This window comes from Dioscorea cayenensis, chromosome 5, assembly GCF_009730915.1.
Source record: "Dioscorea cayenensis subsp. rotundata cultivar TDr96_F1 chromosome 5, TDr96_F1_v2_PseudoChromosome.rev07_lg8_w22 25.fasta, whole genome shotgun sequence".
NCBI lineage: Eukaryota > Viridiplantae > Streptophyta > Magnoliopsida > Dioscoreales > Dioscoreaceae > Dioscorea > Dioscorea cayenensis.
In genome coordinates, this window is record NC_052475.1 from 23,503,327 (window position 1) to 23,568,119 (window position 64,793).

General features: G+C 35.8%; 8 protein-coding genes across 8 annotated transcripts; 3 read left to right on the forward strand and 5 right to left on the reverse strand.

Moving 5' to 3' along the window:
• Positions 1 to 431: 431 nt before the first annotated feature.
• On the reverse strand, positions 432 to 4,588 carry LOC120260137 (proline-rich receptor-like protein kinase PERK1). The gene is made up of 9 exons (XM_039267577.1): positions 4,045 to 4,588; positions 3,708 to 3,777; positions 2,944 to 3,623; positions 2,556 to 2,642; positions 2,358 to 2,428; positions 1,826 to 1,902; positions 1,411 to 1,552; positions 1,168 to 1,329; positions 432 to 971 (listed from the first exon to the last, which is right to left on the reverse strand). The coding sequence occupies exons 1-9, from the start codon at positions 4,499 to 4,501 to the stop codon at positions 675 to 677; spliced, it is 2,043 nt and encodes a 680-aa protein (XP_039123511.1). The 5' UTR covers positions 4,502 to 4,588; the 3' UTR covers positions 432 to 674.
• A 3,008-nt stretch (positions 4,589 to 7,596) lies between these two features.
• Positions 7,597 to 11,817, forward strand: LOC120261083 (ribulose bisphosphate carboxylase/oxygenase activase, chloroplastic). The gene is given in 8 exon segments (XM_039268760.1): positions 7,597 to 7,778; positions 8,629 to 8,739; positions 8,863 to 8,961; positions 9,127 to 9,237; positions 9,348 to 9,651; positions 10,358 to 10,497; positions 10,914 to 11,369; positions 11,371 to 11,817. Coding segments are annotated over 8 exon segments (1,440 nt in total). The 5' UTR covers positions 7,597 to 7,640; the 3' UTR covers positions 11,452 to 11,817.
• LOC120261082 (pentatricopeptide repeat-containing protein At3g16010) lies at positions 11,714 to 14,613 on the reverse strand. Its single transcript, XM_039268759.1, has 2 exons — positions 14,396 to 14,613; positions 11,714 to 14,135 (listed from the first exon to the last, which is right to left on the reverse strand). Exons 1-2 carry the CDS (start codon positions 14,478 to 14,480, stop codon positions 12,298 to 12,300), a joined length of 1,923 nt encoding a protein of 640 aa, XP_039124693.1. The 5' UTR covers positions 14,481 to 14,613; the 3' UTR covers positions 11,714 to 12,297.
• Positions 14,614 to 20,317: 5,704 nt separating this feature from the next.
• On the reverse strand, positions 20,318 to 21,238 carry LOC120260138. Its single transcript, XM_039267578.1, has one exon. It carries the CDS (start codon positions 21,236 to 21,238, stop codon positions 20,318 to 20,320), a length of 921 nt encoding a protein of 306 aa, XP_039123512.1.
• A 268-nt stretch (positions 21,239 to 21,506) lies between these two features.
• On the reverse strand, positions 21,507 to 27,542 carry LOC120261067 (beta-adaptin-like protein A). Its single transcript, XM_039268740.1, has 11 exons — positions 27,393 to 27,542; positions 26,798 to 27,314; positions 26,281 to 26,399; positions 25,655 to 25,853; positions 25,023 to 25,251; positions 24,745 to 24,911; positions 24,412 to 24,621; positions 23,959 to 24,069; positions 23,686 to 23,862; positions 22,551 to 22,985; positions 21,507 to 22,072 (listed from the first exon to the last, which is right to left on the reverse strand). The coding sequence occupies exons 1-11, from the start codon at positions 27,449 to 27,451 to the stop codon at positions 21,779 to 21,781; spliced, it is 2,517 nt and encodes an 838-aa protein (XP_039124674.1). The 5' UTR covers positions 27,452 to 27,542; the 3' UTR covers positions 21,507 to 21,778.
• A 1,887-nt stretch (positions 27,543 to 29,429) lies between these two features.
• On the reverse strand, positions 29,430 to 30,223 carry LOC120261691 (60S ribosomal protein L37-3-like). Its single transcript, XM_039269673.1, has 4 exons — positions 30,175 to 30,223; positions 29,951 to 30,086; positions 29,761 to 29,862; positions 29,430 to 29,674 (listed from the first exon to the last, which is right to left on the reverse strand). Exons 1-4 carry the CDS (start codon positions 30,175 to 30,177, stop codon positions 29,625 to 29,627), a joined length of 291 nt encoding a protein of 96 aa, XP_039125607.1. The 5' UTR covers positions 30,178 to 30,223; the 3' UTR covers positions 29,430 to 29,624.
• A 6,268-nt stretch (positions 30,224 to 36,491) lies between these two features.
• On the forward strand, positions 36,492 to 37,727 carry LOC120260819 (transcription repressor OFP8-like). The gene has a single exon (XM_039268389.1). The coding sequence runs from the start codon at positions 36,570 to 36,572 to the stop codon at positions 37,551 to 37,553; it is 984 nt and encodes a 327-aa protein (XP_039124323.1). The 5' UTR covers positions 36,492 to 36,569; the 3' UTR covers positions 37,554 to 37,727.
• An 18,110-nt stretch (positions 37,728 to 55,837) lies between these two features.
• On the forward strand, positions 55,838 to 58,724 carry LOC120261839 (indole-3-pyruvate monooxygenase YUCCA6-like). The gene is made up of 4 exons (XM_039269844.1): positions 55,838 to 56,782; positions 57,638 to 57,886; positions 57,989 to 58,111; positions 58,255 to 58,724. Exons 1-4 carry the CDS (start codon positions 56,051 to 56,053, stop codon positions 58,438 to 58,440), a joined length of 1,290 nt encoding a protein of 429 aa, XP_039125778.1. The 5' UTR covers positions 55,838 to 56,050; the 3' UTR covers positions 58,441 to 58,724.
• The last annotated feature ends 6,069 nt before the right edge of the window (positions 58,725 to 64,793 follow it).

The window sequence follows — 64,793 nt, forward strand, 5'->3', positions numbered from 1 at the left end:
TGTCATTTTATTAATTTCAAATGAACTGAAAATACATTATTAAAGAGAATGGATAAGAAACTAAATTGAGAAGCGAAATACTAAAAAATACCTGCAAAGTGAACAGTATATCCTCAAAGGTTATGTTTTTCTCTTCTTCTCTTCAGTCAACCACAAATTGTAGAAGATTGGAGCCCTTATTTGGGGAAAAAAGAAAAATTCTTCAGTGATTTTGCATATATATCGATTAAAAACGTTTTTTTAAATTAGATTGACCATGTATTTGGGGTTTTCTCGTGTATGCCGCAATAAAATTATTTATTATGTAGATTCATTGAGTAAATAATACTGTTAATGTAAAATAATTATAAAAAATTCCAAATAGTTTGGAATTTGAATAGTGATAACAAACCATTAAAGACTGAAAAATCATCCAAAAGACAAGCTATAAATATTATCATTTCCAATTTGAAAAAAGAAAAATAAATTCAATCAGTTATACTCTCTGTTAGAAAAATACATACAATTTCTGCAGCAATAGCAAAGCCAGATACATGTCTGCAAATTTCCGGAAAAATATGGCCACAGTGGCTTTAATAATCATAAGTATGAAAAGAAAGAAAAAAGGAAAACTTTTACAATTAAACAAGACAAAAAAGTTTCACAATGCTGCAGCAGAAAAAAATATATATCAGTTAAATGAAATTCTTCGTGTTCTGCATCTCCGTCTCTCCGGTCTCCCGGCTTTCGTTGCTTGATACCAATGGCATGTGAGAATGTTCACTCGCCGGCACAGTATACTCACTACTGGCATAATCTTTACTGGTAAATGGCCCAAGTGCCATTTTTCTGAATTTCTCCAGGTCCTTATTGTATTGCATAGTATCATAATCTGAACTACCGCTGTAGGAACCATATATCCTACTGTGGCCAGGTCGAACACCTTCATTCAAATCTTCAAGGGACACATCTCCTTCCAATGCTCGAACCACCTACTCAGTTTCCCATTCAAAAATGAATTCAAGTTTGAACATCTTTGAAGTTGGTTTAGAACTTAGAAGACAATCAAAAAAATAGTACAAACTTCGAAATGAAATGACACTATTTAAATTCACAGCTGGAGAACTTATTTATTGCAACTTCATGAAGTGTATATATTGAGCAAATTTTATGAAGCGGAAAGAGTACCTGACTCATTCGAGGCCGACGCTTTGCAGAGTGACGAACACAAGCAGCAGCACAAGCGACCATCCGTGCCATCTCATTAGGATTATAGTTCTCCTCCAACCTTGGATCGACGAGAGGATCATAATTGCCTTCTTCTAAAGCATGTGTGAGCAAGGGCCTTGCCTACAGTAACAAGCAGTCAAATTTCTCACTGCAAAAGCTGTGAAGATATATGATCAAATTTGACCCAGGCAAGAGACTAACCCAATCAACCAAGCTATCATCGAAAGCATGGCTGTCAACAGGCCGTCTTCCTGTGATCAACTCCAGAAGCATGACCCCGAAGGAGAAGACATCTGATTTATCTGTTAGCTTGCCAGAAGCAGCATATTCCGGTGCCAAATACCTGGAGGAATTGACAGATTAGCATTACAGAAGACGAGTTTGTGTTACTTACAGGGAGTAAAGTAGTGTAAGGTTTAGAATTAGATGATACACCGATAACAAGACACTCACCCAAGATACAAGGTTATCCACCAAAAAAAATGTTCTTTCATTAAAAAACAAGAATAACAATACTATGAAACAGGAATACCATTTGAACAATCAGGATTTTTCAGTGGAAACATGTTTGTTTTAAAATTAGTACTGAGAAAAGGGAATGATATATTTTATTTACCCAAAAGTTCCCATGACTCTCGTTGAAACATGAGTGTTGTTATCAGATGCAAATTTTGCAAGTCCAAAATCTGCAACCTGCAAATAGCCACATATTTATTAAATGAAAATGTTGGCTGTGAATCAACAACAGACATAATACTAAGAAAGCATCAGTTTTTTGATAAATTTTTAGTTCGGTGAAAAATTTTTAGCTGCAAAAGCAGGCTAAAGTTACTGAAATCACTAAAAGGGTCCATAATAGTGAAGGATAGACTATTACTTCATGTAACCTTTAAATGGAAAACCAGCACTGAATGAAAGTAGAGAGAAAGCTCTTTTTTTTTTGGGTGTATTATCTTTGCTTTACTACATTGGATAGTGAAAATTTTAAATTTTAGCTACAAATCCATCAACAAAGATTATTATTTAGTCAACCTCGAGACTTTTTTTTTTATTTCTGGGGTCATCTATCTCTCTATCCAGTATGTATGTTACAGCATACAGGGCAAAAAATAATGATCAGAAAGAAAGGATCATTGAAATTTCCTCACCTTTGCCTCAAATTTGAAATCAAGAAGAATATTAGCCGCCTTAATATCACGATGAATAATCTTAGGATTGCCTATAGATAGAACGATGAAAAAAATCAAGAGCATGTTATGTTGCTCTCAACAGCTACAATTAGCGCACACACATATTGAAAATATCAACTGTTTAACAAGGAATATCAAAAGTAAACAGTTACTCACAATCCTCATGCAGATAAGCCAATCCTTTAGCAGATCCTAAAGCAATTTTTGATCTTGTAGACCAATCCATATTTGGTTGACCTTTCCCTGCAAAACTCAAACAATTTGGCAAATTTAAATGATGACGTGAATGCTAGAAACTACAAACAAACATCTAAGCGCTTCTTTATTTCATAGTTTCCTTTCTAGTACTGAATAAATCAGAGATGCTTCACAATCATGGTTGGTGAAGTTGGTAGTAGATGCCAAACACACTCTAACAAGAATTTAACTCAGTTTATACATTGCACAGTTGGTAATTGATGTCAAACACACACTAACAAGAATTTAACTCGATTTATTCATTGCACCCATGAATCAAAAATAGTCATAAATTTGAAAGTATTACCGTGCAAATGGAACTCCAATGTGTTGTTAGGAACAAACTCATAGACAAGTAGTCTCTGCCCTCCAGAAATGCAATATCCAACCAATGAAACCAAATGTCTGTGATGCACACGACTGATAATCTCAACCTCTGCCTGAAACTCACGTTCCCCCTGCCCGCTCCCAGATTTTAATTGCTTGACAGCAATCTCTTTACCGTTTGGAAGCACTCCTCTATGCACATAACCGAAACCACCCTGCCCGAGCAGATTAGCATCAGAGAATCCATCTGTTGCCCTTGCTAGCTCTTGATAAGTAAAGGTACTTCGCGAGAAACCAAGGGAAATTCCAGGAGATGGAGGAGGTAAAGAATTATCAGGACCTGAAGAGCTGGAACCTGTTCCTCCACTGCTGTTAAAGAAGGCAGGTGGTGGTGGTGGTGGTGGTGGTGGTCGAGGAGGTGGGGAGTGAGGTGGTGGAAATCGATGATGGGGAACAAATGGTCCCGGAGGAGCGGGAGGAGGAGGAGGCGGAGGTATTTTGATAACATGATCAGAAGGTGGAGGAGCATTCTGCTTCCAATTCTGAGCCTGTCCACCATACAATTCATCTGCAAGAACACTCAGATCAATAAAACAAAAAAGTCGAGTCACTTCATCTGTTGAATCCAGCAATGCCAACCAGATGTTATAGTAAAACTTGCTGGTGCATCAAATTAGCAGTATTGATCATGAAAATGAACAACAAAAACCGTCAGTTCTGATAAAAATTACACTAAACAAATACAAATCTTCAATAAGTCTATAATCATCAAAAGCATTCTGAGATGCAGATACAACCAGATTTTCCAAAGTGACTGAGAAAAGCCAAGCAATTTGTCCAAATATCATAGTTTGGGCTTCTTAATTTCGCTTCATATATAACTAATATAAGTCATAAAAGAAGAGACTTTCCCCAGTTAAAGCTAAAAAAATTCAAGCTCCATTCAACTTCGGTTCATCCAAAGGAGCTCTAACACTAAAAGACCATTTTCTTTTGAAACCCTAGTGCTATCAACCAGATCTCCGTTCCAGGTATAAAACTAGGGGAAATTGAAGAAACAAGCTGTAAAGGTAGTACCTTTACGATGTGGCAGAGGTGGAGGTGGTGGTGGCGGCGGACGCAGCCGGCGCTTCCTTCTCCGGCAATAACAGCAGCAAAGGGCCACATAGCACCAAGAAAATCACCACGGCGCCGACGGCCACACCAACCACGGTCCCAGTCGAGTTCGATGTTGAGCTCGAAGTACCCCCACCGGTGGTGTTCCCTGAAGGCACGGTGGGAGTCACCGGCACTGACCCACCGGACGAAGTCGCCGGAGGCGGTGGAGGAGAAGAGCCAGAGGGTGTAGACGTCGTCGGAGGCGGCGGAGGAGAAGAGCCAGAAGGTGTGGACGTGGTCGGAGGCGGCGGAGGAGAAGACACAGGAGTCGTAGGAGGCACTGCCGTTGGCGTCGAAGGTGGCGGTGGTGAGGGAGTGGATGGCGTCACCGGTGGTGAAGTTGGCCCCGGAGACGACGTCGGCGGCGACGTAGTAGACATCTTTGTTCACAAGTAAACGCAAAAGTTGCCAACTTTCTGGAAATCAATATATTCCCACTCTCTCTCTCTCTCTCTCTCTCTCTCTCAAGCAGAGATATTTTGACCTCGTTCTCATTGTAGAGATAGAGAGAGAACGAGAAGAGAGTGTGGGACCCAGTGGTGTTGGTGGTGGTGCTGCTGGTGGATTTGAAAAGCAGTAAAATTTCTTTGATTAACGTTGAATTTTTCTCCGCAAATCACTGATAAATAAGAAATCACAAGCAAAAACAAAGATTTCAGAATCAAAGTTGGTGTTTTTGATTGAAATGCATTTGCTTCATGACATTGTTATTATGAACTCATGATCAAACCAACAAAGATAAGGAAAAAAATTCACCATTTTTTAAGAATGTTAAAATCATAAGCTTTCTTTTTTCGCAACTCTGATGCACCACCAACTGTAAAAATTAGTTTTTTAATGGAAAAAACTATCCTTTTCATAGAATCACAGATCATATATAATTAGGAAACAAGTGTTCATCTTTGAAGGTTTGTGAAATCAGTATTAGCTTTGAAGGCAAGATGCAGTCACATGCAAGAGATATAATTAATTGTTTTGTTAATTTATATATTATAAATGTAAAAAAAAATATAGATAAATATGAGTAAAGGTGGGCACTTTGCATATAAAAAGAAGAAGTGAGATCCATATAAAGCATTATTGTTGGCTAACCTCCTCCTCCTGATGCTTTATTTCACTTTCTCTTGTCCTTTTCGTTGTTTTTTTTAAAAAAAGATCGATAAATCACTTCAATTAAACAAAAAGGAGAGTCATGATACAAATGAAGCACAAGTTTCTTAAAAAAAACATAACAGAACATCACAAAAAATGAGTATAAAACCCAACAGAAGAAAACACTAAAACGACAACCACAAAATGAGGATCAACATGGGATCCTCAATATCCCACCAGAAACAGACTAACTCGTGAGATATACTTGATCTGCTCCTGGAGGTGGATCGCCTCCAGTCTCCATTCCACTGATCCCAAGGGCCTCCGAACTATGTCGAATTAATGCAATAAGATCCTCCATCGTCGCATGCGCATCTTCGGGAACTGAAGAGAGCCAAGACAATATCACACGGTCAATTTTCAAAATGAAATCGTGCGTAGGCAAACAATTAGCATTAAAAATACAATCATTTATAGTAAACTAAATATTCAACATAATTGCTTTGGCAACTAATTCCCCAACATCTCTAATATGTTCGCTCACATCGAAGTTCTCCAACCCCCCAAATCTCCTCAGGGTGACCCAGGAGAATCTGGTAGACGCAGAAGATTTGGGATATTTACCAAAAACTATTAAGTGAAGATTGGCTTCAAACTTTACCTTTTGTAGACGAGTATATTTTATTTTATTTTATTTTATTTTATTTTTGACAAAGGATGAGTAAATTTCCATTCAAAATTTAATTCCTAATTACCTTGATGATATTAAATTATTAATGGGAGATATGAATTGGAATCTTTATCACTTCAGAACAAATGATTACATTGTCATCCTCTAGCAAGTAGTAGTTGGTGGACAGTTTAGCTACTTAATGTTTAAAGCCAATTGCTGTCAATACAGTACTACTCTGTTTTGTCTCTGTCTCACTGGACCCCTCTCCAATTGGATATGATTTCATTTTTCCAGAAAGCTCTACTTCTATTTATATTCCCACATGTATTTATATTTTTAAAATAATAATTATTTTTTCTAATTTTATCCATATATAGCTATATGTGTTTCAGGTGATTGTTTATTATGTTTCTTGTTGCAGAGTGGGAGACTTTACAGCATGATCTTGGCTATACATTCTTTTCTTGCCAACAAACATCTTGACTTCGCCAATGTTATTGGCATTGTCCATGTGAAACAGCAAAGACAGCCATGATCCAACACTGTCCATTGCAGGAGATTTCAATTTTTAATATTAAAAATATATTATTAAAATTACATTTTTTTATTTAATTTCAATAAAAAAAAGTTAAATTAAATGTTAAAAGTAATTTTAGAAAAAAAATAAATGCTTCTTAATGTTAGAAAAAGACAAATAAAAAATAACATAAATTTGTAACATATAAAAAAAAAGTGAGTATTAGAAGAAATTATGCTTTACACTATTTGCTTTGAAGTCTATAAAATGATATCAAATTATGGTTAGAAGTTTTGCCTTAGGTTTGTTGAAATTAATAACCCCCTCCCTTAAATTAAGAGAAATCAGTATGCACAAATTTAGAATTAATACCCCAATATATGTGTGCCCTATTTGATTTGATTTGCCATTCTTTTCAAAACAAACCCATGCACAACCATACTAATATTTTTGGATTTATAATTTACTCCATCTTTAAATATTTTGATATTTATAATAATATTTTTTTTTTATATAATTTACACTATAAAAAATATTTATTATTTTTGAAAAAAAAACAATTGCATATAATTAACAATGCAAACAAACTTTAAAAAAATCATTCTTACACATATATATATAATAAATTCCCCTTCCATAGGCATTTATACAAGTCGTTTGCACATGCACCCCTACAATTTCTCATAACTAATGTAGCATTGTAGCTTACGTATTGGGCTTTTCAATCTTATTGGGCCCATTCAAAGCCGGTTTACGCCAACGACGTCAGATTGGACCTGGGCCACCGACGCGTTCATTCAATCAATCATATGGTTCACAGCTCCTCCCTATCTGGCATCACATGTCAATAAAATATTAATATTATTACCTTTTTCTCCATCCCACCGCCTCTACTTCCCCATCAACGGCCAGAATCCCCTCGTGATCAACACAACCAAAAGCAAACCTTCAGATCCAACGGTCATAAATAGCCGGTGTCATCCTCTACCCCAATCCTACGGCCATGACCTCCTCAACTCCTTTTCAACGGACCAGATTCTTCGCGCCTTCTTTCCAAGAAAATTCCAATATATATATATATATAAATTTCGGCATTCATATAATAATAATAATAATAATATATTAATAAACAGTTACTAAATTCGTGTGTGGGTCCCACGCAACACGAGGCTTCTTTTTCTCTCTCGCTCTCGACTTCTTTGCTTCTTCGTGGTGGTCTTCTCGCCAGAAACGAAGGATGCCGGGGGCTCAAGAGCAGCGGCGGAGGCCGATGAAGCCGGCGACGATCCATGACTGCGCGCTCTACAATGATCTTCTTGGTCTCCGGAGCAAGCTCGAGGAGAACCCCTCTCTCCTCAACGCGCGCAGCGGCTATGTAAGCCATTTTTATGTTCTCTTTCTCGCCTTGGTTCTTGAGCTTGCTGTTGCCTTTGATTTTGTTGAAATTTAGTCCTTTGTTGAGGTTGTTCTGTGGAGGTTTGATCATTGAGGCATTCAGTAGCATTTGAATGGTTTTGTTGAATTGTGGGACTTTTGGTTTTGGTCTTCTAGTTGTTTTTCTATGTATCTCATTCGTTTCTTGTTTCTGGTGTTGATTGCTATGTGTTTTTGTGCTGTTTTTGTTTTCTGTTCAATTGTTTTTGTGGAGATTTATTCGTATGTATTTTTTTTTTCGAGTTCTCATTGTCCTTTTAATTTCGTTGTTTCTGTTCTTTTCTTCTGGATCTCTTACCACATTTGGGAATTTCTCTGTATTGCTTCACTTTTTTTTCCCCAATATATTGCTCGAAAATTTGGATTTTTAAGTTTTTTAGGTCTTGTTTGCTGTAGGATTTTTTTCGCGAGTTTGTCTGAACTCCCTTTTTTTCCTATGGATTTGTTTTGAATTTGCGAATATACTTCTCTGCAAAATTTTTTGGCTCATGGTTATTTTTTATCTGAGATGAGAATTATTCACCATTTTCACTTTATGCTATCCATTTTCCCCCTGAATTTAGTGTTTTGACATGTACGCAGCATTATATTTTCTTTGGGTTTCTTTATTAAAATTTCTTTGATTTCTTCATGATAAGATTGGATTACTTGCATAATTAGAAGCTATGTGGGTTTTCAATCCTTGTTGTTACGGGATGGCTTCATTTTTTACCTTAGACCTACTTTCCAATGTGGGTGGGACTGCATGGCTTTGTGGTGTGTTGATCAGTTTTTTACTTTCATGAGTGCAGATGATGCAGACACCTCTTCATGTAGCAGCTGGGCATAATAATTATGGAATTGTCAAGTTTTTGCTTGAGTGGAAGGGTGCTGAAAAAATTGAGTTGGAGGCAACAAATACGGTAATCCATAGAAGAAATCTTAAATGGATTTTGACGTTTTTTTGGAATATTGATGATTTGATTTGTTTTGAATGTAGTAAGTTTTCGGAAAAAAAAAAATTGACTTGAGTTTAAACTGTTTAGTTTGATGAAACACCTCTACACATGGCGGCAAAAAATGGCTGCAATGAATCAGCAAAAATACTTATTGAGCATGGTGCATTTCTGGAGGCCAAAGCCAAGGTAAGATATTTTCTCGCTCTTTTTCTATTTCCTACATCTTAGAATTCAATCAAGATCTGTAGTCTTCTCTTGACCTGGCTACGTATAATTGGAACTTTGACAGCCCACTTTTATGTTTGGAACTTTGAGATACATTTCACTAATTGGAATTTGTATGTGCTGCAGAATGGGATGACTCCATTGCATTTGGCTGCATGGTATGCACATCAAACAGATAGTTGCGATACTGTGAGCACTTTGCTAGAGCACAATGCCAATTGCAGTGCCACTGATGATGTATGCTTTGCTTAGCATCTGCAAGCATTTTTAATTGTTAATTGGCATTCATTATGAAAAACTGAAGCAGAAATAAAGATGTTACTTATTTTGTCATTCCTGCACCATAGGACCAGTTGACCCCTCTAGATCATATCAAGAAAGGCCATAGAAACGATAAGCTGCTGGCACTTATACAGTATCACATTGACAAGCAAAAAAAGAGGAAAGCCATGGAGACCTGCAGCAAGGTGAAAGAGAAAATGGATGAATTTGAAGCAGCCATATCAGATATTGTGGGGTTGCAGGAACTCAAAATGCAGTTGCGTCGATGGGCCAGGGGAATGTTGTTTGATGAAAAACGGAGGACTCTGGGTTTGAGCATTTCTGCAAGAAGGCCTCCACACATGGCGTTCATGGGTAACCCTGGCACAGGTATTTATTATGTTCATGGACATTGTTATATGATGGTTTAATTATTCTAAAATTAGTTATATTTGTTCCTTGCAATTAGGTGGTGTAAACAATACTTGAACTTTACATCTATGTGACATCTGATTAAATCATGAGAGTCCATTATGTTGCACTAAAGGCGAAAGTATTGGATGGTTAATAAAGCATATAACAAAATGTTCTGGCATTGGTGAATTGAGAGAATTATCTAAAATAATCTTGTTTCACATGGGTATTCTTTTCTTCATATTAGAGGGTAGAAAGAAACTTGAGCCAAGCGGTTACGTTTTTCAGTAAATGCTTCTATGATATTGGTATTTGTTGAAAAACAATTTGGTCCCATCTAGTTAGATATCCATTCAGTTTTATGGTTGTCCTTTTCTCGAATTCTAATTTTATAATCTCGAATTTGGCTGAAAGCTTATGTCTTGTAGGAGAAGGAAGCTTATGCACTGAAAGGCCTCAGATTCGTTATTTCTCAAATGCATCTTGCTTTTTTGTGTGACTAGTGGATAGTCTTGACAAAACTTACCAAGTTGCCATTAAATAGGTTTATTGTTTCTGTCATGTGACCGTGAATTTATTTGCCTAGGAGAATTATTCTTGCTTCATTTGAATTTATAAATCATCCACCATTCCTTGCCATGTTTAGTCTGCCAAAATTATGAATTTCTTGTCTTCTGTGCAGGGAAGACAATGGTTGCCCGAGCATTGGGCAAACTTCTCCATATGGTTGGCATTTTACCCAGTGATAAGGTAACAGAAGTGCAACGAACTGACCTGGTTGGAGAGTTTGTAGGACATACCGGACCAAAGACGAGGAAAAAGGTATCTCTATTTGTTTTCTGAAGGCATCAACTCTCTATTGCATCACATCACATAAGAATGAAGCAACTAGCCTATATTTTTCAATCCTGCAAGATGCCCTTCATTTTGAAAATTTTACCTGTGTTCCATTTTGTCAATTCATAAATAGTACGGTAGCTTTGTTAGTCTACTGATGAGTCTTCTTGATAACAATTTTTCCCCCACTTTTGTAAAACTGCTTTTGCGTATAAACTGTATCCAAGTCATATTCAAACTTTGGTATATTCAGTAGGTATACGCCAAATCATTTTGTGGGGTTCTCTATCTTGCTGAAAGCAATTCTTCAAATGCTTATATAGTACAATGAAGATTAACAAGTTCTGATTGAGTCATCATACATTTTATGCCTTGATCTTACACTGTGCCGTCGTTTACAGATTATGGAAGCAGATGGAGGAATTCTTTTTGTAGATGAAGCCTATAGGTTGATACCAATGCAGAAATCAGATGACAAGGACTATGGACTAGAGGCATTAGAAGAGATAATGTCAGTAATGGACAGTGGAAGGATAGTCGTTATTTTTGCTGGATATCGTGAGCCAATGAAACGGGTGATCGAATCCAATGAAGGATTCTGTAGAAGGGTAACAAAGTTCTTCTACTTTGATGACTTCACTACAACTGAACTCGCTCAGATCTTACACATAAAGATGACCGATGTTGATGAGAAAAGTACACTTTATGGGTTCAAGTTACACCCATCTTGTACACTTGAGGCTGTTGCTGAACTGATCAACAGGGAGACCACAGAGGAACTTCGAAAGCAGATGAATGGGGGTTTGATTGAACCTTTGCTCATGAATGCTCGAGAGAACTTGGACCTCAGGCTTGATTTTCGACTGCACAGATGCTGACGAACTAATTACTATTACCATGGAGGACCTGAAAACCGGGCTTCGGTTGCTCTTGCAGTGAGGAGTTGTGTTACTTAGCATAGCCAGGGTGGTTGTATGCAGTTGGTGATCCAGTTCTGATAGCCTTCTAGTCATATGGAAAAAGTTGGAAGCTGATACTCCCAATATTGATTGATTCTTTACACCAAAAGTAATAAAAATTATTTGCATCGAGCAACATAAATAGGAAAATTTAGTATTTTTTTTTTTCTGTTAACCTGTTCTGTAGCTTTAGTCAAAGAAGAAAATTTATTAGAATTGATTATGCTCTCTATCCTCTTTTCTTTTTTTTTTTTTACCTGTTGTTATGGAACTTTCATATGGATGTACATGTCCATGCCAATACTTATTTTTTGCACAATAAAACACTTGGCGAGAATTTGATGTCTTTGATGTATCACAAGGTAATGACAACTTGAAAAACTGAAAGTGATGTTTAGCACAAGTCTTGAGTGCTTTAATCTTAAATAACCCAATATGAATCAACTGATTTTACTGTGTCTCTCTTCATGAAAGAGATGAAATATATCTCCTGCTGTTGTTGCTCATTCTAGATCAGTTCCTTCAGTTTTGCTGCAGTGAGACAACAGCCTGGTTTTTCTAGACGAACTCTGCATGGTTAGAACAGCCCAGATCAGTTATGGGCAAACAGCAGTTCCAGTTCCGGAAATGGTAGCGGTTCATCACATAACAGAACTTTAAAATGAATGTCCATCAGGTTCGATACATTAAGCCCTTTTGCACCGAGTATAGATGATGTGAATTTCCCCATTTTCTTTCTTGAAGGTGTTCCATGAAGTATGAAAGAAATCAAACATTCAACCGCCAACCGGGTCTCAGGCTCAGCAACAGTTGTTGTCTTATTCTCCTATTGAACCAATTCTGCAGGTTCCTCGTCGATCTTTCCAATGGCCTCAAGTATTGATGAATATGTGATGAGATCATATTTGAATCCCTTTGAACTCATCTCCTTCATTAGCTTTGCCGCATCTTCAAACATACCAGCACGGCTAAAAGCACCAAGTATCGTGTTGTATGATACAGCATCTGGTTTAACCAGAGACTCTTTCATGTTCGATAACATCTCCATTGCCCGACTTGGACCTCTGACCTTTGCCAATCCATTTAAAATGATATTGTGAGAGTTTATATCAGGAACACAGCCCTGCTCCTGCATTGTCCAAAACAAGGAATAAGCTTCATCCATCATGCCAACCCTTACCATACCAGACATCAGAGCATTGTATGCATATACATCAGGAACACAGCCAAGTTTCTTCATTTCATCGAAAAGATTTATAGCATCATTGAGCCGACCGCATTTTCCAAAATGCTTGATCATCACGGCATAAACTCTAGAAGTAGAAGAACCACAGTTTTCTTTCAATTCCTGAAATAACTCACTGGCAGCTTCATACCGTTTTGATTTTCCAAGAGCATCAATGATACTGCAATAAGCCGCTGGGCAGGGAGGGAAACCATTTTCATCCATCTCCTCAAGTAGCATCAATGCCTTCTCCAATCTATTACTCTTGCAATATCCATCAATGACAATTGAATAAGTAAAAGCACTGGGAGTGACTTGCCTCCTCATTTTCTCAAACAAAGCAGCAGCATCAGATGCATGTGATTTAGATTCAAAAAGTGATTTGATAACTGTATTATAGGTAACTACACTTGGTGTGCATTGAAGAGACTCCATCTCCTCAAATAGCTTAATAGCATCCTCCAAGCGCCCGGCTTTGCTGAAAATGTTAATTAGATTATTCATGAGCACAGTGTCTGGTTTACAACCCTCTCGTCGCATTTCAAGATAAAAGCCATAAGCTTCCTCTACTCTCCCTGCTTTACCAAGCCCCTTTATCAACTCAGTGTAAGTAAACACATTTGGCGTACAACATTTGCACCTCATTTCATGAAACAAAGACAACGCCTTGTCGATCTTCCCGGATTTAAAGAACAATCCAATCAAAGTAGTATAGATCTTGGCAGTTGGTTGTAGCCTGTTCTCTTTCATCTCCTCAAACAGTCTAACAGCAGACTCTTCTCTACCCAATTTACTGAAAGCCTGGACAAGTGCATTGTATGTCACAGTATCCGGAAGACAATAACCTTCATTGCACATCTCATGGTAAAGTTCATGAACCTTCTCATAGTGACCTTCTTGCATCAACATAATGATCATACTATTATAAGTATGCGATGTAGGCTGGCATTTCTTAGTTTTCACCTGATAAAAGATCGAACACGCCTTGTTTACCATCTTTGCCTTGCCAAGAATCTTAACAATCTCTGATAAGTCTGTCGGCGTGACAATACAAGTGCTTCGCACCATCTCTTGCATCACCTTCCACATTTCCCCGACAAGGCCGGCATCATCAAGACAACGTATCAAGGCCATATACGTCGTCGAATCATGCTCAAAATTCTTTCTTTTTCCAGCCCATTTGAAGAATTGTATCTTCACAGGCATTTCAACAGATGACTTGAGGACCTCCCGAACCAATCGGCGGTCCACCCTCAACATGAGCACTTCCAATGCTTTCTCTGCATCAGGACCCCATTTGAATATCTTCAGTATTCTTAGAAACCTCTCATCCAGTGCACGGGCTGAGGGATCACTCTTCGGCGTCCGAGAAGACATTGGAGGGAGGACAGAGCTTTCTCTGGTGTTAGGGAGCTTGAACATCTTAACTATCTCATCTTCTACATAATAGCACAATAGTTAAACCATCAGAGACTAGTTCAAAGACTAAGAGAAGCGCTATGATCCATGACCTAGCTTAGCAAAACTAGCACCCAAAAGAAAAAAAAAAAGCAACTTTTTCATTGATTCTGCACTAGTAACAGCCGATCTTGATAGAAAATACTAGGGATTGAAAAATTGATAGGAAATAAATCAATTTGGGAATGAAAATGATGAAAATTCATGGTGTTTCTTAAGGGAATTTTGGAATGCATGTTACCTGTTTGCTTTAATCTCCGAGAGAGATGAGGAGAGGACGATATGGAGCGCTTGATAACAAGGAAGCGAGCGAAGCTGGAGGACATGATCGTGTAGTCTAGTTGAACAGATGGAAATTCTCCAAAGTCTCTCAGATGTCTCCAAGCGCCATTGACATGGTGGGCTAAGAGCTCTTCAATGAAATTGCAGGGATGATCATGGATGCCAAGCGAAAGCTGTTCTTCTCTGACGTTTTACTTTTACCACCCTGAACTAATTCGAAATTGAGTTTATCCCGCTATTTTATTCACTACAACCCATAACTTCCTTTAAAATCCAAACAAGCCCTTATATATATATATATATATCTCTTTATTCAATATGCACCATTAAAATATATTATTATATATTAAAAGATTAAAAAAAAAAAACTGTGCGTATATACTATTAAAATTTCTAATAGTTCTTAAGATCAATATGTTTCATGTATATGTTTTTTTTAATTAAATTAATTTTATTCATTATATCAAAATTATAAATTTTTTAATAATTTTTAATAGTGATTAAATTGATATTTTTACAAATATACTACAAAAATATTTCAGCTGGTTTTATTCATTACATCTATACAAATATTAAAATTACCAAAGGTCATTTCATAAATTTTGAATAAAAATATAATTTTGTTATTACAAAAAAAATATTTATATACTTTATACTATATTTTAATAGTGTGCATGGGGTTAAAAAGTAAACGTGCAACCAACCAAAAAAAAACACACACACAAGAGTGAGTTTTATTGATCATTTGGAAAAACTCACTGCCAATGGTTTTTGGGGAAAGAGCTCAGATAGAGCTAATTTTTATTAGAACCAAAAAGAGGATTACAAAGAGTTTAATACAACCAAAAGATGGATGAAGAAGAAAGCTAGAGTAACAAACCAGAGAAAATGAACAAAGATTACAAAAACTAAAACATAAACTAGAATGTAAAGCCAAAATCAGAGAATAACTTCATTAACCATCGGGGCAAATCCCGGCCGGACAGGAAGAGGTTAAGGTTGCAATTGATGGAGCCGACGCCAAGAAGAGCGAGTCGGGTCCATTCCAACGACTAGGAATGGCCACCAAAGAGGGATTACCAGCAGCTTGGAGAAGATGAGAAGTATCCAAGATCGCAGGGAGCAGAGACGCCAAGAAACGGGATTGTCAGCCATCGATAAGATCGGAGAAATGTCGGGGTTGCGAGTGGAGAATACGACGAATGTTCATCCGACGATCAATGGAAACACTGGACGAAAGAATCCCCAAAGCCATGATCCCGACTACACTCGCAAGACTCAGTAGAAACAAGCCACACGCAAAAATAGACAACATTAGAATGGTTGGAGACAAAGAAACCCAGCTTTACTGTCTTAGAAATGTCGCTCCGGTGTGAGCATAAAACAGTGAATAGGCCATCTGCGAGTGGAGAAATTATTCGCAGTAAGACGCCCGACCCGTAAGACCGTAGTTTTGTCGAGAGAGTCTTTTAACATGGGCAACAAAGACGAAGAGCAATATTAGAGAAGTTTGGAGCAATGTTATGAAAGATAGCATCACATCTAGCCTTCCAAATGAACCACACATAGGCGATGATAATGGATATTGTATGCATAGAGTAATTACACTCAAGAATCCAATAACCAGCAGTAAATAGAATCAAGAAAGGATACATTGATATTAAGAATACGATTAATGGAACTCCAAAGAAATATGGGCATAGCAGAGTCCTTGAATAAGTGATCAATAGATTCGATTGGATATTGCGAGAAAAACACATAATGTTCGGGGCCAAGATTAATGCTACCGAGAAAATCAAGAGTAGAAACTCGCCATGAAGCAACGACCAAATGAAATGCTTAACTCTGGGGCAACCATAATCTTCCACATCTTAATCCAACCATCCCAAACAGAGTTAGGGATCGTAACAATGATTGAGATGATTATAAATAGTCAAGAAATCTTTAAATTAGAAGACTGAGGATGCCAAACCCAAAAATTGCAGCTATCCATGTCAAAAGTGCAGGAATTGATAATCATGGAGCTTAATAAATCACCAAACAAAAATAAAAGCAGGTCATGATTCCAGAGACCATCAGCATAAAGATCCGAGAGACAAACCTCATGGAACTCAGCAAAAACATTGAAGTAAGTTGGTTTGAATGCTAAAGGAATTTCAAATAACCAAGGGTCCATTAAGAAAGAAGTTTTTAAAGGATTGACAGTTTTGATCCAAAGATTAGGTTTTAAAATACCCGCAACACGGCAAATACCACGAAAGATCCAGGAACAATTAGAAGGTATAGGGTTGGTCCAGAAATTAATGTATCCATACTTGAGTCTAGCAATATCAACCCAGAAAATGTGATCAGAATTAAGATATTTAAAAACATTTTTTGCCATCAGGGAATACTTTGCATAAAGGAGGTTCCGAAGCCCTAAACCCCCTCGATTTTTCTATCACCACGACCTCAATTGATCGAGATGGATGCCCTTTCCATTGCCGCCTTTTAAACCAAAAAAAGTCCCTGACAATACGGGTGATATCATTTAGAACAGAGTCAGGAACAGGGTAAGCTGAAAGGTAAAAAGTTGGAATAGAAAGAAGAGAAGAATTGATAAGAGTAGCTTTGGCTGCCAAAGAGAGCTTGTAGGTTTTCCATCTAGCACACAGAAATCTAATCTTATCAATCATAGGCTTGAAGGAAAGAACACTAATTGGTTTAGGAGAAATGAGGATGCCCAAATAAGTCAGAGGGAAGGAAGCGTGATTGAAGCCCAAAAATATGACAAATGTCTGCTGGCAACTCTACTATTAAACCAAGAAGGAAGAAAGATTTGAGATTTGGCTTGATTGGATCTCCCGACCCGCTAAGCGTGAATAAATGGTCAAACAGAGATTGATATTTCGTGCCACGTATCCGGTGGCACGAGTAATCAAAATGATATCATCGGCAAACATTAGATGATTGAAGTTTGATTGAAGATTGTGATTAAAACCTGGAATCATGCCCATCATCATGGCACGATTCAAAATAGCAGAAAGGTTATGAGCAACAAGAATGAATAAGTACGAGGATAAAGGATCACCCTGACGAATACCTCTAGAGGAGGAGAACCAGGGGGAAGGAACACCATTAACCAGTGATAGAGAAAGAGGAAGATGAAAGACCTGCCCGGACCCGGAAACCCAAGTGTCGTGAAGTTCATTCTAGTCAAGGTGGCAAGAATTGCACTCCAAATCGAGGGTATCATAAGCTTTCTCAATGTCTAATTTAATCATCATCCTAGGGGGGCATATACGATCATATTCGAGAGAGTGAGCCACCTCCTGCACAGTTATAACATTATCAAAGGCACCCCTATCGGAAATAAACCCCGCTTGCTCTCTACCTACTAATGTAGGGAGAACAGGCTTGAGTCTATTCGAGAGAATCTTTGAAATGATTTTTATAATGTATATTGCAAAAGAGAAATAGGACGGAAATCCGAGACCAACCGGGGATTAGGCTTTTTAGGGATCAAAGTAATAAAAGTTTTACCCCAAGAAGTGGGAAGGTGAGACGTGTGAAAGAAATAATTAATAGCATCAACAATACGATCACCAATGTCATTCCAAAAAAAGCGAAAAAATTCAACATTAAAGCCATCCGGGCCAGGGGATTTACCGTTGGGAGATCAAGGAGAGCGGAATAGATCTCCTCCCTAGTAACCTCACGAATGAGATTCGACCCGAGTCAAAAGAAAGTCCGGGAAGATCGTCGAGCAAAGCAAGAATAACATCATTTAAATCAATAGGATCGATTCGCAAGAACCGCACTCAAAGATTAGAATAGAAATTTAAAAAAGCATTTTCAATGCTAGAGTGATCAGAATAGATATTACCCGAAGCATCCGAGATAAGAGAGATGTGATTGTGATGAGCTCGGATGCGGGCCGAAGCATGAAAGAAACTGGAATTCTTGTCGCCATCGCAAACCCAAAGAAGCTTGGCCCGTTGAGCCCATTTGATGGAAATTTGTCTTTGAATGGCAGCAAGCATGGCATATTTATCAGTAAGATCCATCTGCGATTCAAAAGACTCATCCAAACTTTCAAGATTAAAAAAATATCAGACCTCAAAGATTTGAATAAGAGCAGAATCTAACGAAGAGATACCATTAGATTTCCAAGTGGTGAGCTTGAATCTGATACGAGAAAGAAGATGAGTAAGGATATGGAGGGGATTACCATGAGAAGGGGAACGCAAAGCTTCTCTGACAGTGTCGTGACAACTAGTGAAATCGAGCCAAAAATTATCAAATTTGAAAATATGACGATTGAAGCTAAGAGAGTCAGAGATAGCTAAAATGAGGGGAGAATGATCCGAGAAACTACGAGAAAGATGTTTGAGAGAGAAATTACGAAAACGGGAAATCCAATTTAAATTAACAAGACATCGATCCAGACGGGCCCAGCGGCGAGAGAGACCTCGCTGATTGTTGCACCAAGTAAAAGGAGAGCCCGAAAAATTGAGATCGAAAAGATTATTAGAATCGATGAAATTCTGAAAAAAAAATACGCTTTGCGAGAATAATAGTTAAAACGACCACCTTTATGTTCATTTCTGAACAAAATGGAATTAAAATCGCCAATAACAAGCCAAGGGATATGAATAGTCGAAATTTTGGAGAGCTCATGCCAAACCGCACATTGAGAAGAAAAACGATTGGAATTATAAACGACAGAAATGATGGTATCTCGGAAAAAACAGGAAGAAATCACAAGATGGAGAACTCGGCGAGAAGAGGCGATGGGGGTAACTTGACCAAGGTCCTTTTTCCAGAAAACAAGAATACCTCCAGAGAAACCCTCGGCAAGGATGGATGCCCAATCCCAAAGTCTGGAGAGTTTAGAGCAAAATTTACCAATCCGATCCGTATTAGCTCTCGTTTCAACAAGACAGAAGATAGCGAGGTTGTTCTGGCGAGTAAGACGGAAAATACGAGCAAGAGTATTCCGCGAGGAAAGGCCCCTGCAATTCCAGCAACCAATAGTTTTAGCACTCATCTAAAAACAAATTGAGAAGGTATAAAGAGACTCCCTGAAGCAAGGAAGCAGATAGATGAACAAAGTCAGGAGTGGCTGTCCTCTCCAACTTCAAGTCTTCCCTTTTTCTGGGTTTCAACATCTAATATAGGACCCTTCCGAATAAGCGCAACGCGCCGAGCCTCTTCTTGATATTGATCCAGCGTCATTAGATCATCGGGTTCTTCTTCTTCCTCGGACATTTGATCATCCGATTCCTCAGAAGCAGAACCCTCAGGATCACTGTCCTCATCCATCGAACCCTCTTACAGAACACCAGAAACTTGGGCTACAAGTTTGAGATGATCCGAGATAGGGTTAACAGGGGGGTTAGTTCCAACAGAAGACAAGAGGATAGGAGGAGGAGAGGTATTCCGAGAGTTCAACGGTCCATTATTCTCGAGATAAGGAATACTGGGTTGAGTGGGAGACGGAGCAGCACTCAACAAGACATTCGATTTGGATGTAAAGTGGGGTGTCAGAAGAAACATTGAAGTCCCGAGGCGCTTTGGAAGAGCTCAAACCAGAATCCCGAGAAATCTCGAAAGTAGTAACGGGTGGAGTAACAAAGGATGGGATCAACAGTAGGGGCACAGGTGTTAGAGCACGGGGGTTCGTGCGAAGAGGCGATTGAACCGGGACGCCGCCCACTAGCCCCTCCACGCAAACCGCCACGCATCGAAGATAGAGGAACCCCGACTCCACGTGACCCTCGTTTCCTCGAACGGCCGCCGATCCCTCATCCGCAGCGGTGCACGGGCACCGCCACCGCTGGGAACGGGAAGGGCCACGCCCGGGCGGGAGACGAAGCCAAGGTCCAAGTCCCGATCTATCTCATCGAGCGAATTTTTCCACAGGCGCATAACTTGCATGAACAGGGGAAGGAGGAACAGGACCAGCATCAAGCCCAGCCACTGAAGGATAAGGCTCCTGTCTGACCTCCTTCCCTCGCGAAGGACGAGGGGGCTGCGAGACAGTAGCCTTCCCAGTGGCTGGAGAACGACTACAGGAATTAGAACCATGACCAATCACCCCACAAGAGTAACAGAAGGTCGGTAGACGCTCATAGAGAACAATCGTGAAGATCCGATGAGAGTCATCGCGAGCCGTAAAACCCTTACACAGGGGTTTGGATAAATCAAGTTCAAGGCAAACACGAGCATATTTAGTACGAGTAAGTGATAGTGTAAGCTCATCGATTTTCAACAGCCTGCCCAGATGATTAGTAATGGTTTCCAGAGTGTCACCACTCCAGAACTCGATCGGTAGATTATGGAGTTGAATCCATATTGCCGCAGTAGTGAGTTTAGTAAAGCTTGGTTCAAAGTACGGTTTCCATGGAGACAACTGCAAGATGATGCCATTAATGGTCCATGGACCATCAGAAAGCAAATGTTGCATAGCAGTTTGAGAAGAGCAGCGGATGAGGAGAAAGCCGTTAGGCAAGTCCGAAATAAGAAACTCACCAAAGTTTTCCCACTTCTTCAAGAGAAACAGCTTCACTTGCTCGAAAGAGGGAGGCTTACCGAAGAATTTCCCAAACAAAGAATGCTGAAAACGCAGGCGAGCACGACTCAGAGTATCTGCATCAAGTTTAATGAAATCGGAAGTAGTTTCCTTTAGTTTGTTAAGGACTGAGGGATTATGGAGTGGAGAGAGGTCTTGGGTTGAAGTGTGTTTGGAGGCAATTTGGGCCCAAGAAGGAGTGGGAGCGCACTGGGAGATTGCGGTGGGAGCTTGCCCCCCACTTGCCATAGCAAGAGGGGGAGAGGGACGGAGAGAGCGTTCAGGAGAAGCCAGTTCAGTTCAAGTTGACGCAAATTATCTTCACATCTGTTACCCCTGCCAATGGTTTTTTAAAGTAAACCAAAAATTTCATGGTCTTTTTAAAGGAGACTGTCAAACAAGTAAAAGAAGAGGAACAGATTCACCTTTGCTTCGGAAATTTTGGGTTGAGGAAAAATAAAAATAGCTAAAACAAATCACAAGAAAATTCAAGCAATACATTACACTGTATCAAGAATACAAAGGGAAAGCAATTCTATTTTTATTTCTTTTTCCTCTTCTCCGCTCAATTCATTAAGTTTAATACAAAACAAACTACACGCAATTATTCTTCAGTGTTCAGTACAAAACAATTAATAAACCTTCCTGTGTGTTCCATAATGCACTGGCAGCAGCCAAAATTTGCCAAGCCTATAAATACCTGGCAAGTTAAACCATCACCAGATTCAACCAAAGATCATATACTGGAATTAACCCCATGTTGAGTAGCATACAAAATGGCACAAACAGCTAAGCTACACTGAGCTTGGACAACGCCGACTGAAACAATGCTGAGAAAGCTTCGGAAACACTTGAATCATCAGCCTTTATCTTTAATTGCGCCTTCGCAGATGATGCGTTGATGAGACATTCCACAAGGAAGAAGGATGACGGTTCATCTGCTCTTTGAGCAAAGAAAAAGAACTTGAAATTTGGAGCTTGACCACCAGAGGCAATGCACTGGATGGAGTGGCCTTGCATGTGCCGAAGAAGGGCCTGGGGTGTTGTTAATGCAGCCGCTCCTTTAGGGGTTAAAGAGCATTCCTGTAGATAAAATGCACATTTTCTTTCTAGGTGAGCATTAGAATATGCAAAGTAGATAAAATAAAACATGCAAGATTTTGCCTTACATTATCATAAAAGGCCCCATGCTCCGAAAATTGAGACCGAAATAAATGTGGGACTATGTTTTTGTCCATGTATTTAGTGCAACTAGTGTGCAATAGCATGAGCTTTGGGCTTAGCAATTTTAGTTCATCAAAGCATTTGAAACAAAAGAATAATTTGCTGTGGTAAAAATGCAAAGGAAAAATATTGCTTCTAGGCAAAATGAAAAATTATACCAAAAGAAGTCTAGTAAAGAAGAAAAATTAATCCTCAAAATGCAGGTGAACTCACTTGCTACACAGTTCAGAATAATAGAAAGTTTGATGATTAACTTATACAGACAGTTTACTTGAATGAGAAAGTACATGTGCATTTCATGACACAAATTCGTAAAGTTATAAAATAGTTAAGGTACCTGAGATGAGGATATTTGCAGTTGACCCCATTTCTTTTGGAAATTACTTGGATCCAAGACTGGTTTTGGATTCAGCTTTAAAGAGGGCGGCTGAGGTGGTTCAGGTTCAACTGGCACACCAAGCCCAAGAAGGTCATCAATAGCTAAGGCAGACTGCAATGAGGTGGCAGCCTGAGCAGGGCTTGGAGTCGCCGAACTGGCAACAGACACTAAGGAGGCATCATATTCAAGACCACCATAGGAAGAACCATTATGTGTTAGCCCTCTACTCTCTTCCTTCTCAGCGGTACTCAGGAGAAGATCATTGTCATTGGCATCATATCTTTGAGCAGGAATTACATTATCTCCAGAATCTGCTCCAAGAGATATATCCCCAATATCTTCAGAGAACTCAAATGGTCCACGATGCTCCTTATCAATGAACAGATAAGAGGGCTACAAAATGTAGGGATGTATGAGTTTAGTTCGGCATTAAAATCTTCTCAAGAAGCACAGTAGGTCAACAGAAGATGGAGAAAATCAACAACAAAATGATTAAAGTGAATAACACAAAGCTCTAAATTACAGTGATCATCATCAGAATTTCATATTTATTCACCATTCTCCTATTGGTCTTTGATATGAATAAACATGTAAACAAATTAACAGCTTCTAACAGCTGTCACATACATAATCAGTGCTACTCTTCTAAACTGACAGAAATCAGGCTACAAAAAAATTGACTGGGAATATGGACCTCAGTGACATCTTGCAATGGATAAATATTATGCAGCTAGTAAGTAAAGATTTTGTGCATGACCACTTCATGGATCATTTTAGCAAATGATCATACACAAACTGAAATGATAGTTCAGAGTCAGGAAATGCCACTCAGCTATGATCAGCAACTTGTAGAAACCATTCACAAAATTTTATTCATACATACTTGTTAAATAAGCAAACATTTCCTATTATTCCCTAAATCGAATTCCAACTTATAACCAATTCCTGACTAATTAGCAAAAACTATATCTAAAGAAGGGCCCCAAATAAAAGCAAATAATGAGCTGTCCAATTTTTCAAGAATCATATTACACAAACCAATCCAAGGTAACAGTAAAACTGAAACATTTAGCAACAAAAATGAAAACCAAACCTTCTGGTAAACAACTGATAAACTGTTAAACTCATCAAATATGCGATCTTTAATTTCATTGCTCTGAGTGTCAGCAAAGACTGATACAGCTTGCTTAGGAGGGTTTACTACACGTTCTGCCACTGACACATCATGCTGCAGAAGTCTGTAGTAGAACAGGGCTCGGTCATGAACATCCTGCAATGAACTTTTTAACCTGAATGGTGTGCAATTTTTTTTAAAAAAAAAACATAAATAAGCTAAAGGTGCATAATTCTATGAATCTAGCTTCACCTGGTGAGAGTCAGCCAGACCAGCAACTAAAGCAGCCCCTAAGGCCTTCTGTGTTTCAGGAGGCCTTTTAAAGAAGCATTTCATTGCAGCAGTAAGAAGATGCAAGCGAACCTAGAAAAGAAGATTCATTTGATAAACAAAACAATGTGGCAAAACCTCATTATTGTTTCAGATGAAGAAAATGCAAAACAATCAAATCTTATATAATAGATGGAGAGGCAAGCATTTTTCAGGGACCCCATAAATCTGATTGGAGGAAAACATAGATGACCATATAAAAGGAAAAAAAAATGTCAAAAGAAACAAATTACTCAGAGCTCATTGTAATGGTCAGTGCGAGTCAAATGCATAGCTATGAAGTCCTTGATAAAAGTCACAACTGGAACTAAACCCCTAGAAGAGATATGGCAGAACATAATTCCCAAATACAAAGAATTTGTTGATGGAAGTTACCTCTGCAGAATGTTCCTCATTCCAGTTTTCGATAAGACTTTCCAAAATATAAGGAGCATCAAGCATGTCCTGCGAGTACTCCCCCAACATCCATATAAGGGCTGATTTTGCCTTCGGTTCTTGAACATTCTTACTGCTGATATTTCCAACAACCGCAATACAATCATGACTCCATTGAGGATATTTCCTCAAAAGATCCTTAACTAGAACCTGAAAATCATTTATGTATAAGTGGAACATCTCAATTTTAACCACAGTGTAGTAACTTTTCCCATTGCCACCATTAATAGATGTAAATAATTTTTGTATGGTTATTGCAGGGAAACTACTCACCAATGTCTCAGCAGTTACATAATCCTTATCCATCTCCAGAAACTGAAGGAGCCGGTCCACAATTGCATTCACATCATATTGCTGTAAGGCTATTTTCCCAACTGCCCTAATTGACTCCCTTGCAATAGGGACATCAACATTTGCAGCATATTCACATAATTCCGTCACTGAAATGATGTCAAGAAAGTTCTCAAAAAGAAGGCGACACAAGAAATGCTTGACAATAGGAAAATGTGATAGGAAAAAAATTGGCAGCTAAGTGATGACAAATTACTTACCAATTTCATAGGTATTGCTTTCATTGGCAATGGCAGTCAACATCTCAAGTTTCAGCTTTTTCACATATGATGGTTGGCTATACTGACAATAGAAATGTTTGTAGTCTGAAGAGAACAGCATTGGAGCCCGCATCACCAACAGATGCAGATGGCTCAAAACAGCATAAGATTGTTCAGGACTGCTAGTGCTCACAAGAGTAAGTAAAGGTGCTTTGATGCGTTCATAAACCTAATATAAAAAATTCACAATGATCAAAAAGTTTCCTGCTAACATAACCAGAAAACAGTGAACTACAATACTTCTAAAGAACTTTCTGCTATATCTCACACTGATGAATGGTAAAAGATATATGCTTCAAACAAGTAAATCTCTCCAAATAAAATTTAGCTTGTTTAACCAGGCGCTTAAACTAGACAGGATGGATAAAAGTGCACTATTTAGAAGTTATGAGTACTCAAACAGTTCAAGCCACCAGTTGAAATATGAATGTAGAAGTTAAACAAGAAATTATTACATGCAAAAGAAAAGAAACGGAAAGATCTAACATTTAAGAAAACATATTGCAGCAAAACTTGGGGATAAATCTTTAAATTCAAAACTGTAAGCACATATATAAAATCTATTATAATACCTGTTGATGAACATCTGTCATCGACATTGTCATATGCAAGAACAGCTTAATTGTAGCTAAAACAACAGCAGAATTTACATGTTGAAGTCGATCCTCCAGAAGATTCATTATATCAAAAATGTCATTGCTGTCTGTAGGAATATATTTTGATACTAGATCAAGTACAAGACATTGCGCCCATTCACTGAATTCCTTTATCCTGAAATCAAGCCAAACTCTTTGAGTTTACAAAGTATAGTTAAAGAACCACCCTGATAATTGAAAATAAAACATACATGAATCTAGGATAAAATAAACAGAGTGGATATGGAAGTGATCCAGAACAAGCACAGTTTTTGAACTTCCATCTTTAAAGATTTACAAGGTTTAAACAAAAACAAAAGGTTAACATCTAGAACAACAAATAAACATTACCACCAAGTAGCTCAATTAAGTTGGGACCAATTTCAGATGGATAAAATTGTTTTACAAATAAATATCAAATATATCACTCTTTGGAAATTTTTTTCACAATCTAGAATTTTCATTTTTGTGTCACTCATTTCAAGTTGCTAACACAAACTGTCTGCATAAATTATCACTTGCACTAAACAGATTAATAACTTTTATTTGAATGAAGGACATACCTATTCAAGAGATAATAAACCACTTGTTTGCTAAGCAAAGCTTCTCTCTCCCTGGATGCTTCCTCGGAAGTTTCCAAGTTCCATATCTCTTGCAATGAGGAAAGGCAATTGGCAACCACCTGGAACCATCCAAATCACAACCCATCAGTCCCACTGCATGATTTAATACACAAATCTTACAATTAAGCCCTCTGCTCATCAAATTCATCTTTGGTCAGGCAGTAGCTTACATGGCCAAACTTAACAGTAAATATTTTGACCCAAACTTACAGAATAAATCAAAAGATGCGTTATTTATAAGGTTCTTTTTCACAAGATTTCAGTTGATCTCATCTAAATTAAATAGGACCCAATCCAGCCAACACTATCAAAACTCAACGGTAAAGGGCAACATACTCTAAAGCATTGCAATTAATTTGTCACATGAACTAAAGAAGAAGATCTCATCTGAATTTAGGACATTTTAATCAGCACATTTAATCCAAAGGAACAAAACTAATGAGATGCATGATCACACCTGGGGATCTGGATCACTGAGCATAAGGCTCTTGAGCAATGCCGGAAAATCCGCATCCAAGCACGTCGCTGGCGAGATATGGTACAACTTGAGCACCCCGACAGCGGACACCATCCTCACATAAGCGCTCCCATCTTTCAACCCCGATCCAAGCGGTCCAACAAGGTACTCAACAAGATTAGCAACCCTCAGAGAGCAAAGGGACCGCAAGGCGAGACCACGGATCATTGGATCCTCATCTCGGCAGTCCTTCTGAAGGAAATTGATGGTGAGGAGTGCAAGATCGGGGTTAGAGCGCGCATAGTTGCCAACATAGAGGTAGCACATCTTCTTCAGAACGATGTCGGAAGTAGCGGAGCACATGACCATCTCGCTGAAGGCGGAGGAGACATCGATGCCGACGGTCATGTAGGAGATCACGCGCTTGAAAAGATCACGCTTTGAGTCATCGGCGCCAGGCGCGCGGCTTCCAGCGAGCTGGCGGAGCTGGAGACGGAGATCGGAGACCTCACTTTTGCTGGAAGGGAGAGAAGAGATGAGAGATTAGATTGGAGATTGGGGAAAGGATTAGGGTTAAGGTCTGGAGGGAGCTTACCCGGAGGGCTGGGAGGGAGAGGCGGAGGGAGAGCGCTGGGAAGGGAGCGGAGGAACCATGGCGGGAGGACGGCGATTTACCACTGCGAAATTCGCACTCCGGAGAGAGACAGAGCCTTAAATTTCAGTGAAGCTTTGATTTTTTTTTTTTTTTTATTTTTAAAATAATATTATTCCCTCAAAAATTGATAATTTTTTGTGGCTCATAATTACGGTTTGAGTTTTGTTTGCTATAGCCTATATATATATATGCCTTCAAAACTTAATAATTACATTTGTGTGTGTATATAAATTATAAATTATATGTAAAAGAAACTTTTTCCACTTGTTATAATAATTTTCTATAAAAATTCTGAATCCATGAGAAAATGTGGCAGAAGAGTTCATGAAGCAAAAAAATCATTAATTAATTTTTCTGGGGAAATTCTTTATGTTTTTTTTTTACAATTTCTTTATTTTAAATCATTTCCTTCTATCTAGACTGTGGGAAAGAAAGGTATTTTAAGGCTTAGAAGGGCTACATAATGAGATACCGAATCCTCAAAGGTTCCTTTGAGGTGATTATCTTTGATTTTTTTCAGGCAAATTTTGGCTTTTCACCCACACAAATTTTGAGGTGATAAAAATTGACATGAATCCATGCATACAAAGATTGCCCATTTTTGAACGTAATAGCTTACAAAATCACCTGCATTTGCCTGATTGGCATCCTGAGCAAGTTGCTGGAGTCCTCGTGTAACCTCATGAAAAATACTTTACTAATTGCTTGTTTGTTTAAACTTTTTTAATGGTGAGTGTTAGAGCACCCAAAAACTTAAGAACTAATGAAAAATAGATTCACATATGAAAAAGTACGGAAATCCTGGACCAGCTTGTCAGCTAGTACAAGGTACCAGCAAAACTGTAATGAACCACACCTAAACAATGAGAATCAAATTAAATAAATCCTGAACACCAAACAATCGTCGATCATCGCAAACCAATAAGAAAATGAAAGTAATCAACATTCTCATTTCAGTGTGACAAATCATTGTAAGCGGGTAGAAATGCGGGTAGAAATGCAAGAGGATAACCTTAAAACCGTAACGACACATCAACACATGGAATCATTCATCACAATCTGAAAGAAACTGGTAGTGACCATAGAATCACTTGGAGCAACCAAAATTACATTTGATTATATGCTCACTGTAAGTAGGGTGGTAGTAAAAACGCAATAATGAGAAAACTTGTGTAGGAAACCAGGAATACATCCACAAAATAGTTTACTTTCTCAGACCAGTTACATGTTAAAGGATTAAGTTCCTGCAAAACATGTCAGTTGGGTGCTCAACCAATTATACTACTAGATATATTACAACAAATGGGGGAAATTTTCCAAATCCTATCATGATATCATCACTCTTCTTGATCCAAAAGAATTGCTTTCTTGGCATATAACAGCCTAACGAAATCTCTCAGCAGAATCTCATGTTTAATAGGAAAACTAAAAGGCACTACAACAATACTAAGTTCTTCAATGATCTAAATTGAATTCCTAATAAGCTGCAAACACACTCCAATTCTCAATCAGAGGTGACATAAAATGGAAATAAAGGTGTCTTAAAACAGTTCAGCATTCATTTGTCTAACAATTGCATATAGATTGTCCGAAACATGAGGTTGACAAAAACAATAATCTTCATCCTAATGTCAAAACACTTACCTTAAAATGATCAAGAAAGGCACTAGAGCAAAACTGCATCTTCAGATGATCTAAATTGATTTCCTAATAAGCAGCAAACACACTCCAATGCTGAATTAAAAATCACTCCATAGGATCACATAAGTGTATTCCAATTGTTGTTTATTCATCACAAACCCCTTCACCAACTGGATTTCCAAATTGAGAAACAAGCCAAGTGGAAATGAACTGCTTGAGACTAGCTATCTTACAAAGAAAATCCTTTTAAAACAGACTGCACTTTCTCTGAGCATTCAGTACCTTCAAAAACAAAGGTAGCTCAAATGGCACCAATACACAGCAAGAGCCATAATATAATTTTAAACAATCAACACAAACAAGTAAAGGTAGCAACTAAATTCATCTCAAAATCCTCTAATTAGATAATATGAAATTCAGGACAATGCCATGACAGAGAACACTCAAAACGAGTTCTAGCATTCAAAACAAATCAAAATAACAGCAGCAGCCCACAAAATTACTCATAAAAATCGTATCTTTCCTCACAGTTTAAGATGAGGCAGCAACCGCCGCCTTGCTCCTTGGAGCTGCTTGAGTACCTGAAACCCGACAAAGAAATTTAAAAAAAAAAAAAAAGGAAAGAAACAAGCATTTGAAGAAGGGACATCAAAGAACCAAAGAATACCTTCACGGAAATTACTCTTGAACCGTCGTGGAAGGTGGCGGAGATACCTCATTCTCCCAGTGCCAGTCGTCTTCCTCCTTATCGCCTTCACGCTCCAATTATCTACTCAAAAAACTTCCAAAAATCAACCAAAAATCCAACAAGAAAATACACCAAGAAAAATAAAACATAAGAGATCCAAATAGATCACATTTGCGGATGCGAGCAGAGGGGTAACCACAGGCGGCGCAGCGGCTCTTCTGGAGATGAAAGCTGCGGCGGCCGCAGCGGACGCAGAGAGTGTGTGTCTTGTTGCGCCGCTTGCCGAAGCTCCCCGTTCCCTTACCCTGAAATCAACGAAGTGACGAAAAATTAGGGAGAGATCGAAGAGCTAGGGTTCCGGCGAGGGCGGCGGCCGCCGCCGCGTTGGCTTACCATTGCGCGAACGAGAAAACCCTAGAGAGGAGGGAAGGTTGGTGTCGGGGATTGACAAGTTTTATAGGTTAAATCAACGGTTAAGATTATGCGATCTGTTTGATTAGATTAGAGCATTGATCAAACGGGTCGGATCTTTTTTACATCCGAAAAACCGGTGGGGCTAAAATCCGTTAACTTAATCAGGTGTACAATGACCTGTTGGTGTTGGACCTTTCAAAAGGCACAAACATACCTTAGGCCTCTTTGTTTAAAGGCCCATTATATCTTCTCATTTAGGGCCCATTAGAACATATCTACCACGGAGATGTGGTTTTTTTTTCTGAAAGATTTATTTTATAAAAAGAAATACTTTTTATTTTATTTTTCCTTTTAGAAACCATCTTAAATGTGCAACTAAGAAAATATAAATTAATTTATTTATTTTTATGAAATATACTTCTAAAGTTGTAGCATGTATTATTCTCTCCATTATTATATAATTAGTGCATTTAGGTTATATGTCTCAATGATTGTTTAGTTTGAGAACTATGAGTTAAAATTTATTAAACGAATGTTAATTTTCATGTAAAAAGAAAATATTGAAATTAAGTTATTAAAATTGAGGATTTTTTTTATTTTGTTATCTTAAATAATATGATATATTTATTACTAATCACAACCACAATGATATATATCTACTTAAATATAGTATATTTGAAAAGGTGAATAAACCACTTCGAATAAAAAAAAGGAACAAGTACAAAAACCCACATGCCTTAACTATACAGACGAGTCAAGGCACAACAACAAAACAAAGGACCATCACCTAATCCACAAGAAGTGGCACAGTACAAGCAGGAGAACAACAAAAGAAAGAAGGAACAATAAACTGACAAAAAGGCGCCACACAACGCCAGCACAAAAACAACAACTAGCATGTGGACTGGGCCAAAGTGTCCTCATAAGGCACAACGCCTCCTAACTCCTCCGAAGGCAACACTCCTCCTAACTCCTCCACCCGAGGTCCATCAAGGAACAGGCTATGGCGAATGGCATCAGCGGGGGCTTCCAACTTCGCTCTAGACCCCTCAGCAACTGAAGTAAACCAAGATAATAGTATATGATCAATTTTAATGGTAAGAACATGCGCAGACAAACAATTAGCATTAAAAATGCAATTATTTCTAACAGTCCAAATGTTCCAAATAATTGCTTTAACAACTAGATCCCCCAACTCCCGACAATCATTCCTCAGCGAGGAACGCCAAGAATCCCAAACCAAATGCATGAACATAGGAGCCTCCGGGAGCTGAAAGAGACGCACAAAGTAGTCCCATACTTGTTTAGCAAACGAACACTGGAGAAACAGGTGATCCACCGTTTCCAGTCCGGCGTACACATAACACAGGTGGCAGTAGGAGCCGGTTGCATCTTCTTCTCTCTAAATTATCAAGAGAAAGAATTCTATTTTTCCAAGCGAGCCAGTTGAACAAAGTGATTTTTTTGGGGCATAAGTTACGCCAGAAAAATCGCACAATAGGGCACCGCAACCCACCATCTATCTAGAAGCTATAAAACGATTTAACCGAGAAGTTACCATTTCCCGTAAGCCTCCACCACTTCCTATCTTCCCCACTCTCATTCGTACTCTGTAGCCGCGCCATGGTATTCTGGATATCAAGGTTAGACGAAAAGGGGGCCTGGTTACAAATGGACAGCATATCACGGATCGTATCATTGGGTGCACTCGTCCTACTGAACTCCTCAGGCCAAATAAACATAAGGGCACAACCATTAATCCAACGATCTTTCCAAAAAAGGGACTCCGTCCCTGATCTCACACCTTGTAGTACACATCCTCTTAGAGCAGGGAGGCAACTCAGCACCCCTTCCAAAAGAAGGAAACCCTCTCTAAGAGCCTAGGGAATAGGTTCCAACGCTGAAAACCATAGTTATAACGTATAACACTCACCCCACACCAAGATGCGTCAGACATGATAAGTGTATACGTTTTCTCCGCCAATTATGAAAAATAAGTGTATATATCAATAAATATCCTAATTTTAGAATATATATCAATATATATATATATATATCAAAAATAGTGGTTAAAATTCACATTAGTCATCAAATCTAAAAAAAATGCCATTTAAGCAAAAACATTCATTCTTATCACTTATTGTGCCTTGATTAATAGTACACTAGTTTGTCCATTATCTTAAAATCAATTTAAGTGTTGTTAAGAAAGTGTATTTCTTTTTTACCAGAGAATACACTTGGATTTTTGGCATTTGATTGCAGTAAAAAACAATCTAACATATTTATATTATCTATAGACAAAAAAAACAAAAACAAATATGTTTGACATAATTCAAGAAGACCACAAATGAACTTCAAAACAAAAACATTTCCAAAGTATACACTGTTTGTGTGTAAAATTTAGTGAGAAATTGTTGTTATCTTGTTCTTTGTGGGAAGCCATATTCACTACTCTCACTAGATTGAAAATCATGAGTTATCACTTGGCAGCATTGGCCATTGATAGGTCAAGCTCCTGTGAGAGCTGTATAGACTATAGAGAGGGGCCATCTCCAAACACAAACATGCTGCTGCTTTCTAGAAAGGACATATCTTGCCATGTCTCCCCGGCACTCAAATTACTTTTCTCATTACATCATTTTCAACCTCTTGTGCACCAATAATTTCCCAATTTGAATATATTCACATTTCTTCATCCTAGCAACCAAATTAAAGCACTTGTTTAAACATATTTATTAAAAGAAGAAAAAAAAATTAATAGAACAGAAAATTTGGAAGATGAAATTTGAAAATTAATGCATATCTTATGGTACAAAGACAAGAGGAAAGTGAAGAAACACCGAAAAGATTTTTTTTCTTTTACCAAAAAGATGTAAATAAAAATAAGATAATGATATAATTTACTGATCACAAAAATAAATCGTATATAATTTGATTATATATTAACGGTATGATATTTTTTCTAAAAGTTATATCATTAAATAATTCAAAAAATATATACATGTGAAGCATGCAACATTAGCAAAATCGGTTTTTTAACCGAAAACATTTCCAACCTTAATTTTCAAGAGAAAAAACTCTATTCTTCAAAATATTTAGTGAAATATCTATTTTGAATTAACTATTAATTTAGATTCAAAAAAAAATATTTTTAAAAAAATAATAATTAAATAAACCACATTTAATAAGAAATCTCAAAGTACTATACAAATGCAAACTCAACATTGAAGATATATGATAAGACAGGCAATGAACTACAATGGAAAGAGAAACAAAAAACGGAGATAAAACCAAAAAAAAATAAATAAATTTCAAGTACAAAAAGACAAACTCCTAGGGGGACATGGGAAAAGATACTACAAGCAAATGTACCGAGCGTGCTCCCTACTCGATTGTCATCCCATCAAAATGATTTGACTAGCTCATTTGTTAGTTTAAAATTTTCAAACTATATTTTGTTGTTACAGTTGATCAGTCTTCTAGTCTGATTTTCTTTGTACAGTTGAGTTTTTCAATTTAATTTTCTTTGTATCGGGAGCTGCAAAAAAATCCATAACATAAACGTATCAACATGATGGACTATGGACATAATGATTTTATAGTTAGAGAACTCTAAAATATTAATTTTTTACTCATTAATTACTTTGCAAATGATCTTTTCTCTTTTAAACGCCACATCTGTCTTCTTACATATGTGATTGTGGTGAGAGGCAAAGAAAGCAAGACTAAAAAAGAATTACAAACACATGTTCATTTTATTGTAGTTCTCCACATATTTATATATTATTTATATAAACTGAACCATGAATTTAATTCACTTTGTACCACTATCACTATGTACCTTTAATAGATCCAGACCTACATGTATTTCCTGTGTCAATAGTTTGCTTGCAATAGTATGCATTAATAACTCTTAATGGTTAAGAACTATTTCTACCCCTGTCACAGTGTTTGTGCAATGTTGTACTATTTAAATATATTAATTCAACCCCAACAAATAAAAAATCAAAAAAATGCATGGCTTATTAATATGTCTCTCTCAAAGAATTCAAAATTTCTGATATTGTGGTCCACTTTGCACTCCAATGTTCAAATACAAATGCATGTTGACAGAAAAATTCACACTCTCTTTGAGATATATGTGTATATAAAAATATATATATATATATATAACTTTTATAACTATCTCATTCAAACCAGTATATGACTCCAGACAAAAAGATATCAAATGATAAGCATACTTGGATCTGAAACTTGAACTTCAAATGCAAAGTCACAAAGAAGACAATTAAACAAAACAATATCCCCTTAAAGTGTAGCAAAGCAAAGTGAAGAAGACCTAAAAAGCCAAACATTAATTCTCTCCAAGTAACAACTCTGAACCTTATTTCAGTGCCTATATATTATTGTCCTACAGATAAGGAAAACTCTAAGGACATGAAGACATTCATAAGCCCCAACAGCACATGAAAATCCCGTAAAAGGTGGTGAAGGACTAGTGCATGCTTATCACCTTCTCTTTGGTGCTGTTACTTAGCCTTTAGATGCCCCATGATTTACAAGATATAAACTAAACTTTATATATATATATATAACCATATACATGATGAAGTTTAATGTTTTTTTTATATCTTGCTCTGATGATAAGTCAAAAAATAGTCTGGTTGTCAACCTCTATTCTTGTTTTTTTCTTGTTATATCTTCTATTCAGTAAATCTCAGCACTTTATATAAATATATATATTGCTCTGAGAGTAGAATCCATTTGAAAAGTAAACCCACAAGGGACACATGGAGAGCAAGACATGCTTGTCTTGGCACTGGTTGAGAGCATAAAAGAGGACAAACAGTGATGGCCTTGTGTCATGGGAAACGAGCCCTAAGGACAAGGGAAACGACAAAGAGGTTCTTGGGGTTGTTTCCCTCCATGCATGGATTTGAAATTAATGATAAGCAAATAAGAGTACTCCTGCACTGCTATATTGTATGATATAAATATGAGTAAAAGTTTGTAACTTGAAATACTTATGTGGGGGATTTTTAAACAGTGAAACGTATGGTCCTTTTGCCTTGGCTTTTAGAAGCGCTTGTGTCCTTGTTGAGATGGGAGTAATCCCTAGGGATGCCCCTATAAGATAAGAGGACGTGGGAGTTTGGGTTAGTTACCAACTACTTTGTTTTGATTGCCTTTGTTTAGTATCTACAAAAACAGTGTTTCATCAGGCTTTTTTCTTGTCCCATTTCATGCATGGCTTGAAGGTCATATACATATCAATTATCTTCTATCATATATATATTGAAAAAAACAAAGACTAAGAATATATATATATATAAAGAACAGGGCAAGGCCTTAAGTACATTCAACAAAAAAAATCAAAACTCTAACACGACGCCTCACATAAAAATTAAAATAAAAATAATATTGAAAAAAAAAAAAATCCAAATTTCACTTTGATCTAAAAGGATGATGGACATAAAGAGAAACTTGAAAGGGATTCATTCCATGGCCAACACCCATCCCTACAAGCTGTATTGTTGGTATATCTTGAAAGCAACCAGACCTACAAAAAAAATATATCTATGTCAATACACATAGATATTGCGCTTTGTATTATTACCTCTAAATGAGTCCTTCGCAGAGCCTAGCTATCCCCACAACAATATGAACATATGAGATGTGCTATAGCATTAGTCCTTCACTAGTTAAAATCAAGGCTTATTGGTTTGGGACTACTCCCGAGACACATCAGTCCTGACACAAAAGAGGCCAACCATAAAACACTCACCCATGTCTTGCTCCTCTCTCATCAATATCATAACGTGGGCACTCACCATCCATGCACATACATAGGTATCATTAGTGTTTAATTGATTTGAGATTAAGGGTGGAGTAAGACTAAATTGAACGTTGAGTTACGATACTAAGACTGTTAAGACATGCGCAAATATAAATAAATAAATAAATAACTAGAGGAGAAAATGGGACGTTTCAAAATATATGATATATATTATTAATCAGTTAAAAGTATAATAATAATAATAATAAAAGAAATCAAAGGGCACTTGATGTATTTAGAAAAATTTCCCTAATAAATATTTTCTAAAATTTATAATTTCTCCTCATTATATCACTGTTCAATACAACAAACCTGAGAGAATTCCATCCCTTGTCTCAATATATAGAGCATCATATAATAGGGTAATAATGAGCTCCTCATTGATCATCCCTTTTGATTCCCTTCTTTTGTTTCCTTCTTTTCAAAAACTCCCTCTATATATTTAAACTCTCCCAAACATCCTTCTTCTTGGCCTATAAATACATATCTCCTTATCCTTGTTCACTTCCATCTAGCTCAAACACCTAACACACCAAAAATGGACAACAAGAAGAACACAACCACCACCAACACCGCCACCACTGCACTTAAACAAAGCCTTACACGGCTGCTCCGTCGCACAACATGCTCTACCAAGTCCGACGCCACTCACCGTCCACCTATCTCTTTTCACAGGCCTTATTACCACCTCAACAACCTCCCACTCACTTTCAATTCACTAGAATCACATACAAACCACTCTAAGAAGAAGAAGAAGAAGAAGAATAAAAAGAAGGTGGTTAAGAAGGAGAGAAGACTCACTGAAGTTGGATCTTTCTATGAGACTGGAGAGCATGAAGGGAGGAGGTGCCCTCCAGTCTCTCCTATCTCTCCTTCAAAATACTACTCTTCCTACTTCTTTTGTTTTGACAATGAAAAGAATAGAAGGAAAAAGAAGAAGAAGAAGAAGTTGTTATCCAATGCTTATGGATTTACTACTTCTTCATCAAGCGATGAAGAACTTGGTGGCCTTTTCAGCAGTGAGGATGGAGAAGAAGGAAGAGAGGATTGTTCAGAGGCGTTCTTCTCCTCCAAGAGCTTCTCTTCTGATTCCTCAGAGTTTTACCAACGTCCTTTGTCCATTTCTTCAAAGAGAATCACTCATAAAAGGGATATCACTTCATCTTCTTCGTCACGTCGTCGCCGCGCAAACAATGCATTTCGTCCTCTTGTTTCAATGATGTCTTATGATGATCACAAGAAGAAGAAGAAGAAGGTGAAGCCTAGAAAGTTTGTTATGGATGACAATGAAGAGGATGAAGATGAGGAAGAGAACAAGGGGATTGCTGTAGTAAAGAAGTCAAAGGATCCTTATGGAGATTTCAGGAGCTCAATGTTAGAGATGATAGTTGAAAGGCAAATGTTTGGTCCTAGAGATCTTCAGAGACTCCTCCATTCTTATCTTTCATTGAACTCAGACCACCACCACCCAGTCATTCTCAAAGCATTCTCTGATATCTGGGAAGCTCTTTTCAGCAACTAATCAATGTTGTGTTGCCTTGTGTGTTAAGTGTTTAATTAGTAGTTAGTGTTTGTTAATGTTAATGAAGTTGCAATATTGAGTCTTTCTTCTTCTTCTTTTACTTTGAAAGAAAGAAGAGGAAGTACTCTCTTGTTGACATGATCAAGAAGGTACTAATTATTATTATTATTTTATTATTATTATTATTGTGTTTGAAGTTTGATGTTGTTTTTGTTCTATATGTCTCTCTGGTGTATGGAATAAGATAATGCCTGGAGAAACTAAAGTATGGTTTGGTGGGAGAAGATGATGAGAAAGAAAAGGTCTGTTCCTTTGTCTTGATCTTAAGCAAGATAGATTCTCTCCATTTATGGTCCCTTGTAAACTAAGGGAGAGCTTTGATTTTGAGTTGGTTGGAAGTTAAACAAGACATCAAAGGCTTTAGCATTTAATGAAAAGATAAAAGACGGTAATAGATGTGATGTTATTGAATGGGTTATCTTTTTTCAATCACTAGAGGTGCTCATTGATGGATGTTTTTTATCCTTTTTCTTCCCTTTTTTTTTTTTTTTGGTGTAGGGGTCCCAAAGCTATTTTCTTGAAACTATTTTCATATTAGATGATGTACAATACATTGTGTAATATTAAATTTAAATTTATGTGTGACTATTCCTAAAGTAATCTTTTTATAATCCTTTTGAACATGGTTATTAACTCTCATATTTCTTTTGGTATAAAATAATGAATCTAGCTAGGGGTTTAAAACAAGTTTGTTTATAAATTATTATTATTATTTTTTAAAAAAAGAAGAATGTTTGACTAGACTAGATGGTAATATGCAAAAATAAACCCAAAAGAAAGGACAACACTTTTTATTACTTTTTTATGGTCAAATTCATTCAAAAAATTAAATAAAAGGTTTTACAATATTAAAGTAAAATACACACACACACACACACAGCATACATTCAAAAAGAAAAAAAAGAAAGAAAAGAAAAGCAAAGAAAATTTACATGATTAGAATCATCATTAATACAACATAAATTAAACTAGAAGTAGTAGAGACACATGCGCCAATCCAAAACCAGTGGGATGAATCCATTCATCATAGTTCCATTATTACATACCATACAATAAGAACCTCAACTATTTTTTGCTGACAAAAACCATCAATAGAATTTATAGAGAGCCTATATATCCAAGTCTACAGAAGTCTTCTTAATTTAGAGCTGAATTAAAAAAAGAAAAAGAAAAAAAAAAGCAAAAAGATGGCTGCAAGCCTGCAAAGGAAAGCAACAAGTCATGAGATGTATATGCATATACTTCCAGCCAGAGCATTTAATGGCTGCTACTTTTCTTAGTATGTATATAAGTATATATATATGCAATATAAATGTTGGTTGGTTTTAGATTCTCTGGACTGGAATGAGACTACAAGGCCTAGAAGAAAGGGCATTCCCTTTCATGAATGAGCTTGTTGCAGCAGTACTGATCCCTGAGAAGAGAGTGACCTTTAATGGAGGGATGTATAGGCAGAGGTTTGGTTGTGTATCCCATTCTGCAGACCCTTTCTGTTCCTCTTAAACATCTCTCTCAAACCATGCATTAATGGCTTTTCTCTGAGACTACACTGCCAACTTTCTGTTCTGTCTCTGATTGGAACAAGTTGGAAATTTGAAAATGTTTTCATTTATAGAATTGAAGAAGGCTGGGCAAGAGAGTTTATATGTATCAAGGGAGGAAATTTGGAGATGAGATGAGACAAATGTTATGTATTTGGATGGTGGCATGGAGTTAAAGAAAGATGTCTGCATATCTGCATGGCTTTTACTGGTTTACTTTGAGACCAACTTCTAGTGGGCGCTGAATATGTTTATCAAATAGACTTGCTGTATTTATTCAACAACCTATTTTTTTATTTTGAAAAATATTTTTATTTGTGTGGTTTGGTTCGCGGGCAATTATACCGATATCCGGAATGTTATATATCAAAGAATATTATGGTAATTATATTTAGTTGGGAACTCATATTAAATAATAATTAACTTGATAATATTTTAAATTTTTCAAATACCCTTATGTGCAAATTTAAATTTAAAATAAAATAAAATTTTGGATTAAAAAAAATTGACATTTCACAGTTGAATATATTCCCAAAATAATGTTATTTAAATTCATTTTTTTATCCAACGAATAAAGTATGAAAATTATTATTTTTAAACAAAAAACATATTTATCCAAAAGATATTTCAGATTACCACCCATTTAATAATCCAACATAGCCATATATTTTGGTGGTAATGAGATTACTAACTTTCTTGGTAATTTTCAAAAATTAGTAATCACATGTTACCATCAATATCACCACTGCCACCAATCTAATCGCCACCAATCTAAATGTGATAATTTTATTACCATGTAACATGTGGTAATGTTTTTTTACATTACCACAAATCAAATGGCCCCGTAGATTGTGTTTCACTGTTAACCTAAATGTATTAATCACATTAATTAGATTAAAGAGAAGTACACATTGATCGCTACAAAACTGATACAACAATAAATATTACAATTTTACTACAAGTGAAACCTAGCATGCAAAAAACATGAAAAAAATAAAGACTACAACACAAAACAGACATTGAATACAACATGATCAAACCTTAGTGAACCCAGAGTAAAAGAGGTAATTATCAGTAGGCATGTGCTCCCGGTTATTAACACTTCTGTGTACTCATTTTTTTTTTATATTGTATTGTATTTATAATTTATGATGCTTTATTTTGAGAGCTAACTCTCCTCTAATGGTTTGTCCTTCTTTTTTATAAAAATAAATAAATCATAATTTATTCAAATAAAAAGACCAATACAAAACAACTAAAAAGGATATTACTAATAAAAAAACAACTTATAAATACTGAAAACAAAAATAAACTAAAGAAAAGAGAAAAGTTATAAAACCATCAACCAGAAAATGAATAAGAAAAAGTGGGTGGAAGAATGAAAAGCAAAACACAACAATAGCCCTCCAAAATACTTTACATTACTTTCCTAAAAATAAAATATGATTTATCTATATTAGTTAATTTATTTTTACCTTATAAATAGGGCAAATTTAATTAATCTATCTGATCATATATTAATATTTATATCTTGCCCCTTTTAGGATGCCTGTTTTTAAGAGGGAAAACAGTAACTAGCTTTCTCCATAAATAACAGAGATGGATTTTATTTTATTTTTTTTAATTTCTATCTAACTATTTGATTAATGAGGAAACTAGTTCAGTAACAATATTGGCATGCGAACAAAAATAGCAAAAGTTGGTTCTAGAGTCAATTAGAATTTTCAAACAATATTTACTTTGCTCTGAGACTTGCAGGCCTGCATTTCCTATTTTAGCCCAATATGCCATTTTTGGACATTGGGCTTCAACCTATTTGTTCACTCTAATTGTAATCCAAATATATTTATCTTTAGAACATTGGAAAAGGATTATAACTTTGAAAAAGGATTATAAATGGTATAAAAGGATTATAAATGGTATAAAAGCTTCTTTTTACAACATTGGAATAAATTGTAGCTATAAATATTTGAACATAACTAGCTAATATCAAGATTGTCCAAGGAAATACAAGTCAAATAAATCCTAAATTATATTTCAACTTACTCTAGAAAATAGCCATTAATTATTTTTAAATTTAAAAATATATTATTTAAAAATTTAAATCAATGCTTCCTCGATTAATAATGGATATTTATTAATATTTTATAAAATAATTATTTTATTTATAAATATATAAATTATTTTACCATATTCGCTATAAAGAAGATGGAGTGATTTGTCCATTTTTTTGGAAACATGAAGGAGTAAAGTGCTTTTTCTATATATATATATATTTTAAAGTAGATTTGGTCCTTTTTTTTTAATATAATAACATAAATAATAAAATATGATAAAGTTAATCATTTTGTTCCCCTTATTTTGATATCTTCTTGATTATGCTTAGAATGCAAATGGTCCTGCATTTGAACAAGGATTAGTGCCTAAAAGTCCTTGTCTTTTCCCTTTCCTGTCACTCCATCCTAGGAACCAAATTAAAGCCTACTAGTATACATCATCACCATTCACCATACTGTGTATGTGTGTCTATGTGGTCCAAATGGCTTGCTTAGTTTTCTAGGAATATATATATATATATATATATAATGATTTGAAGCTATCAAAACGCCAACAATATTTATTCAAAAAACTCTTAGATGAGAAAGGAGATACATAGTTGGTAAGATTTATGGCATGCTGAGATTCCTAACAACTCAAATTTAATGAACATCAAAGATAGTGCAAAGATGAAAAGATCACATCAAAGATGGATATAATCAAGAATTAAGATTGTGCACAGTGCTCTATGCTTCTGTTTAATGGATTAGATTAGGTTCAATAAAACCAAAATTATGTTAATATATAACTATGCAAACATTTTGGAATGCCTCTAAAACTTAATGGTCCTTCCAAACCTGTCTGTATTAATGTAGACTTTGTCTGTCTTTGTCCTCCAATTTTTTTATTATGCACACGTGTCATTCCTGTTAATGTTTTCGGTAGAACGATGTCTATGTATTAACATGCGCACTAATTAAATTAACAAATTCCTTTGTACCAACACCATTGCAAATCTTGCACATAGACATTGATTTGGACCCTCTGTACACATGATTCATTTTAGTGCAATCACTTTAGTTATAATTTATAGTTTTTTTTTTATCTAAGAAGTTAGGTCATACTTTCTCACCAAATAGTCGGCATTTTTTTTTTCATATTTAATTTATAATTAATCCACAAGAAGCATTATGAACCATATATTGTTTTGTATCATCACAAGTACAAGGATCGTGTCTCTCTAGTCATATATATATATATATATATATATATATGTAATACCTTGATGAAATCAGCAAAAAGCTGAAGCATTTAAAATTGATGGAAAGTTACATCAGAAAAAAAAAAAATCAAACTAATGATGTTCTAATCCTTTTGTTTATCCTAAATTAATGAAGACAAAAGTGAGTAATATGGAGGGGTCTAGTACTCATTAATTTCACTTAGCAAAGCTCAACATAAGTGGGAGAAATGATGTATATTGGATTCTGTATGTCTTGTTTTGCTTTAGTTTAGTAGTCATAGGAGAATTAGTGAAGGAAATGTGAAGCTTCTTCTCATTTGTTTTTAGCAATCAATTAGAACCATGGCCCATAACTTTACACAGATTCTGCACATCTTGGCTATTGTTTTTATTCTGCTAGCTTTCTCTTAGCAATACATTCACAATTGAAGACAGAATGATACTTTGTGGACTCTAAGCTGATTTGTTATTTAAAAGTTCTCTCAAAAGCCAATCTTCAAAAGTTTTAATACTGAGAGATGGTACAATCATTGAAAGTGACCAGTGAACATACTTTCTTTTACCTATAAAAATGAAGTCTTTCCTTTAATTAATATTCACAGCGCGCAGCATCCGAGTTTTTACTTATCTTAAGCCTGCTCTTTCTTAAAATAAGTGCAAAGCCATAAAGATTTAAATTGCATGGAGAATTATGAAAAAGATGCAGGTGATTAATTACTAGCTAGGTAGTTGGTTTTCTGAAACTCTTTCTCTAGATATGTTTAATAGGAAGCATTAGGAATATAATTAATTAATATTGTTAAAGAGTCAAATGTGACGAGGAAGTAGTGCGTGACTCTTGTGACTCTTCTGATAAAGAAGACAAGATTGAGACAAAAGAACACTAGCTTTTGCTTTTGCCAAGGGATGGGGGAGTTAGTTAATTTAGTATATATATATATATAGCACCACCCTCTCCACTAGTTCAAGTAGTAGAGGATCTTTCAGTTAAAGTGCTTTTCTAGCTAATCAGTTGCTCTCAAGTACTCTCTTTGCTTGAGATGCACTTTGTTATTAAATTGTCTTTATAAATTCTTGGTTTCTTTCTTTCTCATATTGATCATGCATGACGTAAGTTGAGGTTACTAATAAATATATATATATAAAAGCCTTCGTGGTGCTATTGTAATATATATATATATATATATTAAGGACTTTAAGAAGAAAAGAATAATACTTTGAGATTTTGTTTCTCTTACACAGTTGTCAGCTTGTTGTTTGTATATATACTGCCTAGAATAGGTTATGTTTTGTCATTGATGTTATTTCAATGACTGGAGACAGAACTTGAGGTGAGAGCATGATAAGGACATTTTCTCTTGTAGCTTTTTTTTATTAGACTCTGGTTACACCAAATTATTAATTATAAAATTTACTCTTATTCAAATATTTTAAATTGAATGTATAAATATATATAGTATTATTGTCAAAAATATTTCTTCAAAATTATAAATCTGTTTAGTCAGTTCATGAATATCAGACAAATCATATATATATATATATATATAATTATAAATAAAATATCCAACTCATTATTTAAATGAGTCTACTAAGTTACTTAGAAAGCAAAAAGGTATAAACATGCAAATCTCAAGCGAGGAATATATAATTAATTAAACAACCTTCATCCTATGTTTAGCATAACACTATGTTATGATTCTACTAAGTTTAGCGCAACATATATATATATATATATATATGTGTGTGTGTATATTTTTTTGATACCTCTCTTCCATCTCTTCTATTCTCTTTCCCCTTCTCAGTTTGTACTATTAATTTTAGTATTGATATGTGTATTTTATCCACTTTATAAAAAAATAACTGAAAAAAATAGTTTCGTTTAATATATTAATATTGAGGCAAATTCATGGTTTAATTGAAAATTGGAATAATAATTTGGTGCAATATTTGAACATATATATATAGATATAGACCGATCATCTATGAACGTTCATAAACAAATTAACAAAATTTATGAACGCTAGGTGATCCACTGTTAAGGCTGTAAACGAGCCGAGTCGAGCCAAGTTTGGCATTGCTCAAGCTTGGCTCTTCACTATTTTTACCGAGCTCGAACCGAGCTCAAGCCTATGATAATCAATCTCGAGCCGAGCTCGAGCTTACTTCAACCGAGCTCGAGCCGAACTCGAGTCTATGCTGAGTTTCAAAAAATCAAAATTTTTACAATAAAATTTTTTGAAATCAAGTAAAAAGTCAATACCTCAAACAATAGATTTTTACAAATATATATATATATATATATGTTATATCCTGGTTTATAAAAATAAAGGGATCAAACAATAATTTTCATAAATACTTTCCAAAATATAATTTTTTATGCTATATAAACGAATTTGTAAAATATCAAACCCAAACAATAATATTTTATAAATATTTTTCTTAAAAATATATATTTTTAAATTATTAGTAGTAATTTGTAAACAAATTGATATTTTTTAAAATTAAAAAGTAAGAATTAAAAGTGAAGAGAGAGGACTTTCAGATAAAATTAAACTGATGTAGGGACTAAAAAATAAGTAAATTGAAAAAGAAAAAACTATAATGGATATTTGAAAAGTTAGAAGGACTAATAAATAATTTACATATAGAAGCTTTTTTAGGCTTGCGAGCCTCACGAGCTGAGTAATTTTGGGCTCGAGCTCGGCTCGCCAAAGTTAACGAGTAGCTTTTCATGACTCACTCGTAAAAATCGAATCAAATTTTGAAAGATGTAAACCGAAATGAGCTAGAGTAGTTTCACGAGAATCTTTACCATTTACATCCCCTATCCACTGTTGAATTAAAATTGAACGGTTGATGATACATAAACAATATACAAGCTTGTGAGCAGTATGAAGTTTGATTAACAATAGTACAAACGTTTTGTAATTTACATTTTGTCAGATATATATATATATATATATATATATATAAAGAAATGTATGATGCTGAACGCGTTGGTGGAGAGGGGGAGAGGGGAAGAGGGGATGAATACTGAAGTGATGCCATTGCCAAAAAACTTTAATAAATAAATATAATATATATATACACACACTTAAATAAACAATATATATAATATAATTAAATTTGAAAAAATAAATAATAAAAAAAAGTAGAAAGCAGGAGAGATCGGATCTCCTGCCCCCGGCAGGCATGTCAAGGGCAACTGAATGATGCGTGTGGGACCCCACCTTCACCCACTGCCAAGTGTGTGGGCCCCTCACTGCTCCCGGGATTTTATGATCTGGGCCTTGGGCCCACTTGGCCCCTTCAGACAACAGAGCCCAATTGCTTGGTCCTCTCTCTCTTTTCACCCGTTCTCAGCTGTCAGTATTTTTAATATATAATATATATTTAAATATCAATAAATAGTTTCAAAATAAATAAATAAATATTTATTTATTTATTTATATTTATTCGAGATAGAGAGAGGCAAAGATTCCATATTCCCAAGCGTGCGGGGATAGAAGCATGGCTCTAATATTATTTTATACTTCCGTGCAAAACTTTTTCTCTCACTAATAATTATTTTTTCTTATTATTATTATTTTAAAGGGAGAAAGATAAAATTGATATAAGATTTAATGATAAATTATTGATATATTATAATAATATAAATATCTTCCAGGTTTTTTATATTTTATGCAGATATTAATTTTATTTTTTAAATTTTAATAATTAAATCGCTATTTTTTTAATAAAGAGATCTCTGTTTTTATTGTTGAGGGTGTTGTTATATGAGTCATAATATATTATTAAAATGCAGAAGTGATAAATTTCAATTTATCTTTATATTATTAATTTAATATTGATTATTTTGTTTTTTTAAAATAAAAATAAGCAAACCATGTGTTGAGTGCATGCACATGCCTAAATTTTCTAATTATACCATACATTCTTATCCCACTCTAAGGACCGTTTGGTATGATGTAAAGTTATTACTTTCCCTATAAAGTAAGAGGGTGAATCTATTTCAAGCGTTTGGTTCTTAAAAATAATATGGTCTCCTTGTAATCACTTTTCACTTGACTAGAGAAAGTGATTCACATGGGGGTGGTGTGAAAATATTTACACCGTTGGATGGGAAAGTTTGGTAATTGTCAAATTACCAAACTACCCTTTATTACATAAAACTCTTTCTCGTTTGTTTTGTCTTTGAAAAAAACCCTAACGCGATCATATTTCCAATTCGGTGGAGAGTTGTCGCTCTTCCGAATCGGAGAAATCCGGTAATATTTTTTTCTCAAGTTTGTTAGATTATTTTTGTGTTAAATTTTTGTTAAATTTTTTTCTTGGTGTAAAAATTCATATTTTTAAATGGATCAAAGATAAATAAATTTCATATTTGTTTGGATAAAATTTTTATTGGAGAATTTTTGTTTTGATTAAATCAAATCTATGTTGAAATAATAATCCAACATGATAAGATGTAAGAATTGAAACAAATAAAATTGTATGATGGACAATTAGGAACACATGGTGGTTTAAATCTATATTTTTTTTAGTGTACTAAAAAAACATAAAAACCCCATTTGATTTTTTTTAATTTATGAAGAATAGGTTAATTATTATTTGGACTAAGTTAATAATATTATTAGAGTTGAATAAAAAAACCCAAATTTAGTAACTATAACAATTAAGGGCAAAAAAATGAGAATAAACCTAATTTTTACATTGAAAACAAGTTCATGCCAAAGCGTGGGAATTAAGTTTTGCATGCAAAGTAATTACTAATTTTGATTGGGATAACCAAAGCGTTGTAATGTTATTTTTGCAGGGTAAAAGTAATTGCATGCAAAGTCTTTCCTTGCAAAGACTTTACATGCAATTACTTTCTCCTGCAAAATGCCAAACGGGCCCTAATCTTCACCAGCTCCCAGGAGATCCCGTAGGGGACCAAAGCCTTTGCTTAGGACACCACAATCTCCTAGGGCTCAGTAATTTTTTTTTTCTTTTTTTCTTTTACAAAAATATATTTTAAATTTGCATTAACCATTATCCTAACAACATAATTATCATTTTGAATTTTTTTAACTATAAAACTTAACTTAAAAATAATATCAAATGTAATAACCGACCGCGTAATTTTCTAGTGTTTCACAATTCATGTTTTATTTTTTTAAAATTATATTTAAAATTTATATTTACCATGCTGATCCTATCCACATAATTATTTTGAAAATTTTTAATTATAACACTTAATTTATGATATTATCAAAATGCAAGTTCCTGTAATTCTCTAGTAACGTCTAGTTCTCAAAATGTTTTCTTCTATACAAAATTATATTATAATTTTTTTTACTATCATTTATCCGCTTAATTATCTTAAAATTTTGAACTATGTTTTAATTATAACACTTGATTTGTGATAATATTAATGTGCAATAAATTTGACCTTAAAATATGGTCCCACAATTTTCTAAGACCTTATAATTCATTTTTTTAAAATTATATTTATACTTGTTAGTGCAACCGCACTATTATTGGCATTATTTGACACATAGTCAAGATGACATGGCAATCTATGTGACATGGCAAAATTGATGACATGGAGAGTATGGTGACATGGCAAGACATCTTGAAGATCTTGGTGGAGTTATTGAAGACCATATTTAGGAGATGTGATTGAAGACTAAATATGGAATGAAGACTAATTGAAGATTTGATTTGAATAATCCTTGATGAAGATTGATTGAAGATCTATTATGAAGATTTGAGAACCAAACTTGGGTGAATTAAAGATTAAGTTTGGAGAATCTTTGAAGACCAAACTTGGAAGATTGAAGACTAAGTTTGGCAAGTTTCATGAAGACGCACAAGGACGTGCGCCCCTTGCGAGGGGACTGCGTGATGAGGAACTGAGGAGGTAGGCTAGTTGCCGGCAGTCGGGATCGGAAGATTTGGCTGCATCAACTCGGACTACGCATGACCGAGAGGTTGATGGGTTTTGAGGTCGTTCGCAACGTAAGCAAAACTCAGTCAAGTCAGCAGTCAGGGCTATGTTGCAATTTATGTTACAACATGAGTTGCAACAGCTAATTTTGGAAGGTTTTAAATTAGTAGCCGCTGAGATCCTAAAGAGGTATGTGCAATATTTGGGACGTTGAGGCGTCTATATAAGCTACCTTGCTCGTAGATTGTAAGTGTGACTCTTGTAGGAGAGTGAGCGAGCACTAAACAATCTAGAGAGGATAATGATTTTCATTGTTTGAGAGTGTGAGTGACAAGTGTTTGTACTCATGTATTTTTACCTCTTTTAGTAGATTGTTTATCTCCGGGCTTGGCCCCCTAGACGTAGGCGAGTGGACGCCGAACTAGGTTACCAATCTTGTGATTCTCCTTCTTGTTTTGTTTGTGTGAACTTTCTTTGATGGTTTGTGTGAGATCTATGAGTGCTTGAGTATTCCCTAAAACCCACAAATCAACACCGGTGGAACTAACAATACTTTTTCATTTACTATCATTAATTATATACATACAATTATAATTTTAATTTTTTTAATTTGTTTTAAAACTATAAATTTTATTTTATTTAATTAATTTATAATATTTTTTTTTATATATAATTTATTATTTTTTAATAAATAATTTTAAAAAACTAATCATGCTTAAGGAAAAATTAATTATAAATCTTTGAAAGTTTCAAAATATCTCAGACATATCCTTTGACATTTGAATTTGCCAAGCAATTTTTCTTTTTCTGATAGTTTACTTTTCAGTTCATGCAGCTCATTCCGACATATACTTCCAGCTTAAAAATGTGTAGTTTTTGATAGTTCCGGTGGATAGTGTGATTAGAAGAGTCACTCAAAAACTCATTAGAACAAGGAACACACACACACCCACAAGCAAGAGAAAAGAGACACAAGTTGGTAACCCAATTCGGCACAACTTTACCTACATCTGGGGGGCCAAGCCCAGAGAAACAATCCACTAAAAGAGGTTATAGAATAAATAATACAACTCTCTTTTACTCTCTTAAGACAAATAATACCCTCTTAAGATTGCCCGATACCCACTCTCCTCAACCCTCACACAAGGGTTCCTCACTTGTGGCTCATCCTAAATCTTCAAGCATGAAATCTTATATAGACGCACCGACGTCTATTAGAACTTCCTCTTTTAGAATTCTCCGCGACTTCCTAACTTGGATACTTTCCAAAGTTATATGTTACAACACCCAGTTGCAACACCCGAATCTGTGACCTTCAACCTTCCCGGTTCCTTCAGTCCACCTCGTAGCAGTTGACTGGACACGAGCTCCTCCTGCATGCAACTGCTTCCTTCCTCATGTTATTTCAGTAGGTCTCCTCTCCCGAGGAACGCACCTACCAAGGCACACACAACCATCTCACCAAAGATGATGGTCACCGAAGATCTCCGATCTTTTTCCAAACTTGGTCCAAGTTTGGTCTTCGCAAATGATCTTCGTTTGAGTCATGGAAATATTGTTACCAAATTTGATCTTATCTCATCCTCCAATATCTTCAAGTATGATCTCCTATCATCCATGCTTGGATCTTTCAAATCTCTCAAGTAGTCTTCAATCAATCTCCATATTTGATTAGTCTCCTAAAATAACTTCGCCCATAATTAGCTATTGGATTTTTCTTCAAATTGTGTTGCTAAATATGGCCTTGATAATCTTATTGGCTTGTCCTTGCCTAACTTAGTTTGTGTGTTCAAATAGCTTCACACAAAACTAAGCTCCATGCAATCTTCATGATGATCTTTTATTTTTGCCAATATTAGAATATTCCTTCCTCTTTTTAAGATAGATCTTTTCTAAAAGGAGTTCAATCAAAGATATGATTTATCGTCATGGATCTTACTAAGGATAGATAAACATATCTTAAATAAAACTTACCCTTCTTGAAGAAATCCTTTTAACTTAAAGCACTTTCCAAAAATAGTTGATTATCACATGAATTTGCTCTAAATAAAGTCTCCTTCAAGATCTTCTAGCCCTTGTATATTCACATGTCATGATACCAAAATTTTGCCACATCATCATTCGAGTCATCTGAACTTTTTGGCAAGTCATCATTGTCACGCAACATATAGTTTTCACTTAATATATAGTATCTTTTCGTTTAATATTTGAATTTTTTTATTTAATATCTGGTCTTTCTATTTAATATTATGCTTTTTCGGTTAAAATACTGAGAAACATTTCTTCAATGTCAGTTACTTTTACGACAAAAGAATAAAAAAGTACGATGTTAAGAACAATTCTGCTCAAACTAAAGTGTTACATAAAACAAAAAATCGAAAATAAGAATTTAATAATCATACATAAATAAGGTAACCTATTCCACACTAGGCTCTATCCTCATACCTACTTCATGTCCCTTTCCATCTCCATTGACATAAAATCTAGACCTGCCCCACTTGACAAGGAAAGGTATCCAAATTCAGTTTTTTTCTTCTTTTCTTAATTAAATACCATATATTTAAAAAAGAGTGTATCAAGCTAGAATCCAATTGAAACACAAATAAACAAAATTCAAAGATGGTAAGAACACACCCATCAAAAGTGGCTATCTGCATCATTGAGAAAGAAGAAAAAAAGAATTGAATGTTTCCAATTAAAAATTACCAAAATAAAAATAAAATAATAAAAGAAAAAAGAAAACACAATCAAGCCACTTGGATTGTGTAGGAAGAGAGGGAAGCAGAGATTGGTTGAATGAAAAAGGTGCAAGTTAAGAGAGGGAGAGAGATGATTTAAAATGTGTCAATCAAGAAGATATTGGAGATGCTATGCTGCTTTTTATGTTTATATTTTTATATATATGGAATAATGTGTGTGGATGTGTGTACTAGAGAGCGCACGGCCATGACAGGCTTCACTAGTATGCACTTGTACTCAGGAACTGAGAAGCGAGTGGAGGAGGGAGTGCAATTTGCAAGCTCATCAAAGTTTAATTTGTTTTAATAATGGCAGCCTTTCATTGTACTGATGCAACAGTATACTTGAAACTGTTGATTCACGCACAAATACCCAATAACAAGTCTTCTAATATTTGTTGATCAACAATAACTAAGATTGGGAGAAGAGTAAAATCTCATTACTAAAAAAATAATGATCACAAAACTGATTTTCTCTTACCCGTAGGTTTACAATAAATAGGCGAATGAAAATGACACTATGAAAAGAGATAATTTGAAAATATACAAAAAAAAAAAAAGATAAATTCTCAAATATCAGCAAGAATTAAAAGTCTTAACAAAATAAAGACTATTTGCCACAAACGACTCACCAATCAGAAATTTCTAGCCTAAGATATAAAGAAATCAATTATTACAAAAACTAGTAAAATTAGGGTTTCGAGGTCTAAGCGATGGAATTTGGCCAAATTTTGGTATGACTCACTCGTGACTTTTGTTACTTGACCCGTTTCCCATCAATAGACCCGGTAGAACTATAAAATCTCGCCCCTCAAATTACCGAAATACCCTTGCATCGAACTTCTCCATGTACGCACATGATAATTCATCTATACGCCCGTTATCATGTACCCTTGGTAGATTTGGAAAGAAGTGTTTCAGTTTGGATTTTGTCTTTATGAGTTTTTATTTATCGGGAATTTATACATATGTTGATAATTTATTATGTTTTAAAATTTTATTTTTTCGTATTTTCAAAATAGTTCCTTTTAAATATTAATATTAAAAAACATCAAATAAGCCTATATGCTCACTGTCACTTTTGCTTTGAGTTTCAGTTTATTCGGTTTTGGGTTGTAGGTTCAGTAGTCATTATATATATATATATATATACATGTGAAAATGTGGATGGTAGTCATTATATTCAATCTAAATAATGTAAAGTTTGATGATCAAAATTGTATTTAAGACCCCATATATCAATTAAGGTCTTTCATCTATAATTATTCAAATTGGAAATAAGAATGTGGGTGGTTTTTCAAAAGAGAAGGAAAATGATTTCAAAAGACTCGTCTCCAGATATAAGAAGGTGGAAATGAAAAAATCAATTGTTATAAACTGATTTTTAATATTTTCTATAATAATATAAATATTTTAAATTATGAGTAATACTATTCATTTTGAAATAGTGTCTCGAATGCAACCTCGGAGCTAGGGTTGTATTCAGGATACTATTTCAGGATGAATATATAGCATTACTTTTAAATCATAAAATTCAACCACTACATGTTAAAGGTCTACAAAATTTATTGAAAAAATATAGTGTTACAATGTAAAAGAAATTAGTTTCTCATAATATAAGATCATACATAATTTTTTTATTATAATATGACTAAAAATCCTTATAATACATGTATAATATGTTTAAGATACAGTCATAAACATTTTTCATTTTCTGTGAGACTTTAGTAAAGCGTAAATTTTAAAAACTTAAATTACATAAGATAATCCTCTCCCATTAAAAAAAAAAAAAAGTAAAAGAGAAAAAAAGCTACTTAAAAAGAGACAAATAAACAAAACAGATTAATGGCCAAAAGGTATGGTATGATGCCAGAAGATAAAATATATAAATATCATTAATGTTCAGTCCTTGCAGTTACAAAATCAGGCAATCCAATCCATTTCAATCCAACTCAATCCAAATACCTGAAACCCAAGAGATATATATGAAGACATGCAGAGAACCTGAAATCTTTGTAAGCAAAATGAGCACATGTGATGTGATGAGGAGGATGAGAAGGCATGGGTGGTCTTGAGTCTGAGGCTGTAAATTGCTTTGGCTGGCGCATGATCTTGTGGCTGAGTCCAGCTGACAGGTTCACTGACAAGCACACCCAAATATATATATATATATATATCACACACACTCATTATCATGATCACTATCACTGAATTCACAGTGTGTGAACTAGTTAGTGGTGGCATCAGCCATAATTTATTTATGGTATCAACTCAGTTGTAGTTCACTACTATGCCAACTAGTCAGTGTATCACTTACTCTATCTTCTCTCTCTCTTCCTCTTTAATTTTTCAGGTAAGTGCTCCATTATTGGTCACCACTGAAGTAAGCACTTTCTATTCAATCCCTCAATTAAAAACTGAGACAAGAAAAACATAATATTTTGTTCAAAATTTAGTAATACAATATTCAAACATGTTCTTTATCTTTACAAAAGAAAATTTAAATGGATGATAATTAATGAGTGTTTGATATTGCAAAGCCTGAATGTGTATCATGAGTATGTTTGTGATATATATTAAAGTGGCTTCATTCAGTTGGTTATGTTGGCATTTAGGATGGAGAGAAAAGTTGGTGGTGGATATATACATAGGATAATGAGATTAGTGGAGATGGAATCTGTTTATCCAATGCTCAGACATAATAATTGGAATGCTCACAATATCCTTTCTATTTCTAGTATCTTTAACTGATTAAGTTCTTAAAAACACAATTATGTTTATCATTAGTTTTTAAATTAAGATAAGGCCTTTAATTATATATATTCATTAATTATAATGCTCCACAACAAAAGAAAAATACTGTTGGCATCATTCAAAATCATTTAGCCAAACAAGTCCTTCATGTGTCTTGACTTGTCAATCCATTGGCTAGAACTTTGACAATTTAAATATTCACGTACATATGATGGTTTTTTGTTATGATAAATCTTGGTTATTCATATTTTTAATTAATTTTTTTTTGCAAAATCCCAAATTTCAATTTTCTTAAACCAACAATATTTTTTTTAAATTTATTGAAAATAAACGTTTCAAGTAAAAAATTTAATGAAAATTTGATTATGAATAGACTAACCATATTTTTTCCAACAAAAAAAAAAAATAGAATAACCATATTCATAAAAAGTATTTAAATTAGTAAAAAGAAAAAAACCTTCATGTATTTTTGGTAATAAATGAAACATGAGACCACTTTTTCAATAAAAAGAAACATGAGAGATTCTTTAAAAACTAAACAAGTGGATTTATGAGAAGAAAAAAAAAGAGTGACCTTAATAATTAATTAACCAAACATTACTGTATTTCTGTCTTCATAACTTTGTGGATGTAGACTATTATGTACTATGAGCCACTCTTTTCATAGTTTTATATGAAAATTGTGACAATAAATAGAACAAAATAGTAAGTCAAGTTGACCTCTAATCTTAGACAAAGGTTGCAAGTAGCTTGATTGATTTAGCACCTCAAATCTGAATGCTCCATCACATCTCAATTGACTCACTTAATCAAATCAGCAAATGAGTGGGACTCTAATCTGAAAATCACAGACAAAGAAATTCCATTACTGGTATGTCTGTTGCTGTCTCCCTCTCTTATATCATAAAATTTCCAACTATGTATAATAATAATACAAAAATTAATAGCAAACAAGATTAATGAAAGAATAATATAATAATGGTGTTAATTAGATGTTATTTTTGGGCATGATGATTTGGTTGATGGAAAGGCAGTCCCTAGGACTAGGGAATGGTGGGGGATTGGAGAGGCTGATCAGGGTGGAGGTTCCAATATACTTGTTGTTGTTGTTGTTGTTGTTGTTGTTGCATCTCTTGCAATGCAAATATATTAAAGTTAGTATGATAATGGTTTTAGCAATGAGAGTTTGCTTGACTAGAATGATTGGCAGGTTAACAGTTTAAGCTGTCCTCTCTCTGGGGCACACCATATATTTCTTGCACCCTAATCTAAGGACAATGCTTATCAATTTAAAGATATTTACTAGGAACCATCAGAATCTTACAAGGATCCTCTCTCTCTCTCTCTCTCTGTGTGTGTGTGTGTAATTTAATTCATAAGATTAGTCTTTATTAAGTAAATATGTAGTATGAGAATCTTGAAAGGAAGCTATAGTGAGGGAGACAATTTTATTATGGACAAATCACTAGATGCTTCTTTTTAATTTGTGATTTATTTATTTTGTCAAGAGAGACATGTAGCAAAGTGGGGAGGGCATATATGAATGGTAGGAGCACAGCAGCAAGTAAGATGATGATGTCCTTATAAACGCCCACTTACTTACGAGTACTAACAAGCACTTTAATATGTATACATATATATATATATATATATTTTATTAGTAGTTACAACATAAATACCCCACAAACCTAAGATACCTTCTCTCTCTCTCTCTTGGTTGTTCTCTGTTCCCCTTCTCTTTGGTCTGGTTCTCATTCTGCTCCGGATCATCCTCTTCTTGAGCTCAAAGATAGAGAGAACAAAGATCTTTAATGGATAAGCTCTAGCCTTTGTTAGAGACCTCTTCAAAGGAGAGTGTTACCATTTAGTTGTTTTAAGCCTAATCCATTTTTCATTTTTTTTTTTGGATAAACAAAGGATATATATATATATATATTTTTGAATTCTTTTTTTTTTTCTCTCTCCTAATCCACACTTCTATTAAGTCGGAGATCAAGGAAAGGAGAGATAGAAGGAAAGAGTCTCTCATATACAAAACTACCCATGCTCCCTATTTTCATGCAGATAATTCACCATTGCCTACACCTTTAAGACCAGCTAGCAAGAGATAACATGCTTTCAATATCACAGCCATAGTTAGTTATTAGAGTCTCTCACTGTCACTGAGAACCAAAAACCCCAAAACAGTGTCCATGGATTGCTGGAGGGAAACTGAGGGCAAGCTTGTTCATGATCCTTTATATATAAAAGCAGCAGCAGCAGCGGCAGCGGCAGCAGCAGTAGCTAGTGTTCTTTCCGAAAAGATGACGGCAATGACCAAGAAGCACTGTATCTCCTTCCCCGGACCGATCATCGTTGGTGCTGGTCCTTCAGGGCTCGCCGTGGCTGCATGTCTTAAAGAGAAAGGCATCCCTAGCTTGATAATTGAAAGATTCAACTGCATAGCATCACTATGGCAGCTAAAGACTTATGACCGTCTCCACCTCCACCTCCCCAAACAGTTCTGTGAACTTCCTCTCATGCCTTTCCCTTCTTCATTCCCTACGTACCCTACAAAACAACAATTTCTACAATACCTTCAAGACTATGCGGATCACTTCTGCATCACACCTGTGTTCAATGAAGCTGTGGAGACTGCAGAGTTCGACACCGGACTTGGTTTGTGGAGGGTGAGGACGACGTCTGCTGAATATAGATGTCCATGGCTAATCGTCGCAACCGGAGAGAATGCTGATGCTGTGATGCCTCACATCAATGGCATGGGACAGTTCAAAGGACAGATCTTACACACAAGTGCTTATAAAAGTGGCGACGCCTTCTCCGGCAAGAAGGTTCTCGTCGTCGGCTGTGGAAATTCCGGCATGGAGGTGTCCTTGGATCTATATAACTACAATGCTAGGCCTTCTGTCGTTGTTAGAGATGCGGTATGTCTTTCTAGCTATCATCTTCTTCTTCATTTTCATTTTGTATATATATTAGGGTTTCTTAGTACTCACTCTCCAAAGATGATTTGGTTGTTCTTATTGAGTGATTGTGATGGTTAATAGCTAGTCATGATCATTGTCAAAGACAAAGGAAAACATTGGAGTGGCAGGAAGCACTTGCTCTTCTAGCCTATATACTACTTTTTTTTAGGAGTTAGAAAAAGGAAAAGAATAGATTATATAATCTAGTGATGAAAAGAGAGCTAGTTTAATTTTAGGCATGCGAAGAAAGAGAGATTCTTCATGAAATGTCAGTTATGTACCACCGTTAGAACCACAAGCTCACTCTCTCACACACACACACACACTCTATCTTGCCAGCCTTTCTTGGGATTCATCAGCACGCGAGTGAGTTGAACACCATATATCTTCTCCATTGCTTTTTTGAGCTCATTGCTCACTGTTCTCCTCTGATTTTTTCTTCATCCAGAGCTGGCTCTGGCTCTGGCTCTCATTCTATGAGATCTTGGTGCATGGGACCCCATTTCCCACCAAGAGGCCTGGTATATAGTACTAATAAGAAATAACACCACAGTCTATCTTTGCACCGCTCCTGCTATCTATCCATTTCTCTTTCGATCTGGAAAACTATATAAAATTAGTGTATATTGAAGATACAAGTAAGTGGATGATAGGAGAGAGTGAGTGCAACCAAGTTGGTGAACAACATGGGCATTGGATGTTATCATGCAACAAACAGCGCATTCCATCTCATCTTACCAACACTTTTGATCACTTTGATATTTATATATATAAATATATTTTTAATTTCTTTTCTTTTTCATTATTCATCAGGTGCATGTCTTGCCGAGAGAGATACTCGGAAGCTCCACTTTCGGGTTGTCCATGTGGCTACTCAAGTGGCTGCCCATGAGAATGGTGGACCAACTTCTTCTTCTTGCTTCTCGGTTCATGCTCGGTGACACAAGTAGACTAGGCCTGGAAAGGCCACAGCTTGGTCCTCTTGAACTCAAAGCCAAGTCCGGCAAAACTCCAGTGCTCGATGTCGGTACTCTAGCTAGAATAAGGTCAGGAGACATCAAGGTAATACACACCATCTTGAATGATCACTTGTTCATCAATGTAATCTAATATTTGATATTATTGCTCATTGTTTTGTGGACTTTGGTTTTTCTTGTGTTTCAGGTTTGCCCTGGCATAAAGAGGTTGACGAGACATGGAGCAGATTTCATGGATGGAAGTTCAGAGGAGTTTGATGCCATCATCTTGGCAACTGGCTACAAAAGCAATGTACCTTCTTGGCTTAAGGTATAGGCATTGCATCATTGTGTCTCACTTTTCATTGTCCATTTCTATATAACTCCCATAATTGTCACACTATGGGACAGCAATGATCTTATAATGTCTGATAGCATGACTAATGTTACAAGAGTTTTGTTTTTGCTTGGCAGGAGAAGGATTTCTTCTCTGATAAAGATGGGTTGCCAAGAAAGCCATTCCCTAATGGATGGAAAGGGGAGAAAGGTCTCTACACCGTTGGCTTTACGAAGAAAGGGATCCTTGGTGCGTCGATGGATGCGAGACGTATAGCTGATGATATAGATAAATGCTGGAAATCTCAGGGACAAGAACAATAGCTATCCTTCTCTTCTCCACTGAAGCTATCATATGTGCATGCATGATGCATTAGGGTTGCATGTGAAGTTTGGCTGACTGTTATTCTTATATCTTGTATAGTTTCTTTTGTTTCTTTTGGTTTTACTAACTTGAGAGAGAGAGAGAGAGAGAGAGAGATCAGAGAGAGATGGTTTGTTGCTAGGGTTGATAACGAGAGCATCCATGAAAGCTAGATGAATTGAAGGTTTAGTGTATGTTCTTTCTTCATAACCTTTCATTTGTTTATTTTCTTTGCAAATAAGTGTTGTTGTGGTATCTAAAGATTCATCTTCATCGACCAATGAATAAAAATCCTGATATATATACATATATATATATATATATTATGCATGATTATTAACACTTTTCTTTGTCTAAGCAAAATGAAACAAAACAAAAGTGTCATACTAAAAAAAAAAGGTAAAGAATGAAAAGAAAACATATCCAAAGTTGATGAGGTCCAAACCAATAATAAATCAATCTCATGGCAATGGACCACTTACAGCACTAGCTAGCTAGTCTCACAGTCTCACTTCATGAGGTTGGCATAACGATCTCTTGCCAACCATTCCTTTGCCACAGATCCTTCTGCAAGATAAGATTGTAAACTCATGGATATACAAAGACACACTTGGACTTGTGCCTACCTTGCTATCTCTATTCATATATATATATATATATATATATATATATATCAACATTAAGCATCTTGTATATATTATTCTTGCAATGGCATGCATGAGTTCCTTATTTGCATATATATATATATATATATATAGAGAGAGAGAGAGAGAGAGAGAGAGAGATTGACCTGACATGCAAGACATCCACTATAGAGTCCAAAGTCCAAACCATGTGTGAGAATCAGAGGGCAAATGATTGAAGATAGAATGGGATGAGCATAATACTTGAGTGGTGGTCCCAAATACACTGTGATATACTCTTTTTGTAAGTGATATGTATATATATATATATATATATATATCACAAAATGAAGGTTTAGGGACCATATACATAAATATATGGTTGAGAATTAAACTTTAAAAAGGCTTCAAATGGCTCTCTATATCTCTCTGTACGTCTTTGTGACATTAGTCATTAGTCATGTATATATATATAGACAGACGACTAGCTCTCACAACTATCTAATTCTCTTTCTACTGATGTGTGACATTGGCCTAACCTCTATGATCTAATATCATTAACTCCAAATATCATGTAAAGAATGTAATGTCTCTGCTGCAATTGATCTTAATTATAACAAGTGTGTTTATTTGCCTCAAGAGTACGTAGTGCTGAGTGGGACCAAAAACACATGGTGAGCATAGCCTCAAATTCACATTATTATGGTTCTCTACAACTTGGCTGACACCATGCAACATGATCAATAATGAATCAATATTTACTTGTATTACATGCTGAGCAATTTCAAAGCCCTTGATGATCATCAAACCTTTTTTTGTTCAATGGAACCATGAGAGAGGCATGATCTAAGGTATCTAAAGCAAGATTTTGTCTCAAAATATTTGTCACTTATGATTACAAAAACTTCGAGTGGTTCCATGACTCTAATTTCTACCCTATTTGCTTTTGGCTAGCTCTAGTACCCACCATGCTGATCATATACGACTAAATATCAGAGCAAGAATAATTTCAAACAGTAAATCTAGGAATATTCCAACCACATCATTAACAGTGATTGAAACTTTACTTAAATATCTCAAAAATATAAAAAGCTTTATTTTTATAGTTTTTGATCCACCACCTAGTTTCCTAAGAACAATTTTAAACTTGTCAGAGAGTGAGGTACTAAAACCACTTGTATATGTTTATATATATATATATATATACACAAAGATTTGAATATAAATTTATTTGCTTAATTAAGTGACCTAAGCCTCTACGGTTTACACCAACTCCGATAGTAATAAAAACTTTATTTGCTGGTTGGAGTTTAATTTCTCTACGAGAGAGAGGTTTTTCATAAATATGATGTAGTCGAAAATAAGTAGAATCTTTTGTCGAAGAAGGCCCATGGGCGCATATAAAGTGGTAGCATGTGGATCCTATGGGCCACCACCCAATTATTAGCTACATCTTGTTTGCCCTAACCAAGGGGAGTGACCAACAAGTGGGAGAAACCCTCCCTCAATGACGCATTCTTTTCTTTTTAACCTTCTTTTCCTACTTTCCTTCCCTTCACTTCAAACTAACACAACTCACAACCCAAGCATGCAGCATGCATCTCTTTCTCTCCCATCCACTAACTCACAACCATAATTAGTACAGGCTTGAGAGATAGATACATAAAGAGTATATATATATATATAGTTATAAATATAGCTTTCAAACTTTCTTTGTCTTCCCATGAGCTGTGGGAGCTCAAAGATTCCCAAAAGATATCATGCCAAAGCCATGCAAAACATTTGTCAAAAGATCTCCCTTCGTTTTCTCTGAACTATATATACTTCTATATTAATTATTTGATTTCAAAAAACAATAATTCAAGGAATATATAAAGTACAATGTACCAGCTAACAAAGAAATAGCAACGAAAATCAACATACAAGGCCCTATGCGACAAGTCTCTCGTTAAGCTAGCAACATACAAACATCCAAGGTAATCAACATAGAAGATAAACAATATGAACAAGAGACCCACAAGAAACTCAAGAATCAATATCACCTAAAATCAAAGAATTAGAAGTCAGGTTAGCAATCAGGGGCACCAAAAAAAAGATAAGTGTACTACATAGTCTTACAAACAATCATAGAAACCAATAAGAGAAATAGAACTTGTCCATTAAACTTCGCTTCTTGCCTTTACAAATCCACATTGAGAGGAAGGCAACGTGGTTATCGCTTAAGCCCAATTATCCCTTTTTCGCTTTTCTCCCGCCCCAAATCCGCTAAACTAGAGTGGTGGCTTCTTCTCCCTAGAGATAGCCGCACCCTCGGTGGGTCATCCAGTGAACAATGGTAAAACCTAAGAATCGAGCTACTCAAAATTGCGCTTTCACGCTTCAAAAGAAGATAGTTCTTTCTACCATCTTTCTTAAACTATTTACAACCATTGGTGAGGCATTCGTTAAACTCGGTTTCCAATAATGAAAAAAGAAAAACTAGTTTTCTTTCACATTACTCTCTCTCTCTCACTGCTCTAATTTCTCCTTTTATAGAAAGAATTGATCTACAAACTACAATCTTTCTAGGATACAAGTAAGCCCCACAACTAGGGTTAAAAGTAGAATAGAAAGGGTTTCTAAAGCATCATTGAAACAACACTTAGCACAACAGTACAATAGCTATAATGTCATCTAAATTGGTCTTGCAATCTAACAATAAGTCATAATTGTCCTAAGTTATGCACCATCACAATGAATACAAAGATGACCTTTCCCACTTGAACATACATTACATTGTCTAAATGTACAACATGCAACACACAAATGAGATAAAGAAATAAGTAAATTGAGGAGGTTTGTTAGCTTTCTTAGAAGCGGATAGTGATGATGCTCTCGAGCCTTGAGCGACTAAAAATTCCAAAGGCGCCATACATCACATAAGAAGGGTCTGGCTTATTAAAACTCAAATATGAAGAAGATAAAAATAAAATAAAATACTAAAATGAAATCTAGGAAAGCGATGCAAAATAAATAGTTCGGTGGGGGACTCTTAGTACTAACTATGACCGAAACCAAAATGCAGTTTAATAATAAAATGAAATCTGATCAAGCTACTTAGAACATAAAATTAAAAGTGAAAGATGAAGTGTGTTTGGCGGTCGAACTCAGGCTACGTAGCCTCAGGATCGTCAGGTGGGACTCTAGAGGGCAACTCTCGAGATCAGATCCTCCCTCGCTCCTGAGAGTCATCTCTCCGCTGTGGTGTCGAGGAGGCCTCGGATTGCAGAGTCTTAGTAAGCGTGTCGGCTCCCACCTTGGTGATCTTTGGAACAAGAGAGGATGGGAGGGACAACTATAAACGATGTTAATGGAAGCTATCTTCAACCGCATCTAACCAGGCCAACACCGGGAAGAATGGTGAACTGCGTCGATTGTGTGGCGTGGTTGTTGGGATGGAGGATGCATGCTCGTGGTGGAGGTGGCGACAACATTAACATAGAATCGAGGTCTTGGCCAATGCGATGCAGACCATTCATAACCGGGGTGTCGGGGATGATCGGCGTGCTTTTGTCATGATCCTCTTATGGCGGCCCCTTCCACTTTAAGACATCACAGGATAGCGGGGGAGATGTCTGAGCCACGGCCGAATATGACTCCCGTTCTAGGATCGATTGCCTAATTGTGTATAGCTAAGGCGATCTCATATCTTGGGGTGTAAATGGAACCCGTGATTATGTTGAGGAGGTAATAAAATCCCTCGTATTTACCACCCTAGTTCTATTTTCTCCGCCCCCTATCAAGAGGACTCGATAAATGATGGATGTACACGAGGCGGGGGCCGTGAGTGGCCTTTGACCGCCTGGCAAGAAGTGCGTAGCCACTATGGTGCTTTCAAGCCACCGACCAAGACTTGCAAGACCTCCTCTATTGGAGCTTAATCGGTGGGGCATTGTACTACAGTTATGCAGGTGAATGCCTCATCATATAATTCAGGATGGATGGAAAACTTTGTTAAGGCTCATACGATACATATCCGAGACATGAAGCTGGATTGTATTAGCCCTAACAAGCCGATGCATACCTCCCATATTGCTAGCTAAAAAGTCCTTAGGAACTCTAACGTCTGAAATCTTTGTAGGTACTTGTCTATGATGAAAGCAGTGACTCCAGTCAACAGGTGGCAAATCCGGGACCTCTCGATGGAGTCTCGTATCATCCCCAAACAGCTCCTAATCTATCTCACGGAACTCCCACAAATGTATTTAGGTGCTCGGGGTGATCGGCCACCACACCTTATGTCTTGGGGGTACACTAAAAGAATGGGCCTCATAGGGGGTGGTTTGGAAACACTCTCACTTCTCGTTCTCTTGGACACGAGGCCTAGATGAGTCATCTTCTTCCTCGGGGTATCCCTCGTAAGAGTTTAGTAAACAAAAAATTGAATGTCTCTTTGGGAAAATGCTGGCTACAACACGCACATCACATGGCGGCATAAATTAATCTTGACTAGAAAAACGCAGGTGTGCTGCTGAGAATGAGTCATGAAAATTTGGGCTTTGTACCCATCGCGACCCAAATTAACACACTCATGTGGCCAGGTGAACATGGTGCGCGCACAAGCACAAGGTGAAAACAGCGAGAGCACGAGTGGGTGCTCGGTTGCTTTCTCTGTTCTAAGAAAAATAATAAATAGAGCATGGTTTCTGGCCCTAACACCATGATTCAATCATCCCAAATCATGCAACATGAATAGAATGAAATGTAAGAGTCTGAAGATAATTGCACAAAACAAGGCTAGAAATGGTGAAAGTTCGTACATTTTGCTGAAGAAGAGGAGATGGCGGGAGAAGGAAACCGCAATGGGGTGCTCAAAAGTTTGGGATAAAAGCTAAATACAACCAAAGAGAAACTAGAAGTTTGGGAGAGAAAAGAAGTGAAAGCAGTGTGATTATATACAGTGGTGAGAATAAAAAAAAAACAAAAATGGATGAGTCGCACTAAGCACGCAGTGTAAAAATCTTACTCGAGACAATATTGAGCCCTTAAAAAGGAAATTTAGCCTAAACTAGGATAGTCGTGATTGGGGAGGCCCGTACTTAGGAGCCATTTTATAGGAAAAATTCAAAACCCCAAAATCAAGCATTAGTAAAGGGAAAACGGTGTGCTTATGCAGAAACACGATCACCGGCTTATCTCATTTGGAAAAGCGTGGCTACTTGCTACAAACCAATTTTTCTATAGCTCCTATAGAATGCATGGCCATAAGCATGTTGTGCTTCCCAAGAAAGGAATTAGAGGACACCGCAAAACAAAACACACACACACTCCGTTAATTACTAGCATGAAAATAGAGCTTTTTAACTTAAGTTTGAGCAGCACATTTTATACTTTCGCATGTACACAAAAGGAGAAGAAAAAACTTGAGTCTAACAACATCAAATACCTAACCAAGAACATAGAAACAAAACAACAAATAAAAATAAAGGAGAATAAAATCATAAGAACAAACACAAAAAATACTTGGGTTGCCTCCAAGAGCGTTTTTAATATCACACTAGCTTAATGCTACCTTGGCTACAGGGATCATAAAATTTATTTCCCCAAAATAACTTTTGTACCACAGACGCCTGAAGATAGGGGGATTAACATAGTAATCAAGAATTTCCCCCTTACTTAGATTCAAAGAATACATGAGCAATACATGTGTG

Excerpts from the sequence above, each read along its gene's own strand:
- LOC120260137 (XM_039267577.1), bottom strand. The coding sequence starts at position 4,501 with ATGTCTACTACGTCGCCGCCGACGTCGTCTCCGGGGCCAACTTCACCA. Across the intron at positions 3,624-3,707 it reads TATAGACTTATTGAAGATTT|CAAGTTTTACTATAACATCT; the intron begins GTATTTGTTTAG and ends TTGATGCACCAG. Across the intron at positions 2,643-2,943 it reads ATTGGAGTTCCATTTGCACG|GGAAAGGTCAACCAAATATG; the intron begins GTAATACTTTCA and ends TGAGTTTTGCAG.
- LOC120261067 (XM_039268740.1), bottom strand. The coding sequence starts at position 27,451 with ATGGTTCCTCCGCTCCCTTCCCAGCGCTCTCCCTCCGCCTCTCCCTCC. Across the intron at positions 26,400-26,797 it reads TCAGTGATCCAGATCCCCAG|GTGGTTGCCAATTGCCTTTC; the intron begins GTGTGATCATGC and ends GGATGGTTCCAG. Across the intron at positions 25,252-25,654 it reads TGACAGATGTTCATCAACAG|GTTTATGAACGCATCAAAGC; the intron begins GTATTATAATAG and ends TTTTTATATTAG.
- LOC120260138 (XM_039267578.1), bottom strand. The coding sequence starts at position 21,238 with ATGGCAAGTGGGGGGCAAGCTCCCACCGCAATCTCCCAGTGCGCTCCC.
- LOC120261691 (XM_039269673.1), bottom strand. Across the intron at positions 29,863-29,950 it reads CTCTGCTCGCATCCGCAAAT|ATAATTGGAGCGTGAAGGCG; the intron begins GTGATCTATTTG and ends TTTTTTGAGTAG. Across the intron at positions 29,675-29,760 it reads CAAGAGTAATTTCCGTGAAG|GTACTCAAGCAGCTCCAAGG; the intron begins GTATTCTTTGGT and ends GTCGGGTTTCAG.
- LOC120261839 (XM_039269844.1), top strand. The coding sequence starts at position 56,051 with ATGGATTGCTGGAGGGAAACTGAGGGCAAGCTTGTTCATGATCCTTTA. Across the intron at positions 57,887-57,988 it reads TAAGGTCAGGAGACATCAAG|GTTTGCCCTGGCATAAAGAG; the intron begins GTAATACACACC and ends CTTGTGTTTCAG. Across the intron at positions 58,112-58,254 it reads ATGTACCTTCTTGGCTTAAG|GAGAAGGATTTCTTCTCTGA; the intron begins GTATAGGCATTG and ends TTTGCTTGGCAG.
- LOC120261082 (XM_039268759.1), bottom strand. The coding sequence starts at position 14,480 with ATGTCCTCCAGCTTCGCTCGCTTCCTTGTTATCAAGCGCTCCATATCG. Across the intron at positions 14,136-14,395 it reads TCGGAGATTAAAGCAAACAG|AAGATGAGATAGTTAAGATG; the intron begins GTAACATGCATT and ends GCTATTATGTAG.
- LOC120260819 (XM_039268389.1), top strand. The coding sequence starts at position 36,570 with ATGGACAACAAGAAGAACACAACCACCACCAACACCGCCACCACTGCA.